The sequence below is a fragment of the Sphaerodactylus townsendi genome, linkage group LG05 (assembly GCF_021028975.2).
Source record: "Sphaerodactylus townsendi isolate TG3544 linkage group LG05, MPM_Stown_v2.3, whole genome shotgun sequence".
NCBI classification, from domain to species: domain Eukaryota; kingdom Metazoa; phylum Chordata; class Lepidosauria; order Squamata; family Sphaerodactylidae; genus Sphaerodactylus; species Sphaerodactylus townsendi.
The window spans coordinates 20,310,590-20,379,682 of record NC_059429.1 but is presented as its reverse complement, the minus strand read 5'-3'; the positions used below and the strand labels follow the sequence as shown (position 1 = coordinate 20,379,682).

The following is a 69,093-nucleotide window of genomic DNA, read 5'->3' as shown; positions in this document are numbered from 1 at the left end:
CAAAATCACACAAACAGGCCAAGGGACCCCTGGGGTAATGATCTCACCTGCTGCTAAAGAAGATTTTCCAGGTCTTGGCTAATCTTCTGATTTTGGTGGGTGCGATCCTCTTTTTTTGCATACTGTGCCCTGGTTTAAATCGAACTAAAAATGGTGGTGGAAATTTGCAAGTTTTGAGTTGGCAGGGATGAAGGAGGGATGTGTCATTGCTGACTTCTACGCCACAGCGAAAGTGATTTTTGGAGACAGAGCCAGCTGGATGGAAAATAGATTGAGGCGGGCACAGGTTTCAGTTCAAAAATGAGACAGAATGGTAACTGAATAGGACCTATGAGTGATAAACGGCTGATCAGCTTTCCTGTAATGCTGCAACCGGTAGGCGTGGCCCAAAATGTCTAAACCATTCTAAGGTTTCGGTACAACAAACAAAGATTTTTCAGATATGCGCCGCCTTTGAGGTTCTGCTGCAAGATTCTCACAGTTCCCTTCCTCTCGTACAGCAGTTTTGAACCTGGGAGTCATGAAGTGGTCATGGACGAACCCTTCCCTTTGATTATTTTGTATGCTCCATCAGAAGCTTTTTCAAGGCGGCTTATAAACTCATGAACAACATAAATATAATTTAGGGAAATAGCCTAGTGGCCCAGGTCATTAATATACACTTTTTGCTCTGGCAATCCCAAGTGTTTTAACTGTTCGCTGCACCCTAGTAATCCAGATTATACTCTGTTCCACATAAAGATGACAGTTCGGTCAGTTGAGGTGCAGCGGTTGAGAAAGTTGTAAGCTTCCGTGTTAGAATATAATCCCAAACAGATATGAGAATTACCATTCATTTTATGCACTGCCTGTGCCCAAACCATTATTTTGTGTATTATTGATCATGGTACTTTGATACAAGAGCATTTATGCCAAGATGTATTTTTTTTATTTTCAAACAGATGGGGTGGGAGGAACAGGGCTACTACATAGGCACTAGGACCAAGGTGGAGCATTCTACAACAAAGGTCTGGCATGCTTTGTTCTGTGAATAGAATAGAATAGAATAGAATCTTTATTGGCCAAGTGTGATTGGACACACAAGGAATTTGTCTCCGGTGCATATGCTCTCAGTGTACATAAAAGAAAATACATTTGTCAAGAATCATAAGGTACAGCACTTAATGATTGTCATATAGGTCTAGTAAGCAATCAGGAAACAATCAATAGTAATAAAAACATAAAATGTAAAATCATAAAATAAAATGAAATGTCAGCACAGGCTATAGTCATACAGTCATAATTGGGAGGAGATGGGTAATAGGAATGATGAAAAAAGTAGTGCAGTAATTATACAATAAATATATGGAGGAATATACAATCTACTATGGTGGAGGAATATACAATCTACTATGTGGAACACAGTTAAGTAGCTTACCGTTATATTCAGTGAAGTCTATTTTTAGTTTGTGGCTCTTCTGCCAAAGCAAGGACAGGGGTTTAATTTTGTCACCCTTCTCCACTCAATGTTTACAAGGTAAACACAGTCCAGAAGACTGGCACTCCTTCCAGGAGAAAAACAATAGAAAAGGCTTGAAAGGAACAGAGATCATACCATGTTTCCCCGAATATAAGACATTGTCTTATATTAATTTTTGCTCCCAAAGATGCGCTATGTCTTATTTTCAGGGGATGTCTTATTTTTCTGTGTTCTGTTTGTTGGGCATGCTTCCAAACAAAAACTTTGCTATGTCTTACTTTCGGGGGATGCCTTATATTTCGCACTTCAGCAAAACCTCTACTATGTCTTATTTTTAGGGGATGTCTTATATTCGGGGAAACAGGGTAGCAACACCAACCAAGTCTGTGTCACTGCTGCTAATTCTAACCAATTCTGGTATGGCAGGCTGAGTCCTGCATGGTAGCCACACAAGGGAAGAGCCAGACTGCTTCCATCGATGTCAGATATGCCTGTGGTTTGTCCCCCTGCCCCAAAACCTATATAGAAGGCACAAGGAAACACAGACCCCCCATAAATGTGGGAAGGACTGAGGTGTCCTTATGTCAGACAAACTACAGGTCAACATCAACAACCCTTACTGGCATAACACAAACTACAGGTGATGACCCTTTGGTCAGGAGGGCACGTGGCCATTTATGCATGTAGTAGTCACACCGAGGCTGTTTGCTCCGCAGTGGGGTCTCCCCACATTTCTTTGTTCACATGCCCAAAAGTGCCCCTCTGATTCCTTTGAGCCCAGCTGCCATTTTGCCTCCCCCTGCTTCCGGGTCGTTTCTGCACCTTCATTTTGGGAGCCTGCATGCTGCCCTTTTGGGAGGGGGGCATTTCAATGTTCTATCACTCCTGCAATATACCTAAAGTGTTTTTTAAAGTTTAAAAAGAAGCCCCCTTGATCTCCTGGAAATGTTGAGGAGTGGGTGGAAAGCTCTTGTGTGCGTGGGGGAGGCAGAGAGGAGCTTTTGGAAAACCCAAAGCAAACGAAATGGACCCTGGTCTACTTCTCCCTCTCTGCGCAGGCAGGGAAGAAGTGTTTTACCCACGTTCAGAAACCATAGGGATTATCTGATCTGTGGTGTGGTGAGTTCCGGAGGGGAAGTGTATTTGCAACTGAGAATCTGACCCGAAGGGAGTGTAAGCTCATTGGGGGTAGAGCACAAGCGCATAAATGCCCACAGATAAATAAGCCTCAAAATCTCACACAGAGTGTCTTGGGACAGGAAATCATGAGGGAACCAGGGGCTCCTCCCTGACAAGAGTTTTAGCCTCACTGCTGGGAGATTGTCTCATGGAAAGGAAGGAGTTTTGGCAGGAAAGAGGAATCTTTTGTTTATTTTGTTTCTACCCTGCCTTTCTTCCCAGTGGGGTCCCCAAGAAGCTTATATCATTCTTCTCGCTTCCATATTATCCTCTCAACAACCCTGTGAGGTATAAGCAGAGGGAAGTAGTGCCTGTTTCTTCAGCCAAACTGCAAACTTGTATTTTACCTGCCCCCTTAACCACATGTCTATTCTAACCAGGCCCATTTAAATAAGCTTCTACTCCCTGATACAGTATGAAGTGGGAGAAAAAAGACTCCCTCATAGCCAAGTGGAGATGGTCCCAAGAAGTTTCTGCTTCCCCCTGCAAAGCAACCGTACAATCATGTTAAGTTCTAAATCCACAAATCTGGACCAGGTGTCATGATATTTTACATTAGTTGCTTGTCAATTCAAAGCCACTCTTTCAAGTAACATTATTATGGGAGAAAGCTAGAAAAACAAGGGTCCCTGTAATGAAATTTGATAACTCATAGTTTAAAAATCCTTTGCTTTTCACAGGGTGCTTGCAGTCTTTTGTTCCATTTCCCCCCCTTCCAGTGTTATATCTATTTGTTTGCTTCATCTCTACCCCCACTTTTCTCCCTAATGAGGACCCAAAGCCGTTTACAACCTTGTGAGATAGGTCAGGCTGATGCGGTGTGACTGGCCCAATATCACTCAGCCAGCTTCCGTGGCTGACAGGGGAACTCCAAAGGGCCCCGGTGTGTGTGTGTGTCACAATGTACCAGGTGCGTGTCCCTGTGGGGGCATGGCGAGGGTGTTCTGATGCATGGTGGGGGTGGGACAGGGGCTGAGGACGCAGCAGTGCACCACCGGTTCCCCCCTTGCTACGCCTCTGCTGGGGATCAACGTCTGGCTTTCACAGTTCCTAGTCCCGTGGTGGCGAACCTTTGGCACTCCAGATGTTATGGACTACAATTCCCATCAGCCCCTGCCAGCAGGGTCAATTGGCCATGCTGGCAGGGGCTGACTCAGAATGAATCCCTGTATCTAGATAAGTCCGTCCTAGTCCAATGCTCTGACTTTGCCACACCGGTAATACTACCTAGTGAATGGAGGCTAAGTAGCCCATGTAAGACCCATGACTCTTCAGGGTCTTGTACAACACTTTAAAAACAATTTCCAGCTTGGTTAATATAAGGATTGCTCTCTGTCTTAAAGGGAATCTTTATGCTAGAACGGTGTTAGATCAGCTACTGCCATTCATATGCACCAAGGGCAAATTCAATCTCTCTCTCTGCCTCCTCCTTTGTTCTGGTAATTTGGTGTAACTTAAAAACCTATTCTGCTTTCAGCACCGCTGGAATCTAATCCAGCTCAGTCTTCCGCATATCCTGTTTTCCGATTTTTAACACTGCAACTGGATATGTTGGGCTGTTCCCCCTTCCAACGACTTATTGGTCTCCCTTTGTGCCGCCCTACTTCTTCATTCTGACCATCCAGCTTTATGAAGAGTTCTAGACAGTTCCAAAACTTGAACGATCACTTGTGATATTTTTGGGTGGTCCAATAACAGGGTGTGTTTCCCCTTTGGGTTTTGGGATGATCCATGATCCACTTGCAATCTTCAGGGTCCTCAAGTTTTGACAATGTATTTTGATAATGTGTGTGCGCACAGTGCTTTCAAGTCACAGCTGACTTATTGTAACCTCCTGCAAGAGCCTTCCTCTGCAGTCTTCATTAGAGGTCTCCCTTCCAAGTACTGACCCTGCTTAGCGCCGAGATTTGATGAGAATGGGCCACCCTGTGCTGCCTTCCCATTCTGGTAACAAAATAAATCACATGGACACACAAAGCTGCTTTACAAAGGTTCAGACATGGGTCCATCAAAGTCAATATTACCTACTCAGACTGGCAGCCGCTTTCCAGGGACTTTCACATCACCCACTGTTTGGTCCTTTAACTGGAGATGCCAGGGGTTGAACCTAGAATGATGCTATACTACTGAGCCCGGGCTCCTTCCCAAATCAACCTGCCTGTTACCTAAACCAGGAAATAAAACAATCTTTGAACAAGACCTGTTTTAGTAAGTTGGCAACCTTAGGAAGAATTCTCACAGAAAGCTTAGGACGCACTGTTTAAACCAGTGGTTCTCAACCTTCCTAATGCCACGGCCCTTTAATACAGTTCCTCATGTTGTGGTGACACCCACCATAAAATTGGTATATATAAAATATAAAAAGACCGTTTTCCGATGGTCTTAGGAGACTCCTGTGAAAGGATAGTTCGACCCCCAAAGGGGTCCCGACCCCCAGGTTAAGAACCACTGGTTTAAACAAAGGTGTCCGATGATTGAAGTCTACAAAATTATGCATGGGGTAGAAAATGTTGACAGAGAGAAATTTTTCTCTCTTTCTCACAATACTAAAACCAGGGGGCATACACTGAAAATGCTGGGGGGAAGAATTAGGACTAATAAAAGGAAACACTTCTTCACGCAACGTGTGATTGGTGTTTGGAATATGCTGCCACAGGAGGTGGTGATGGCCACTAACCTGGATAGCTTTAAAAGGGGCTTGGACAGATTTATGGAGGAGAAGTCGAATTATGGCTACCAATCTTGATCCTCTTTGATCTGAGATTGCAAATGCCTTAACAGACCAGGTGATCGGGAGCAACAGCCGCAGAAGGCCATTGCGTTCACATCCTACATGTGAGCTCCCAAAGGCACCTGGTGGGCCACTGCGAGTAGCAGAGAGCTGGACTAGATGGACTCTGGTCTGATCCAGCTGGCTTGTTCTTATGTTCTTATGTTCTTATGTTCTTATGTTATGAACCGAGTTGTGTGTGGAGAAACAAACTGCCCCAGGACGAAGCCCATCTCACCGTGACATGCCTCTGAAGATGCCAGGCATAGATGCAGGTGAAACAGTAGCAGCAAAAACTACCAGACCACAGCTACACAGCCCGGAAAATGCAGAACATCCTGTGTGGAAAAAAAATCTCAAGATTAGGAGGAGGAACGGACAGAATTTAATCCCCTAAATGTGGTTTTTTGGCTGTATATGTGACAAGAGAATAATCCTGCAGTCCTTTCCAGAGTTAACCCCTAAGTAATCAATATCATTTTGACCTTAGCTTTTATCCCATGAGTTCAGGGCTCCAGACATGATCATTCTACCCTCAAAACAACTCTCTGAGGTATTAGGCTGAAGGTGATTGGTCCATGGTCTCCTAGTGAGCTTCGTGGGAGAGGGGAGAATTCGAACACGGCTCACTCAAACCCGTCTCGTTCCACGCTTTAACTGCTCCACTAAACTGGTTTGGGGTAACCTGGCATAGGATTGCACTACAAAATATACACAGGGAGCCCTGCCACGTCTCCTTCAACCCTGAGATTTGGGGATTGCGAGCATCTTCCTCTGGGCCACAGAAGGAAGCGACATCCCAAATATAGCCTCTTGTTACCAAGCAGCGATGCACAGCTCACTCCAGGCCCACGAACATGAGTAGGAAATTTTGGCGAGTGCACCCTGGCTGCCTCTGCGGTTTCGGGGCAATCCTGGTTGCTATAAACGTTCGAGCTTTGAGGTCTGAGTGTTTATAGCAACCAGAATTTCCGCAAAACCTCTGTTTTCGGTCTGCTGCTCAGGGTGTGGGTTAGAAACAGAAAGATAATGAGCGGAAAGAATGGAACAGGAAGCTGGCAGTCTTCGCAACAGCTGCCGCCAGAGTTTTTCGGCAGCACCCTGCACAGAAGACTGAGAAGGGGGTGGGGTGGGGGGGTGGCGACTGCTAATTGTCATATCAGATGTCTGCTTTTGTCCTGCACCATTGTCTTAAAGACTCTATTTTGGGGAAGCCAGCAGAGAAAAAATGTAGAAGTGCATACTTCAGTTGTCTTCCGTTGTTTGTTTTCTTCTGCCAGATCCTGACCTCTCGAGGCTCTCTGCTGTCTCATATTGATCGGAAGATTGCACAGGAGATGGTCAGTGGATAAGAGACCAGTTTTGGAGGGATGTGGTTTCACAGAGGCCTTCAAACTGTGCAGAGATCGCAAATGGTACCTCCTGTACGATTTCAAGTTTTTCCAATTGCTGGTGACGTTCTTCAGCTGTCTGTGAAAGTCATTGTTGGAGGGGGGGGGGGGAGACCCTTGGAGAACCAGCGTGGTGTAGTGGTTAAAAGCAGCTGTGCTCTAATCTGGAGGAACTGGTTTTGATTCCCCGCTCTGCCACTTGAGCTGTGGAGGCTTATCTGGTGAACCAACACATGCTAGCTGGGTGACCTTGGGCTAGTCACAGCTTTTTGGAGCTCTCTCAGCCCCACCCACCTCACATGGTGTTTGTTGTGGGGTGGGGTGGGGAAGAGAAAGGAGATTGTAAGTATCTTGCTTCATGCAAAACTCTGCATTAAAAAAAAAACTTTAATGGCATAAGTGCACAAAATAGAGCAGCTATTCAGGATAAGTTTAGACAAAATACTAAAACTCATAAAAATTACTCGCGAGAACTAAAAGCCTTGAATAAGAACCGAGCTACCATCTCTGTGATTTGTGGATGTTGGTCACTGAGCAAGTAAGCTACTGTTTCGTGGTCACTTCTCTCAGGTCTCTTCAACAAAGCTTCAATAAAAAGTCACCACAGAGAAATGCTGTAAATGAACAGGTGAGGGGGACTGAGTGAGCTCAGGAAGCGGCACCGAGGAGCAAGTTCAGGGAAGCAGAGAAGCGTGTGAAACATCGTCAATAGATCGCATAGCAATTGAAGGCATTTTAAACATTTCAACCAGTTTTAAAAGGGAATTTGTTTGAAATGTTAGAGGCTGGAAATAAAACATTTGGGAGTAAAAACATGGCACTCCATTGAGGAAATGTTTTATTTCCTGACTCAAAACATTTTAAAAGGTTTGTGCGGAAAGAGCTGAGGAGTCTGCAGCAGGAAGTGGTAATAAGTGGGAACTGACCATTTAGAAGAAGAAGAGTTTGGATTTATATCCCAACTTCCTCTCCTGTAAGGAGACTCAAGGTGGCTTACAAGCTTCTTTCCCTTCCTCTCCCCTCAACAGACACCTTGTGAAGTAGGTGGGGCTGAGAGAGTTCTGAATGAACTGTGACTAGCCTAAGGTCACCCAGCAGGAATGTAGGAGTGTGGAAACACATCTGGTTCACCAGATAAGCCTCTGCCACACAGGTGGAGGAGTGGGGAATCAAATCGGGGGGGGTGATGGTCAGGGTTGGGGAAGACAGAGGACCGAGAAAACCCGAAGAAAGCCAAATGCATGCTGATCTCCTTCGCTTTCCCTGAGAAGGGAGAGGAAAAGTCACACTTTCAGAGGTTTCAGAAACTGTGGGGATTCTCTGATCTGAAAGCTGAGCAGCTGCCGGAGAGGGGGAAACCTGTGTGCAACCAAGATTCAAACCCAAATGGAATGTACACACAATGTGAAGGAGACCACAAGTCTTTAACTGGCCTCCTAGTCTTCTTAGCATGGATGTTCTTCTGCTTTCCATTTTGTTGCCAACATAACTCTGACTGCCGATATCTAAATGGTTCTTCTGAGACTTCTGAAATGTTATGAGCAAAATGCTATAGCAAATATAATTTTTAAATTTTCTAAATTTCAGGGTGTATTTCCCCCCTTTTTTTGTCTTTTTGTACATCCACCACATATGAAAAAGGCTACCCTCCACTCCTTTGCATTTTCAACATTTCCCATAATACTTCATGTCCATCTTTTCAATACCCTTTGAGTATTACACCACTGTTAAAATATCTTATACCAATTTTTCTCTTAAAGTTTGACTTGCTGTTTATTGTATATCTTTTATCCCTAAGGTTTCCCACTGTTGGAGAGCTTTCTCTTCCTAAACATTTTACAACCATCTAACTGATATATGTTTTAACTTGCTCCGTTTCTGTGCCAAATTTAAGTAATAGCTTATAAATTCATCCTAATAAGTATTAGGACTTAATTGCTGCTCTTCACTAAACACTAATAGGCTATTGACTTGCACAGAATTGAATTCTAATTTGCTACTCATCTGCCAGAAATTGAGTGTTGGCTTGCTCTTCTCCGCTATGGAATGAACTGGACTGTTTATTATGAACGGCAGTTTGGCTGTTCAAGTCAAGACTTCACCCACAGAGATGCTGAGCTCTCAATTCCCATCAGTGCACAGAATGAGTTTATGTACCTAGAAAGTTTCATAGACCACAGCACTTTCCTTACAGTAACAGCTACAAAGGGATGGATTGTCCAAAAAATGACAGCTACACATAGAAGCAGCAGCAGCAGCAGCAGCAGCAGCAGCAGCAGCAGCAGCAGCAGCAGCAGCATTTATTGTCATTGTGCATGCACAACGAAATTTACAAGCATTCCCTGATGCACACTATTTCAGATCTCACATCCCATCTTCACAGTCCCCTTCCTCCACCCATCCCTACACATAAGAACATAAGAAGAACATAAGAACTAGCCTGCTGGATCAGACCAGAGTCCATCTAGACCAGCACTTTGCTACTCGCAGTGGCCCACCAGGTGCCTTTGGGAGCTCACATGCAGGATGTGAAAGCAATGGCCTTCTGCTGCTCCTGCTCCTGCGCACCTGGTCTGCTAAGGCATTTACAATCTCAGATCCAGGAGGATCAAGATTGGTAGCCATAGATCGACTTCTCCTCCATAAATCTGTCCAAGCCCTTTTTAAAGCTATCCAGGTTAGTGACCATCATATTCCAAACACCAATCACACATTGCATGAAGAAGTGTTTTCTTTTATTAGTCCTAATTCTTCCCCCCAGCATTTTCAATGTATGCCGCGTGGTTCTAGTATTGTGAGAAAGAGAGAAAAATTTCTCTCTGTCAACATTTTCTACCCCGTGCATAATTTTATAGACTTCAATCAAATCCCCTCTCAGACGTCTCCTCTCCAAACTAAAGAGCCCCAAATGGGTGCATGCACAACAAACAGCAGAGATTTTGCAGAAACTGATATATATATGCAGTACTTATTAAACTTATTTTACTTCTTTAACAATATAAAATGCATTGTATGTAACTTAGCATACAAACTGAACTATTAGGTGTGTTTAGGACACTTACAGTCTAACCTGGGGAAGGGTGTGTGTGTGTAGGTAGGTGTGCAGCAGCCTGCCATGGGGCAGCCTCTTTTGCTGCACCCAGCATAAAACAACAACAACCAAGCAACCTCCTCCAATGACAGGGAAAGCCCCCTGTGCAGCTCGGTGGGCTGCACCATCCTTTTAACTGGCGTAACTCCATGCCAGCAATAAAGGGCATTCCCTGGCTGAAAGGGTTCAGGAAGTTGACTAAAGTTGGCTCCGCCCTGGGGAATGCCTCCATTGGTGCCAGCAGAGGTTTCCTCTTGCACCAGCATAGATGCCATTTACTCCAACATCAGGAGGCATCTATGCTGATACAGAGGTCATGCTACATCTAATGCCCTCCCCCCTCCCCTCCACTCCAGATTGTGCTGTTAGAAATAAAATGAGCAAAACTATTGATACTGAAGGGTATAGAGCAGGGGTCTTCAAACTATGGCCCTCCAGATGTTCATAGACTACAATTCCCATGAGCCCTACCATTTGGCCATGCTGGCAGAGACTGATGGGAATTGTAGTCCATGAACATCTGAAGGCCATAGTTTGAAGACCCCTAGTATAGAGCAGTGATGGCGAACCTATGGCACGTGTGCCAGAGGTGGCACTCAGAGCCCTCTCTGTGGGCACGCGTGCACAGAGTTCGTCATGTGGGGGGAGCGGAAAATCGCCCCCCCCCCACATCTAGGTTGGCCTTGCTTCTGAGCAAACCCTCCTAGGGTCGAGATTCACCTGTGCGAAGTGTTGAACGGTTGCTTCACCAAGCTTACTCCCCAGTAACGCGCGCCTCGGAGCAAACCATTTTTTTTTCTAAACTAAAACCTCAGTATTCAGGTGAAATTGCCATGTTGGCCCTTTGCGATAAATAAGTGGGTTTTGGGTTGCAATTTGGGCACTCGGTCTCGAAAAGGTTCGCCATCACTGGTGTAGAGAAACTGAAGAGTAAAAGGGGGCTACAACCTGCAACTTTCTCTGCTGCCTTAGCACACGCATCATAACTTTTGGCATCTGAGAGACAGAGAAGAAATGAAAGTTTAATATAGAAAACAAAAAAATGTGTAATAAATGAAAGGCAGCATATTATTTGGACAGAAACGGTTGTATGAGTCATAAAACAGCTAGCGTTACATCTGGATATCAAGTTAAATTTTATAGCATTTAAACGACTGACCTTTTCAATTGTGTAATATCATATATCCCTTGTAGGCTATTATTTGTGGGGGAAATTCATCACATTTAAACAGCAATTATGTCTTTAAACGATGTCTTGTATGTCTACAGCATAAAGAGGAGTTATAGTTATCTAATGTTGCGGATTGCCCTACATAAAAGTCTTCTTTACTATCCATTCTGAATAACACCTTGTGTTAAAAAGCTGGGGGGGGTGGGGGGGGGGGGGGGGGGGGGGGGGGGGGGGTGGGGGGGGGGGGGGGTGGGGGGGGGGGGGGGTGGGGGGGGGGGGGGGTGGGGGGGGGGGGGGGTGGGGGGGGGGGGGGGTGGGGGGGGGGGGGGGTGGGGGGGGGGGGGGGTGGGGGGGGGGGGGGGTGGGGGGGGGGGGGGGTGGGGGGGGGGGGGGGTGGGGGGGGGGGGGGGTGGGGGGGGGGGGGGGTGGGGGGGGGGGGGGGTGGGGGGGGGGGGGGGTGGGGGGGGGGGGGGGTGGGGGGGGGGGGGGGTGGGGGGGGGGGGGGGTGGGGGGGGGGGGGGGTGGGGGGGGGGGGGGGTGGGGGGGGGGGGGGGTGGGGGGGGGGGGGGGTGGGGGGGGGGGGGGGTGGGGGGGGGGGGGGGTGGGGGGGGGGGGGGGTGGGGGGGGGGGGGGGTGGGGGGGGGGGGGGGTGGGGGGGGGGGGGGGTGGGGGGGGGGGGGGGTGGGGGGGGGGGGGGGTGGGGGGGGGGGGGGGTGGGGGGGGGGGGGGGTGGGGGGGGGGGGGGGTGGGGGGGGGGGGGGGTGGGGGGGGGGGGGGGTGGGGGGGGGGGGGGGTGGGGGGGGGGGGGGGTGGGGGGGGGGGGGGGTGGGGGGGGGGGGGGGTGGGGGGGGGGGGGGGTGGGGGGGGGGGGGGGTGGGGGGGGGGGGGGGTGGGGGGGGGGGGGGGTGGGGGGGGGGGGGGGTGGGGGGGGGGGGGGGTGGGGGGGGGGGGGGGTGGGGGGGGGGGGGGGTGGGGGGGGGGGGGGGTGGGGGGGGGGGGGGGTGGGGGGGGGGGGGGGTGGGGGGGGGGGGGGGTGGGGGGGGGGGGGGGTGGGGGGGGGGGGGGGTGGGGGGGGGGGGGGGTGGGGGGGGGGGGGGGTGGGGGGGGGGGGGGGTGGGGGGGGGGGGGGGTGGGGGGGGGGGGGGGTGGGGGGGGGGGGGGGTGGGGGGGGGGGGGGGTGGGGGGGGGGGGGGGTGGGGGGGGGGGGGGGTGGGGGGGGGGGGGGGTGGGGGGGGGGGGGGGTGGGGGGGGGGGGGGGTGGGGGGGGGGGGGGGTGGGGGGGGGGGGGGGTGGGGGGGGGGGGGGGTGGGGGGGGGGGGGGGTGGGGGGGGGGGGGGGTGGGGGGGGGGGGGGGTGGGGGGGGGGGGGGGTGGGGGGGGGGGGGGGTGGGGGGGGGGGGGGGTGGGGGGGGGGGGGGGTGGGGGGGGGGGGGGGTGGGGGGGGGGGGGGGTGGGGGGGGGGGGGGGTGGGGGGGGGGGGGGGTGGGGGGGGGGGGGGGTGGGGGGGGGGGGGGGTGGGGGGGGGGGGGGGTGGGGGGGGGGGGGGGTGGGGGGGGGGGGGGGTGGGGGGGGGGGGGGGTGGGGGGGGGGGGGGGTGGGGGGGGGGGGGGGTGGGGGGGGGGGGGGGTGGGGGGGGGGGGGGGTGGGGGGGGGGGGGGGTGGGGGGGGGGGGGGGTGGGGGGGGGGGGGGGTGGGGGGGGGGGGGGGTGGGGGGGGGGGGGGGTGGGGGGGGGGGGGGGTGGGGGGGGGGGGGGGTGGGGGGGGGGGGGGGTGGGGGGGGGGGGGGGTGGGGGGGGGGGGGGGTGGGGGGGGGGGGGGGTGGGGGGGGGGGGGGGTGGGGGGGGGGGGGGGTGGGGGGGGGGGGGGGTGGGGGGGGGGGGGGGTGGGGGGGGGGGGGGGTGGGGGGGGGGGGGGGTGGGGGGGGGGGGGGGTGGGGGGGGGGGGGGGTGGGGGGGGGGGGGGGTGGGGGGGGGGGGGGGTGGGGGGGGGGGGGGGTGGGGGGGGGGGGGGGTGGGGGGGGGGGGGGGTGGGGGGGGGGGGGGGTGGGGGGGGGGGGGGGTGGGGGGGGGGGGGGGTGGGGGGGGGGGGGGGTGGGGGGGGGGGGGGGTGGGGGGGGGGGGGGGTGGGGGGGGGGGGGGGTGGGGGGGGGGGGGGGTGGGGGGGGGGGGGGGTGGGGGGGGGGGGGGGTGGGGGGGGGGGGGGGTGGGGGGGGGGGGGGGTGGGGGGGGGGGGGGGTGGGGGGGGGGGGGGGTGGGGGGGGGGGGGGGTGGGGGGGGGGGGGGGTGGGGGGGGGGGGGGGTGGGGGGGGGGGGGGGTGGGGGGGGGGGGGGGTGGGGGGGGGGGGGGGTGGGGGGGGGGGGGGGTGGGGGGGGGGGGGGGTGGGGGGGGGGGGGGGTGGGGGGGGGGGGGGGTGGGGGGGGGGGGGGGTGGGGGGGGGGGGGGGTGGGGGGGGGGGGGGGTGGGGGGGGGGGGGGGTGGGGGGGGGGGGGGGTGGGGGGGGGGGGGGGTGGGGGGGGGGGGGGGTGGGGGGGGGGGGGGGTGGGGGGGGGGGGGGGTGGGGGGGGGGGGGGGTGGGGGGGGGGGGGGGTGGGGGGGGGGGGGGGTGGGGGGGGGGGGGGGTGGGGGGGGGGGGGGGTGGGGGGGGGGGGGGGTGGGGGGGGGGGGGGGTGGGGGGGGGGGGGGGTGGGGGGGGGGGGGGGTGGGGGGGGGGGGGGGTGGGGGGGGGGGGGGGTGGGGGGGGGGGGGGGTGGGGGGGGGGGGGGGTGGGGGGGGGGGGGGGTGGGGGGGGGGGGGGGTGGGGGGGGGGGGGGGTGGGGGGGGGGGGGGGTGGGGGGGGGGGGGGGTGGGGGGGGGGGGGGGTGGGGGGGGGGGGGGGTGGGGGGGGGGGGGGGTGGGGGGGGGGGGGGGTGGGGGGGGGGGGGGGTGGGGGGGGGGGGGGGTGGGGGGGGGGGGGGGTGGGGGGGGGGGGGGGTGGGGGGGGGGGGGGGTGGGGGGGGGGGGGGGTGGGGGGGGGGGGGGGTGGGGGGGGGGGGGGGTGGGGGGGGGGGGGGGTGGGGGGGGGGGGGGGTGGGGGGGGGGGGGGGTGGGGGGGGGGGGGGGTGGGGGGGGGGGGGGGTGGGGGGGGGGGGGGGTGGGGGGGGGGGGGGGTGGGGGGGGGGGGGGGTGGGGGGGGGGGGGGGTGGGGGGGGGGGGGGGTGGGGGGGGGGGGGGGTGGGGGGGGGGGGGGGTGGGGGGGGGGGGGGGTGGGGGGGGGGGGGGGTGGGGGGGGGGGGGGGTGGGGGGGGGGGGGGGTGGGGGGGGGGGGGGGTGGGGGGGGGGGGGGGTGGGGGGGGGGGGGGGTGGGGGGGGGGGGGGGTGGGGGGGGGGGGGGGTGGGGGGGGGGGGGGGTGGGGGGGGGGGGGGGTGGGGGGGGGGGGGGGTGGGGGGGGGGGGGGGTGGGGGGGGGGGGGGGTGGGGGGGGGGGGGGGTGGGGGGGGGGGGGGGTGGGGGGGGGGGGGGGTGGGGGGGGGGGGGGGTGGGGGGGGGGGGGGGTGGGGGGGGGGGGGGGTGGGGGGGGGGGGGGGTGGGGGGGGGGGGGGGTGGGGGGGGGGGGGGGTGGGGGGGGGGGGGGGTGGGGGGGGGGGGGGGTGGGGGGGGGGGGGGGTGGGGGGGGGGGGGGGTGGGGGGGGGGGGGGGTGGGGGGGGGGGGGGGTGGGGGGGGGGGGGGGTGGGGGGGGGGGGGGGTGGGGGGGGGGGGGGGTGGGGGGGGGGGGGGGTGGGGGGGGGGGGGGGTGGGGGGGGGGGGGGGTGGGGGGGGGGGGGGGTGGGGGGGGGGGGGGGTGGGGGGGGGGGGGGGTGGGGGGGGGGGGGGGTGGGGGGGGGGGGGGGTGGGGGGGGGGGGGGGTGGGGGGGGGGGGGGGTGGGGGGGGGGGGGGGTGGGGGGGGGGGGGGGTGGGGGGGGGGGGGGGTGGGGGGGGGGGGGGGTGGGGGGGGGGGGGGGTGGGGGGGGGGGGGGGTGGGGGGGGGGGGGGGTGGGGGGGGGGGGGGGTGGGGGGGGGGGGGGGTGGGGGGGGGGGGGGGTGGGGGGGGGGGGGGGTGGGGGGGGGGGGGGGTGGGGGGGGGGGGGGGTGGGGGGGGGGGGGGGTGGGGGGGGGGGGGGGTGGGGGGGGGGGGGGGTGGGGGGGGGGGGGGGTGGGGGGGGGGGGGGGTGGGGGGGGGGGGGGGTGGGGGGGGGGGGGGGTGGGGGGGGGGGGGGGTGGGGGGGGGGGGGGGTGGGGGGGGGGGGGGGTGGGGGGGGGGGGGGGTGGGGGGGGGGGGGGGTGGGGGGGGGGGGGGGTGGGGGGGGGGGGGGGTGGGGGGGGGGGGGGGTGGGGGGGGGGGGGGGTGGGGGGGGGGGGGGGTGGGGGGGGGGGGGGGTGGGGGGGGGGGGGGGTGGGGGGGGGGGGGGGTGGGGGGGGGGGGGGGTGGGGGGGGGGGGGGGTGGGGGGGGGGGGGGGTGGGGGGGGGGGGGGGTGGGGGGGGGGGGGGGTGGGGGGGGGGGGGGGTGGGGGGGGGGGGGGGTGGGGGGGGGGGGGGGTGGGGGGGGGGGGGGGTGGGGGGGGGGGGGGGTGGGGGGGGGGGGGGGTGGGGGGGGGGGGGGGTGGGGGGGGGGGGGGGTGGGGGGGGGGGGGGGTGGGGGGGGGGGGGGGTGGGGGGGGGGGGGGGTGGGGGGGGGGGGGGGTGGGGGGGGGGGGGGGTGGGGGGGGGGGGGGGTGGGGGGGGGGGGGGGTGGGGGGGGGGGGGGGTGGGGGGGGGGGGGGGTGGGGGGGGGGGGGGGTGGGGGGGGGGGGGGGTGGGGGGGGGGGGGGGTGGGGGGGGGGGGGGGTGGGGGGGGGGGGGGGTGGGGGGGGGGGGGGGTGGGGGGGGGGGGGGGTGGGGGGGGGGGGGGGTGGGGGGGGGGGGGGGTGGGGGGGGGGGGGGGTGGGGGGGGGGGGGGGTGGGGGGGGGGGGGGGTGGGGGGGGGGGGGGGTGGGGGGGGGGGGGGGTGGGGGGGGGGGGGGGTGGGGGGGGGGGGGGGTGGGGGGGGGGGGGGGTGGGGGGGGGGGGGGGTGGGGGGGGGGGGGGGTGGGGGGGGGGGGGGGTGGGGGGGGGGGGGGGTGGGGGGGGGGGGGGGTGGGGGGGGGGGGGGGTGGGGGGGGGGGGGGGTGGGGGGGGGGGGGGGTGGGGGGGGGGGGGGGTGGGGGGGGGGGGGGGTGGGGGGGGGGGGGGGTGGGGGGGGGGGGGGGTGGGGGGGGGGGGGGGTGGGGGGGGGGGGGGGTGGGGGGGGGGGGGGGTGGGGGGGGGGGGGGGTGGGGGGGGGGGGGGGTGGGGGGGGGGGGGGGTGGGGGGGGGGGGGGGTGGGGGGGGGGGGGGGTGGGGGGGGGGGGGGGTGGGGGGGGGGGGGGGTGGGGGGGGGGGGGGGTGGGGGGGGGGGGGGGTGGGGGGGGGGGGGGGTGGGGGGGGGGGGGGGTGGGGGGGGGGGGGGGTGGGGGGGGGGGGGGGTGGGGGGGGGGGGGGGTGGGGGGGGGGGGGGGTGGGGGGGGGGGGGGGTGGGGGGGGGGGGGGGTGGGGGGGGGGGGGGGTGGGGGGGGGGGGGGGTGGGGGGGGGGGGGGGTGGGGGGGGGGGGGGGTGGGGGGGGGGGGGGGTGGGGGGGGGGGGGGGTGGGGGGGGGGGGGGGTGGGGGGGGGGGGGGGTGGGGGGGGGGGGGGGTGGGGGGGGGGGGGGGTGGGGGGGGGGGGGGGTGGGGGGGGGGGGGGGTGGGGGGGGGGGGGGGTGGGGGGGGGGGGGGGTGGGGGGGGGGGGGGGTGGGGGGGGGGGGGGGTGGGGGGGGGGGGGGGTGGGGGGGGGGGGGGGTGGGGGGGGGGGGGGGTGGGGGGGGGGGGGGGTGGGGGGGGGGGGGGGTGGGGGGGGGGGGGGGTGGGGGGGGGGGGGGGTGGGGGGGGGGGGGGGTGGGGGGGGGGGGGGGTGGGGGGGGGGGGGGGTGGGGGGGGGGGGGGGTGGGGGGGGGGGGGGGTGGGGGGGGGGGGGGGTGGGGGGGGGGGGGGGTGGGGGGGGGGGGGGGTGGGGGGGGGGGGGGGTGGGGGGGGGGGGGGGTGGGGGGGGGGGGGGGTGGGGGGGGGGGGGGGTGGGGGGGGGGGGGGGTGGGGGGGGGGGGGGGTGGGGGGGGGGGGGGGTGGGGGGGGGGGGGGGTGGGGGGGGGGGGGGGTGGGGGGGGGGGGGGGTGGGGGGGGGGGGGGGTGGGGGGGGGGGGGGGTGGGGGGGGGGGGGGGTGGGGGGGGGGGGGGGTGGGGGGGGGGGGGGGTGGGGGGGGGGGGGGGTGGGGGGGGGGGGGGGTGGGGGGGGGGGGGGGTGGGGGGGGGGGGGGGTGGGGGGGGGGGGGGGTGGGGGGGGGGGGGGGTGGGGGGGGGGGGGGGTGGGGGGGGGGGGGGGTGGGGGGGGGGGGGGGTGGGGGGGGGGGGGGGTGGGGGGGGGGGGGGGTGGGGGGGGGGGGGGGTGGGGGGGGGGGGGGGTGGGGGGGGGGGGGGGTGGGGGGGGGGGGGGGTGGGGGGGGGGGGGGGTGGGGGGGGGGGGGGGTGGGGGGGGGGGGGGGTGGGGGGGGGGGGGGGTGGGGGGGGGGGGGGGTGGGGGGGGGGGGGGGTGGGGGGGGGGGGGGGTGGGGGGGGGGGGGGGTGGGGGGGGGGGGGGGTGGGGGGGGGGGGGGGTGGGGGGGGGGGGGGGTGGGGGGGGGGGGGGGTGGGGGGGGGGGGGGGTGGGGGGGGGGGGGGGTGGGGGGGGGGGGGGGTGGGGGGGGGGGGGGGTGGGGGGGGGGGGGGGTGGGGGGGGGGGGGGGTGGGGGGGGGGGGGGGTGGGGGGGGGGGGGGGTGGGGGGGGGGGGGGGTGGGGGGGGGGGGGGGTGGGGGGGGGGGGGGGTGGGGGGGGGGGGGGGTGGGGGGGGGGGGGGGTGGGGGGGGGGGGGGGTGGGGGGGGGGGGGGGTGGGGGGGGGGGGGGGTGGGGGGGGGGGGGGGTGGGGGGGGGGGGGGGTGGGGGGGGGGGGGGGTGGGGGGGGGGGGGGGTGGGGGGGGGGGGGGGTGGGGGGGGGGGGGGGTGGGGGGGGGGGGGGGTGGGGGGGGGGGGGGGTGGGGGGGGGGGGGGGTGGGGGGGGGGGGGGGTGGGGGGGGGGGGGGGTGGGGGGGGGGGGGGGTGGGGGGGGGGGGGGGTGGGGGGGGGGGGGGGTGGGGGGGGGGGGGGGTGGGGGGGGGGGGGGGTGGGGGGGGGGGGGGGTGGGGGGGGGGGGGGGTGGGGGGGGGGGGGGGTGGGGGGGGGGGGGGGTGGGGGGGGGGGGGGGTGGGGGGGGGGGGGGGTGGGGGGGGGGGGGGGTGGGGGGGGGGGGGGGTGGGGGGGGGGGGGGGTGGGGGGGGGGGGGGGTGGGGGGGGGGGGGGGTGGGGGGGGGGGGGGGTGGGGGGGGGGGGGGGTGGGGGGGGGGGGGGGTGGGGGGGGGGGGGGGTGGGGGGGGGGGGGGGTGGGGGGGGGGGGGGGTGGGGGGGGGGGGGGGTGGGGGGGGGGGGGGGTGGGGGGGGGGGGGGGTGGGGGGGGGGGGGGGTGGGGGGGGGGGGGGGTGGGGGGGGGGGGGGGTGGGGGGGGGGGGGGGTGGGGGGGGGGGGGGGTGGGGGGGGGGGGGGGTGGGGGGGGGGGGGGGTGGGGGGGGGGGGGGGTGGGGGGGGGGGGGGGTGGGGGGGGGGGGGGGTGGGGGGGGGGGGGGGTGGGGGGGGGGGGGGGTGGGGGGGGGGGGGGGTGGGGGGGGGGGGGGGTGGGGGGGGGGGGGGGTGGGGGGGGGGGGGGGTGGGGGGGGGGGGGGGTGGGGGGGGGGGGGGGTGGGGGGGGGGGGGGGTGGGGGGGGGGGGGGGTGGGGGGGGGGGGGGGTGGGGGGGGGGGGGGGTGGGGGGGGGGGGGGGTGGGGGGGGGGGGGGGTGGGGGGGGGGGGGGGTGGGGGGGGGGGGGGGTGGGGGGGGGGGGGGGTGGGGGGGGGGGGGGGTGGGGGGGGGGGGGGGTGGGGGGGGGGGGGGGTGGGGGGGGGGGGGGGTGGGGGGGGGGGGGGGTGGGGGGGGGGGGGGGTGGGGGGGGGGGGGGGTGGGGGGGGGGGGGGGTGGGGGGGGGGGGGGGTGGGGGGGGGGGGGGGTGGGGGGGGGGGGGGGTGGGGGGGGGGGGGGGTGGGGGGGGGGGGGGGTGGGGGGGGGGGGGGGTGGGGGGGGGGGGGGGTGGGGGGGGGGGGGGGTGGGGGGGGGGGGGGGTGGGGGGGGGGGGGGGTGGGGGGGGGGGGGGGTGGGGGGGGGGGGGGGTGGGGGGGGGGGGGGGTGGGGGGGGGGGGGGGTGGGGGGGGGGGGGGGTGGGGGGGGGGGGGGGTGGGGGGGGGGGGGGGTGGGGGGGGGGGGGGGTGGGGGGGGGGGGGGGTGGGGGGGGGGGGGGGTGGGGGGGGGGGGGGGTGGGGGGGGGGGGGGGTGGGGGGGGGGGGGGGTGGGGGGGGGGGGGGGTGGGGGGGGGGGGGGGTGGGGGGGGGGGGGGGTGGGGGGGGGGGGGGGTGGGGGGGGGGGGGGGTGGGGGGGGGGGGGGGTGGGGGGGGGGGGGGGTGGGGGGGGGGGGGGGTGGGGGGGGGGGGGGGTGGGGGGGGGGGGGGGTGGGGGGGGGGGGGGGTGGGGGGGGGGGGGGGTGGGGGGGGGGGGGGGTGGGGGGGGGGGGGGGTGGGGGGGGGGGGGGGTGGGGGGGGGGGGGGGTGGGGGGGGGGGGGGGTGGGGGGGGGGGGGGGTGGGGGGGGGGGGGGGTGGGGGGGGGGGGGGGTGGGGGGGGGGGGGGGTGGGGGGGGGGGGGGGTGGGGGGGGGGGGGGGTGGGGGGGGGGGGGGGTGGGGGGGGGGGGGGGTGGGGGGGGGGGGGGGTGGGGGGGGGGGGGGGTGGGGGGGGGGGGGGGTGGGGGGGGGGGGGGGTGGGGGGGGGGGGGGGTGGGGGGGGGGGGGGGTGGGGGGGGGGGGGGGTGGGGGGGGGGGGGGGTGGGGGGGGGGGGGGGTGGGGGGGGGGGGGGGTGGGGGGGGGGGGGGGTGGGGGGGGGGGGGGGTGGGGGGGGGGGGGGGTGGGGGGGGGGGGGGGTGGGGGGGGGGGGGGGTGGGGGGGGGGGGGGGTGGGGGGGGGGGGGGGTGGGGGGGGGGGGGGGTGGGGGGGGGGGGGGGTGGGGGGGGGGGGGGGTGGGGGGGGGGGGGGGTGGGGGGGGGGGGGGGTGGGGGGGGGGGGGGGTGGGGGGGGGGGGGGGTGGGGGGGGGGGGGGGTGGGGGGGGGGGGGGGTGGGGGGGGGGGGGGGTGGGGGGGGGGGGGGGTGGGGGGGGGGGGGGGTGGGGGGGGGGGGGGGTGGGGGGGGGGGGGGGTGGGGGGGGGGGGGGGTGGGGGGGGGGGGGGGTGGGGGGGGGGGGGGGTGGGGGGGGGGGGGGGTGGGGGGGGGGGGGGGTGGGGGGGGGGGGGGGTGGGGGGGGGGGGGGGTGGGGGGGGGGGGGGGTGGGGGGGGGGGGGGGTGGGGGGGGGGGGGGGTGGGGGGGGGGGGGGGTGGGGGGGGGGGGGGGTGGGGGGGGGGGGGGGTGGGGGGGGGGGGGGGTGGGGGGGGGGGGGGGTGGGGGGGGGGGGGGGTGGGGGGGGGGGGGGGTGGGGGGGGGGGGGGGTGGGGGGGGGGGGGGGTGGGGGGGGGGGGGGGTGGGGGGGGGGGGGGGTGGGGGGGGGGGGGGGTGGGGGGGGGGGGGGGTGGGGGGGGGGGGGGGTGGGGGGGGGGGGGGGTGGGGGGGGGGGGGGGTGGGGGGGGGGGGGGGTGGGGGGGGGGGGGGGTGGGGGGGGGGGGGGGTGGGGGGGGGGGGGGGTGGGGGGGGGGGGGGGTGGGGGGGGGGGGGGGTGGGGGGGGGGGGGGGTGGGGGGGGGGGGGGGTGGGGGGGGGGGGGGGTGGGGGGGGGGGGGGGTGGGGGGGGGGGGGGGTGGGGGGGGGGGGGGGTGGGGGGGGGGGGGGGTGGGGGGGGGGGGGGGTGGGGGGGGGGGGGGGTGGGGGGGGGGGGGGGTGGGGGGGGGGGGGGGTGGGGGGGGGGGGGGGTGGGGGGGGGGGGGGGTGGGGGGGGGGGGGGGTGGGGGGGGGGGGGGGTGGGGGGGGGGGGGGGTGGGGGGGGGGGGGGGTGGGGGGGGGGGGGGGTGGGGGGGGGGGGGGGTGGGGGGGGGGGGGGGTGGGGGGGGGGGGGGGTGGGGGGGGGGGGGGGTGGGGGGGGGGGGGGGTGGGGGGGGGGGGGGGTGGGGGGGGGGGGGGGTGGGGGGGGGGGGGGGTGGGGGGGGGGGGGGGTGGGGGGGGGGGGGGGTGGGGGGGGGGGGGGGTGGGGGGGGGGGGGGGTGGGGGGGGGGGGGGGTGGGGGGGGGGGGGGGTGGGGGGGGGGGGGGGTGGGGGGGGGGGGGGGTGGGGGGGGGGGGGGGTGGGGGGGGGGGGGGGTGGGGGGGGGGGGGGGTGGGGGGGGGGGGGGGTGGGGGGGGGGGGGGGTGGGGGGGGGGGGGGGTGGGGGGGGGGGGGGGTGGGGGGGGGGGGGGGTGGGGGGGGGGGGGGGTGGGGGGGGGGGGGGGTGGGGGGGGGGGGGGGTGGGGGGGGGGGGGGGTGGGGGGGGGGGGGGGTGGGGGGGGGGGGGGGTGGGGGGGGGGGGGGGTGGGGGGGGGGGGGGGTGGGGGGGGGGGGGGGTGGGGGGGGGGGGGGGTGGGGGGGGGGGGGGGTGGGGGGGGGGGGGGGTGGGGGGGGGGGGGGGTGGGGGGGGGGGGGGGTGGGGGGGGGGGGGGGTGGGGGGGGGGGGGGGTGGGGGGGGGGGGGGGTGGGGGGGGGGGGGGGTGGGGGGGGGGGGGGGTGGGGGGGGGGGGGGGTGGGGGGGGGGGGGGGTGGGGGGGGGGGGGGGTGGGGGGGGGGGGGGGTGGGGGGGGGGGGGGGTGGGGGGGGGGGGGGGTGGGGGGGGGGGGGGGTGGGGGGGGGGGGGGGTGGGGGGGGGGGGGGGTGGGGGGGGGGGGGGGTGGGGGGGGGGGGGGGTGGGGGGGGGGGGGGGTGGGGGGGGGGGGGGGTGGGGGGGGGGGGGGGTGGGGGGGGGGGGGGGTGGGGGGGGGGGGGGGTGGGGGGGGGGGGGGGTGGGGGGGGGGGGGGGTGGGGGGGGGGGGGGGTGGGGGGGGGGGGGGGTGGGGGGGGGGGGGGGTGGGGGGGGGGGGGGGTGGGGGGGGGGGGGGGTGGGGGGGGGGGGGGGTGGGGGGGGGGGGGGGTGGGGGGGGGGGGGGGTGGGGGGGGGGGGGGGTGGGGGGGGGGGGGGGTGGGGGGGGGGGGGGGTGGGGGGGGGGGGGGGTGGGGGGGGGGGGGGGTGGGGGGGGGGGGGGGTGGGGGGGGGGGGGGGTGGGGGGGGGGGGGGGTGGGGGGGGGGGGGGGTGGGGGGGGGGGGGGGTGGGGGGGGGGGGGGGTGGGGGGGGGGGGGGGTGGGGGGGGGGGGGGGTGGGGGGGGGGGGGGGTGGGGGGGGGGGGGGGTGGGGGGGGGGGGGGGTGGGGGGGGGGGGGGGTGGGGGGGGGGGGGGGTGGGGGGGGGGGGGGGTGGGGGGGGGGGGGGGTGGGGGGGGGGGGGGGTGGGGGGGGGGGGGGGTGGGGGGGGGGGGGGGTGGGGGGGGGGGGGGGTGGGGGGGGGGGGGGGTGGGGGGGGGGGGGGGTGGGGGGGGGGGGGGGTGGGGGGGGGGGGGGGTGGGGGGGGGGGGGGGTGGGGGGGGGGGGGGGTGGGGGGGGGGGGGGGTGGGGGGGGGGGGGGGTGGGGGGGGGGGGGGGTGGGGGGGGGGGGGGGTGGGGGGGGGGGGGGGTGGGGGGGGGGGGGGGTGGGGGGGGGGGGGGGTGGGGGGGGGGGGGGGTGGGGGGGGGGGGGGGTGGGGGGGGGGGGGGGTGGGGGGGGGGGGGGGTGGGGGGGGGGGGGGGTGGGGGGGGGGGGGGGTGGGGGGGGGGGGGGGTGGGGGGGGGGGGGGGTGGGGGGGGGGGGGGGTGGGGGGGGGGGGGGGTGGGGGGGGGGGGGGGTGGGGGGGGGGGGGGGTGGGGGGGGGGGGGGGTGGGGGGGGGGGGGGGTGGGGGGGGGGGGGGGTGGGGGGGGGGGGGGGTGGGGGGGGGGGGGGGTGGGGGGGGGGGGGGGTGGGGGGGGGGGGGGGTGGGGGGGGGGGGGGGTGGGGGGGGGGGGGGGTGGGGGGGGGGGGGGGTGGGGGGGGGGGGGGGTGGGGGGGGGGGGGGGTGGGGGGGGGGGGGGGTGGGGGGGGGGGGGGGTGGGGGGGGGGGGGGGTGGGGGGGGGGGGGGGTGGGGGGGGGGGGGGGTGGGGGGGGGGGGGGGTGGGGGGGGGGGGGGGTGGGGGGGGGGGGGGGTGGGGGGGGGGGGGGGTGGGGGGGGGGGGGGGTGGGGGGGGGGGGGGGTGGGGGGGGGGGGGGGTGGGGGGGGGGGGGGGTGGGGGGGGGGGGGGGTGGGGGGGGGGGGGGGTGGGGGGGGGGGGGGGTGGGGGGGGGGGGGGGTGGGGGGGGGGGGGGGTGGGGGGGGGGGGGGGTGGGGGGGGGGGGGGGTGGGGGGGGGGGGGGGTGGGGGGGGGGGGGGGTGGGGGGGGGGGGGGGTGGGGGGGGGGGGGGGTGGGGGGGGGGGGGGGTGGGGGGGGGGGGGGGTGGGGGGGGGGGGGGGTGGGGGGGGGGGGGGGTGGGGGGGGGGGGGGGTGGGGGGGGGGGGGGGTGGGGGGGGGGGGGGGTGGGGGGGGGGGGGGGTGGGGGGGGGGGGGGGTGGGGGGGGGGGGGGGTGGGGGGGGGGGGGGGTGGGGGGGGGGGGGGGTGGGGGGGGGGGGGGGTGGGGGGGGGGGGGGGTGGGGGGGGGGGGGGGTGGGGGGGGGGGGGGGTGGGGGGGGGGGGGGGTGGGGGGGGGGGGGGGTGGGGGGGGGGGGGGGTGGGGGGGGGGGGGGGTGGGGGGGGGGGGGGGTGGGGGGGGGGGGGGGTGGGGGGGGGGGGGGGTGGGGGGGGGGGGGGGTGGGGGGGGGGGGGGGTGGGGGGGGGGGGGGGTGGGGGGGGGGGGGGGTGGGGGGGGGGGGGGGTGGGGGGGGGGGGGGGTGGGGGGGGGGGGGGGTGGGGGGGGGGGGGGGTGGGGGGGGGGGGGGGTGGGGGGGGGGGGGGGTGGGGGGGGGGGGGGGTGGGGGGGGGGGGGGGTGGGGGGGGGGGGGGGTGGGGGGGGGGGGGGGTGGGGGGGGGGGGGGGTGGGGGGGGGGGGGGGTGGGGGGGGGGGGGGGTGGGGGGGGGGGGGGGTGGGGGGGGGGGGGGGTGGGGGGGGGGGGGGGTGGGGGGGGGGGGGGGTGGGGGGGGGGGGGGGTGGGGGGGGGGGGGGGTGGGGGGGGGGGGGGGTGGGGGGGGGGGGGGGTGGGGGGGGGGGGGGGTGGGGGGGGGGGGGGGTGGGGGGGGGGGGGGGTGGGGGGGGGGGGGGGTGGGGGGGGGGGGGGGTGGGGGGGGGGGGGGGTGGGGGGGGGGGGGGGTGGGGGGGGGGGGGGGTGGGGGGGGGGGGGGGTGGGGGGGGGGGGGGGTGGGGGGGGGGGGGGGTGGGGGGGGGGGGGGGTGGGGGGGGGGGGGGGTGGGGGGGGGGGGGGGTGGGGGGGGGGGGGGGTGGGGGGGGGGGGGGGTGGGGGGGGGGGGGGGTGGGGGGGGGGGGGGGTGGGGGGGGGGGGGGGTGGGGGGGGGGGGGGGTGGGGGGGGGGGGGGGTGGGGGGGGGGGGGGGTGGGGGGGGGGGGGGGTGGGGGGGGGGGGGGGTGGGGGGGGGGGGGGGTGGGGGGGGGGGGGGGTGGGGGGGGGGGGGGGTGGGGGGGGGGGGGGGTGGGGGGGGGGGGGGGTGGGGGGGGGGGGGGGTGGGGGGGGGGGGGGGTGGGGGGGGGGGGGGGTGGGGGGGGGGGGGGGTGGGGGGGGGGGGGGGTGGGGGGGGGGGGGGGTGGGGGGGGGGGGGGGTGGGGGGGGGGGGGGGTGGGGGGGGGGGGGGGTGGGGGGGGGGGGGGGTGGGGGGGGGGGGGGGTGGGGGGGGGGGGGGGTGGGGGGGGGGGGGGGTGGGGGGGGGGGGGGGTGGGGGGGGGGGGGGGTGGGGGGGGGGGGGGGTGGGGGGGGGGGGGGGTGGGGGGGGGGGGGGGTGGGGGGGGGGGGGGGTGGGGGGGGGGGGGGGTGGGGGGGGGGGGGGGTGGGGGGGGGGGGGGGTGGGGGGGGGGGGGGGTGGGGGGGGGGGGGGGTGGGGGGGGGGGGGGGTGGGGGGGGGGGGGGGTGGGGGGGGGGGGGGGTGGGGGGGGGGGGGGGTGGGGGGGGGGGGGGGTGGGGGGGGGGGGGGGTGGGGGGGGGGGGGGGTGGGGGGGGGGGGGGGTGGGGGGGGGGGGGGGTGGGGGGGGGGGGGGGTGGGGGGGGGGGGGGGTGGGGGGGGGGGGGGGTGGGGGGGGGGGGGGGTGGGGGGGGGGGGGGGTGGGGGGGGGGGGGGGTGGGGGGGGGGGGGGGTGGGGGGGGGGGGGGGTGGGGGGGGGGGGGGGTGGGGGGGGGGGGGGGTGGGGGGGGGGGGGGGTGGGGGGGGGGGGGGGTGGGGGGGGGGGGGGGTGGGGGGGGGGGGGGGTGGGGGGGGGGGGGGGTGGGGGGGGGGGGGGGTGGGGGGGGGGGGGGGTGGGGGGGGGGGGGGGTGGGGGGGGGGGGGGGTGGGGGGGGGGGGGGGTGGGGGGGGGGGGGGGTGGGGGGGGGGGGGGGTGGGGGGGGGGGGGGGTGGGGGGGGGGGGGGGTGGGGGGGGGGGGGGGTGGGGGGGGGGGGGGGTGGGGGGGGGGGGGGGTGGGGGGGGGGGGGGGTGGGGGGGGGGGGGGGTGGGGGGGGGGGGGGGTGGGGGGGGGGGGGGGTGGGGGGGGGGGGGGGTGGGGGGGGGGGGGGGTGGGGGGGGGGGGGGGTGGGGGGGGGGGGGGGTGGGGGGGGGGGGGGGTGGGGGGGGGGGGGGGTGGGGGGGGGGGGGGGTGGGGGGGGGGGGGGGTGGGGGGGGGGGGGGGTGGGGGGGGGGGGGGGTGGGGGGGGGGGGGGGTGGGGGGGGGGGGGGGTGGGGGGGGGGGGGGGTGGGGGGGGGGGGGGGTGGGGGGGGGGGGGGGTGGGGGGGGGGGGGGGTGGGGGGGGGGGGGGGTGGGGGGGGGGGGGGGTGGGGGGGGGGGGGGGTGGGGGGGGGGGGGGGTGGGGGGGGGGGGGGGTGGGGGGGGGGGGGGGTGGGGGGGGGGGGGGGTGGGGGGGGGGGGGGGTGGGGGGGGGGGGGGGTGGGGGGGGGGGGGGGTGGGGGGGGGGGGGGGTGGGGGGGGGGGGGGGTGGGGGGGGGGGGGGGTGGGGGGGGGGGGGGGTGGGGGGGGGGGGGGGTGGGGGGGGGGGGGGGTGGGGGGGGGGGGGGGTGGGGGGGGGGGGGGGTGGGGGGGGGGGGGGGTGGGGGGGGGGGGGGGTGGGGGGGGGGGGGGGTGGGGGGGGGGGGGGGTGGGGGGGGGGGGGGGTGGGGGGGGGGGGGGGTGGGGGGGGGGGGGGGTGGGGGGGGGGGGGGGTGGGGGGGGGGGGGGGTGGGGGGGGGGGGGGGTGGGGGGGGGGGGGGGTGGGGGGGGGGGGGGGTGGGGGGGGGGGGGGGTGGGGGGGGGGGGGGGTGGGGGGGGGGGGGGGTGGGGGGGGGGGGGGGTGGGGGGGGGGGGGGGTGGGGGGGGGGGGGGGTGGGGGGGGGGGGGGGTGGGGGGGGGGGGGGGTGGGGGGGGGGGGGGGTGGGGGGGGGGGGGGGTGGGGGGGGGGGGGGGTGGGGGGGGGGGGGGGTGGGGGGGGGGGGGGGTGGGGGGGGGGGGGGGTGGGGGGGGGGGGGGGTGGGGGGGGGGGGGGGTGGGGGGGGGGGGGGGTGGGGGGGGGGGGGGGTGGGGGGGGGGGGGGGTGGGGGGGGGGGGGGGTGGGGGGGGGGGGGGGTGGGGGGGGGGGGGGGTGGGGGGGGGGGGGGGTGGGGGGGGGGGGGGGTGGGGGGGGGGGGGGGTGGGGGGGGGGGGGGGTGGGGGGGGGGGGGGGTGGGGGGGGGGGGGGGTGGGGGGGGGGGGGGGTGGGGGGGGGGGGGGGTGGGGGGGGGGGGGGGTGGGGGGGGGGGGGGGTGGGGGGGGGGGGGGGTGGGGGGGGGGGGGGGTGGGGGGGGGGGGGGGTGGGGGGGGGGGGGGGTGGGGGGGGGGGGGGGTGGGGGGGGGGGGGGGTGGGGGGGGGGGGGGGTGGGGGGGGGGGGGGGTGGGGGGGGGGGGGGGTGGGGGGGGGGGGGGGTGGGGGGGGGGGGGGGTGGGGGGGGGGGGGGGTGGGGGGGGGGGGGGGTGGGGGGGGGGGGGGGTGGGGGGGGGGGGGGGTGGGGGGGGGGGGGGGTGGGGGGGGGGGGGGGTGGGGGGGGGGGGGGGTGGGGGGGGGGGGGGGTGGGGGGGGGGGGGGGTGGGGGGGGGGGGGGGTGGGGGGGGGGGGGGGTGGGGGGGGGGGGGGGTGGGGGGGGGGGGGGGTGGGGGGGGGGGGGGGTGGGGGGGGGGGGGGGTGGGGGGGGGGGGGGGTGGGGGGGGGGGGGGGTGGGGGGGGGGGGGGGTGGGGGGGGGGGGGGGTGGGGGGGGGGGGGGGTGGGGGGGGGGGGGGGTGGGGGGGGGGGGGGGTGGGGGGGGGGGGGGGTGGGGGGGGGGGGGGGTGGGGGGGGGGGGGGGTGGGGGGGGGGGGGGGTGGGGGGGGGGGGGGGTGGGGGGGGGGGGGGGTGGGGGGGGGGGGGGGTGGGGGGGGGGGGGGGTGGGGGGGGGGGGGGGTGGGGGGGGGGGGGGGTGGGGGGGGGGGGGGGTGGGGGGGGGGGGGGGTGGGGGGGGGGGGGGGTGGGGGGGGGGGGGGGTGGGGGGGGGGGGGGGTGGGGGGGGGGGGGGGTGGGGGGGGGGGGGGGTGGGGGGGGGGGGGGGTGGGGGGGGGGGGGGGTGGGGGGGGGGGGGGGTGGGGGGGGGGGGGGGTGGGGGGGGGGGGGGGTGGGGGGGGGGGGGGGTGGGGGGGGGGGGGGGTGGGGGGGGGGGGGGGTGGGGGGGGGGGGGGGTGGGGGGGGGGGGGGGTGGGGGGGGGGGGGGGTGGGGGGGGGGGGGGGTGGGGGGGGGGGGGGGTGGGGGGGGGGGGGGGTGGGGGGGGGGGGGGGTGGGGGGGGGGGGGGGTGGGGGGGGGGGGGGGTGGGGGGGGGGGGGGGTGGGGGGGGGGGGGGGTGGGGGGGGGGGGGGGTGGGGGGGGGGGGGGGTGGGGGGGGGGGGGGGTGGGGGGGGGGGGGGGTGGGGGGGGGGGGGGGTGGGGGGGGGGGGGGGTGGGGGGGGGGGGGGGTGGGGGGGGGGGGGGGTGGGGGGGGGGGGGGGTGGGGGGGGGGGGGGGTGGGGGGGGGGGGGGGTGGGGGGGGGGGGGGGTGGGGGGGGGGGGGGGTGGGGGGGGGGGGGGGTGGGGGGGGGGGGGGGTGGGGGGGGGGGGGGGTGGGGGGGGGGGGGGGTGGGGGGGGGGGGGGGTGGGGGGGGGGGGGGGTGGGGGGGGGGGGGGGTGGGGGGGGGGGGGGGTGGGGGGGGGGGGGGGTGGGGGGGGGGGGGGGTGGGGGGGGGGGGGGGTGGGGGGGGGGGGGGGTGGGGGGGGGGGGGGGTGGGGGGGGGGGGGGGTGGGGGGGGGGGGGGGTGGGGGGGGGGGGGGGTGGGGGGGGGGGGGGGTGGGGGGGGGGGGGGGTGGGGGGGGGGGGGGGTGGGGGGGGGGGGGGGTGGGGGGGGGGGGGGGTGGGGGGGGGGGGGGGTGGGGGGGGGGGGGGGTGGGGGGGGGGGGGGGTGGGGGGGGGGGGGGGTGGGGGGGGGGGGGGGTGGGGGGGGGGGGGGGTGGGGGGGGGGGGGGGTGGGGGGGGGGGGGGGTGGGGGGGGGGGGGGGTGGGGGGGGGGGGGGGTGGGGGGGGGGGGGGGTGGGGGGGGGGGGGGGTGGGGGGGGGGGGGGGTGGGGGGGGGGGGGGGTGGGGGGGGGGGGGGGTGGGGGGGGGGGGGGGTGGGGGGGGGGGGGGGTGGGGGGGGGGGGGGGTGGGGGGGGGGGGGGGTGGGGGGGGGGGGGGGTGGGGGGGGGGGGGGGTGGGGGGGGGGGGGGGTGGGGGGGGGGGGGGGTGGGGGGGGGGGGGGGTGGGGGGGGGGGGGGGTGGGGGGGGGGGGGGGTGGGGGGGGGGGGGGGTGGGGGGGGGGGGGGGTGGGGGGGGGGGGGGGTGGGGGGGGGGGGGGGTGGGGGGGGGGGGGGGTGGGGGGGGGGGGGGGTGGGGGGGGGGGGGGGTGGGGGGGGGGGGGGGTGGGGGGGGGGGGGGGTGGGGGGGGGGGGGGGTGGGGGGGGGGGGGGGTGGGGGGGGGGGGGGGTGGGGGGGGGGGGGGGTGGGGGGGGGGGGGGGTGGGGGGGGGGGGGGGTGGGGGGGGGGGGGGGTGGGGGGGGGGGGGGGTGGGGGGGGGGGGGGGTGGGGGGGGGGGGGGGTGGGGGGGGGGGGGGGTGGGGGGGGGGGGGGGTGGGGGGGGGGGGGGGTGGGGGGGGGGGGGGGTGGGGGGGGGGGGGGGTGGGGGGGGGGGGGGGTGGGGGGGGGGGGGGGTGGGGGGGGGGGGGGGTGGGGGGGGGGGGGGGTGGGGGGGGGGGGGGGTGGGGGGGGGGGGGGGTGGGGGGGGGGGGGGGTGGGGGGGGGGGGGGGTGGGGGGGGGGGGGGGTGGGGGGGGGGGGGGGTGGGGGGGGGGGGGGGTGGGGGGGGGGGGGGGTGGGGGGGGGGGGGGGTGGGGGGGGGGGGGGGTGGGGGGGGGGGGGGGTGGGGGGGGGGGGGGGTGGGGGGGGGGGGGGGTGGGGGGGGGGGGGGGTGGGGGGGGGGGGGGGTGGGGGGGGGGGGGGGTGGGGGGGGGGGGGGGTGGGGGGGGGGGGGGGTGGGGGGGGGGGGGGGTGGGGGGGGGGGGGGGTGGGGGGGGGGGGGGGTGGGGGGGGGGGGGGGTGGGGGGGGGGGGGGGTGGGGGGGGGGGGGGGTGGGGGGGGGGGGGGGTGGGGGGGGGGGGGGGTGGGGGGGGGGGGGGGTGGGGGGGGGGGGGGGTGGGGGGGGGGGGGGGTGGGGGGGGGGGGGGGTGGGGGGGGGGGGGGGTGGGGGGGGGGGGGGGTGGGGGGGGGGGGGGGTGGGGGGGGGGGGGGGTGGGGGGGGGGGGGGGTGGGGGGGGGGGGGGGTGGGGGGGGGGGGGGGTGGGGGGGGGGGGGGGTGGGGGGGGGGGGGGGTGGGGGGGGGGGGGGGTGGGGGGGGGGGGGGGTGGGGGGGGGGGGGGGTGGGGGGGGGGGGGGGTGGGGGGGGGGGGGGGTGGGGGGGGGGGGGGGTGGGGGGGGGGGGGGGTGGGGGGGGGGGGGGGTGGGGGGGGGGGGGGGTGGGGGGGGGGGGGGGTGGGGGGGGGGGGGGGTGGGGGGGGGGGGGGGTGGGGGGGGGGGGGGGTGGGGGGGGGGGGGGGTGGGGGGGGGGGGGGGTGGGGGGGGGGGGGGGTGGGGGGGGGGGGGGGTGGGGGGGGGGGGGGGTGGGGGGGGGGGGGGGTGGGGGGGGGGGGGGGTGGGGGGGGGGGGGGGTGGGGGGGGGGGGGGGTGGGGGGGGGGGGGGGTGGGGGGGGGGGGGGGTGGGGGGGGGGGGGGGTGGGGGGGGGGGGGGGTGGGGGGGGGGGGGGGTGGGGGGGGGGGGGGGTGGGGGGGGGGGGGGGTGGGGGGGGGGGGGGGTGGGGGGGGGGGGGGGTGGGGGGGGGGGGGGGTGGGGGGGGGGGGGGGTGGGGGGGGGGGGGGGTGGGGGGGGGGGGGGGTGGGGGGGGGGGGGGGTGGGGGGGGGGGGGGGTGGGGGGGGGGGGGGGTGGGGGGGGGGGGGGGTGGGGGGGGGGGGGGGTGGGGGGGGGGGGGGGTGGGGGGGGGGGGGGGTGGGGGGGGGGGGGGGTGGGGGGGGGGGGGGGTGGGGGGGGGGGGGGGTGGGGGGGGGGGGGGGTGGGGGGGGGGGGGGGTGGGGGGGGGGGGGGGTGGGGGGGGGGGGGGGTGGGGGGGGGGGGGGGTGGGGGGGGGGGGGGGTGGGGGGGGGGGGGGGTGGGGGGGGGGGGGGGTGGGGGGGGGGGGGGGTGGGGGGGGGGGGGGGTGGGGGGGGGGGCGCCTGGTGGGCCCCCGGGGCCCCTGGCAGGCTTCCCGGGGCCACTGGCTAAGATAAGTGTGGGGGGGCGTGGGGGACCCCCGGAGCAGGTGTTGCCCCAGGTGCCATTTCCCCCCAGTACACCTCTGACATATAGAAACAGGCAGATTTATAATATCACTACGGTAAAAATGAGGTGGCTTCTGATGCCAAGTGTCATGTGGTTTCCCGTGGACCTGACCTTTGTACATCTGAATAAAGTACAGTGATTCCTCTTCCACCATGATCCCGTCCACTCAAATGCTGTACTGCTGGATGCATTCTACCGACTAGTCTTATCTAATGTTCATCTGCAGATATTTCAACCAAGCTGGTATTATTTTATTTATCTTTTCTATTCTATTCATCTGTTTACGCAGTGGCGTAGCGCCCAGGTGGCCGGTGTGGGGGCATGGCGGGGGCGTTCCAGGATGTGGCAGGGGTGCAGGGCACACACGTGCCCTGGGCGCAGTTCCTTCTCACTACGGCTCTCTGTTTACCCCAGGGCTCTGCAGGACCAATTGGCCATGCTGGCAGGGGCTGATGAGATTTGTAGTCCATGAACATCTGGAGAGCCACAGGTTGCAGACCCCTGGTTTACCCCCATCGTTCAGCCAAAACTTGGCTCCCAATCCAGCTTATGGAAATTCACCACTAACACGAAATATTACATAGGTTGCTGAACAGGTGTTTCCGCTCCCTTGGCCAGTTTCCACACTTAGGGGCTGAGGTGCAACACCCAGAACGGGGGGCAAAGAGTGGCCAAGTTGGTCACCTGACATCTTGTAGCCTCCAAAAGGCATCTCCACGGGGCTGATGTTGTAGTTGTTGATGAAACACATCCCAGCCTGGAGCTCGGCCACGACTCTGTGAGCCCGCTGGATGTCCCTGTGGAGGAAAGATATGGGGTGAGGTAGGGCTGAACACAGAAAATCCCTGCAACACCTCCTAGATTTCACCTCCTAAAAGTCTTATTTATTTACTTCATTTATACTCTGCCTTTCTCCTCACTGTGGATCCAAAGTGGCTAATGTGGTTCTCCTCTCCTCCATTTTATCCTTGCAACAACCACCCTGTGAGGTAGGTCAGACTGAGAGCGTGCGGCTTTCCCAAGGCCAGCCAGCAAGCTTTCACAGCAGAGTGGGGATTTGGACCAATGTATTTCAAATCCCGGTCCGACACTCTAAAGAATACACCATTCTGGCTCTCCCCACCAAATTCTGCCAAGAAGAGGAGTTTGGATTTATATCCCCCCTTTCTCTCCTGTAAGGAGACTCAAAGAGGCTTACAATCTCCTTTCCCTTCCCCGTCTCCCCACAACAAACACCCTGTGAGGCAGGTGGGGCTGAAAGAGCTCTGAAGAACTGTGACTAGCCCAAGGTCACCCAGCTGGCATGTGTTGAAGTGCACAAGCTAATCTAGTTCGCCAGATAAGCCTCCTCAGCTCAAGTGGCAGAGCGGGGAATCAAACCCAGTTCTCCAGATTAGAATACACCTGCTCTTAACCACACCACCATGCTGGCTCTCCACACTAGCACATCTGCTTCTTTAAGGAGGTGCTGGCAGATCAAGATGGCGCTCGCTTCTACTCACGCACAGCTCTCCACGTCCTAGGCTGACTTGCTGTTTCTTGAGCAGTGCTGTTATAAACACCACACTGCATAACACCCCAAACGTGCTGCCTGCCCAGTCTGGTCCATGCTTGTCTCTAACCCTCTTCTGCGCTGCCCCAAACCGGCTCTTTTTTGTTGATGGTACCTGGTGAAGACGCCCCCTGCCAGGCCAAAACGGGTACTGTTGGCTCTCTCCAGGGCCTCCTCCTCTGTATCAAAGGCCAGGATGGACATGACGGGCCCAAAAATCTCCTCCTTTACACACGTCATGTTGTCTTCACAGTTTCCTGACAGCAACACAGAGAATCATAGAATCACAGGGTTGGAAGGGGCCAGACTGGCCATCTAGTCCAACTCCCTGCTCAGTGGAAAGCAAATTATCACCCAAATCATACAGAATGGATGAATAAACTAATGGATTATTCAACAACTGCAAATCTGACATCCTTGGTACATAACAGACCATCCACCGGGTATGAAAGAAAACGGAAGGGTTGGGGTTTTTTTTTTTGGACTACATAAATCAAGGCCTTGGATAATTAGAGATAATCAGGGTTATATGTATACGAATAAAACACTGAATGCATGTTTTAGATCTCATTTAACTTGAAAGCCGTAACTGGAATTTAAGATGCTGTAGGAGCCAACGATAAACAAGCTTCACGTATTATACAAATTCTAACACTGAATCTTAATTTTATGAAAATAAAAAGGAAAGGAGAACGCAAGCCAGTTTCTTTCCCTAGAAAAAACGGGCTCTTGTCTTCCTTTCGGCTTTCCCTGCAACAAAGCACAGTCAGGAGGGTTTTAACAAAGGGTCCGGGTGAACAGCATACCTAGGACGCAGGGAGACATGTAAAAGCCATCTTTCAGTTTGGGGTCTTCTGGTACGAATGCCTCCCCTCCACACAGCACCTCTGCCCCCTGGAAATGAAGCAGAAGAAGAGTAGTTGGTTTCTGTGTTCTACTTTTCTCAACTGTAAGGGATCTCAAAGTGGGAGGAGGAGTAGTAGTTTGGATTTATATCCCCCCTTTCTCTCCTGCAGGAGACTCAAAGTGGCTTACAAACTCCTTCCCTTCCTCTCCCCACAACAGACACCTTGTGAGGTGCATGGGGTTGAGACAGCTCCGAAGAACTGTGACTAGCCCAAGATCACCCAGCTGGCATGTGTTGGAGAGCACAAGCTAATCTGGTTAACCAGATAAGCCTCCACAGCTCAGGTGGCAGAGCTGGGAATCAAACCCGGTCCCCCAGATTAGAGTGCACCTGCTCTTAACCACTATATCACGCTGGCTCTGATCAGGATAAAGCCCTCCTGCTGAGCGGGTTCCAAAGAACTGTGACTGGCCCAAAGCCACCCAGCAGGCGTCATGTGGAAGAGTGGGGAAACAAACCCAGTTCACCAGATAAGAGTCTGCCACTCAGGTGGAGGAGCGGGGATTCAAACTTGGTTCTCCCGATTAGAGTCCATCGCTCTTAACCACTACGCTATGCTGGCTCACTGGTACACTGATACCACAATCATTTCCCCCGTGAATTGCAATCCTAACAATGTTTATGTCCTCGGGGTGAAAGGGTTATCCAAACTTCTTACACCACACAGGAATGCATCTTGAGAGTCCACTTAACTTGAGAATCATTGGACAAACTCTACAGGGATCGGAGGAAAATGCGACGGGCCTCACGAGAACATGGCACCAGGTACACCAGCTGCCGGCCCCAATGCAGCCAAGGGTGAAGGAGAGGTCCGACACTTTCCCACGCATGAGGCATTCTGTCGCTATTTCGGGGGCGTAGGTTTTTATGATCACGCCCCGCTCTGCAGTAGGGATCAAACTAGACATCTGGAACCAGACGCATTCTACTTGGTAGGTAGCAGCCACTGGGGAGACCAATTCAGATCAAAACCATGATGCAAAGGCTGGTTGTGGGGGCGGTGTTAACCCTTTCCAACTTGAAACGGTTTCAAGTTTAGCCTTATTCGGGCCAACGTACAAGCACTTAGGATGCAGCATGCATGCTGCATACAGCAATTCCACAGAATGGTGTGGGGAGCGGGTTCGATTTGAATCGGGCCCCCAAACGGGCAGTTGTTTAAAAGCTCTGAACATGCAACCTCTGACATCTTATCTGATCTTCTGTTTTTAAAGCCTCATTCCCTGGGCAGAAGTTTACAACTTGGAGCCCGGTTTACAGCTCCTTTGCAGAGACTCTCAAATTACCTGCTAGAGGGGAACAGAAGTTGGAGAGCAGTATGAGCAGGTACCCATACACAGTGGCCCAAGGGGCAAGATATAATCTTTCCCCCAGGAGACTGAGCATTTGTCAAATGCACACCCTGCTGTTAAGTATTTCCCTGACTCACATAACGGAGCGCGGAAAGCTTTGTGTTCACATGTCCCACGAGCTTCTTAAAAATTAGCTTGGCGGGAAGCTGATTTCTAGACCCTTTCCCAGGCTGGCCGCCCACCCTAGAGGCTCCCTTGCGATCCACAGCTGCGCTCACAGCTGACAACAGCAGCCCAAGCTCGGGGCCAGGAGGCACTGTGCCAGGTGAACTTTCACTGAAGCTTGAAACGAATCGTCCAGGCGAAATGCAGTGAAGGGGCGTAATCGTGTCCCGGGGTAGGGCGAGCAACCTCTGAATCCGTGGGCCGCTCTTCGTGTGCTGCGTTGGAATGCACTTCGGACCCCAAGAACAGCCCTGGAGGCACGATCAGAACCGGTGAGGTTGCAAGTGTTCCACCTCTTGAACTTTGACCTTTGCTTATCTCTACTTGCTCCCGAAGCATCTGGAGCCAGGGCACGCTCCTCCTCCCCCAGCATGCCAATCCTTGCTGCTCACTGCCCTGGCCCGTGCCCCGTTTGCTTTGTTGGCACATACCTAGGAAAGGTGGGTGCTTCTGGGCAAGGGCTCCTGCGCCAATCAAACACGCAAGAGAACAATCGGAAGGGAAGAAGCTAGCTAAAGGAAATCTGCAGTGCATTATGTGCCTAATTTGTGTGACCGGCTGCTAGTCATGAGAGAACACCACACACCCCTAGACTAGAATAATTCAGCTTCACTCTTGAGCTGTAGGGGGCAAAGAACTCAGTGCCTGCAGGAAGTTGAAGAAGAGGAAGATGAGTTTGGATTTATATCCCCCCTTTCTCTCCTGTAAGGAGACTCAAAGGGGCTTACAATCTCCTTTCCCTTCTCCCCCCCCCCACAACAAACACCCTGTGAGGTGGGTGGGGCTGAGAGAGCTCCGAAGAACTGTGACTAGCCCAAAGTCACCCAGCTGGCATGTGTTGGGAGTGCACAAGCTAATCTGGTACACCAGATAAGCCTCCACAGCTCAAGTGGCAGAGCGCGGAATCAAACCCAGTTCTCCAGATTAGAGTGCACCTGCTCTTAACCACTACACCATAGGTGTCAAACTCAGGCCCTCCAGATGTTTAAGGGACCCTTCCACACATGCAGAATAATGCACTTTCACTCCACTTTCAATGCACTTTGCAGCTGGATTTTACTGTGTGGAATAGCAAAATCCATTTGCAAACAGTTGTGAAAGTGGATTGAAAGTGCATTATTCTGCATGTGCGGAAGGGGCCATGGCCAACAATTCCCAGCAGCCCCTGCTAGCATGGCCAATTGGCCCTGCTGGCATGGGCTGATGGGAATCGTAGTCCATGAACACCTGGAGGGCTTGAGTTTGACACCTATGCACTACACCAGGGGTCTTGCAACCTGTGGCTCTCCAGATGTTCATGGACTACAATTCCCATCAACCCCTGCCATCATGGCAACCAGGGGCTGATGGGAATTGTAGTCCATGAGTATCTGGAGAGCCGCAGGTTGCAGACCTTAAGCAGCATGGGCTGGACCCAGAGAGCGCTCGCTCTGTAGCCAAGCCTCTCCTGCCAAGCACGGCCCGTGTTGCTCTCACCTGCTCCTTGGCTTGCTTCACAAAGCTCAGCACCTTCTCCAAGTGGGGGCGGTTGATGAGCGGCCCCATCCTCGTGTCTCCCAGCAGGGGGTCTCCGATTTTGATGTTCTTGGTCTGCCGCACGACCTCCTCGGTGAAGGCAGGAAGGATGCTGCGTTCCACAAACACCCGGGTGCCGTTGCAGCAGACCTGGGGTAGAGACACAGGCCTGGCCTGAGAGCGAGCCTGTCAATCATACCTCCCCAGTGCTGGATGCCGCCGGCTCATTGGATCGTCTGCCCAGACTGCGGTGGGTGGGGTGGGATTTGGCAACAATGGCCCAACAGCCAGGTCTCCTACTCGACTCCAGCAGAGCCAGACTTTGCAAGGCGGGCTAATAACGTCCGTCCCTCGTGTGCTCTGAGCACAAAGACATCGTGCAAGCTTGCCCAGTTTTGAGATAAGCGATGATAACTACTAAATTTGCCACAGAACAAGCTAAAAAAAGAGATTCTTTGAGTCCTTGGCGCCACCATGTGGGGAAAGTGGTGAACAGTCACCAAAAGCAGACTAAAACAGGAGTCCATAACTAGTAAACATTGCTGGCTGAGTGACTTCCTCCCCTGGTGATCATAAGCTAAATAATTAATATTTTGCTCCAACCTCCCCCCCTGCCACAATGGTCTCCATAAGAATCCCAATGGTGACTTCAACAGAAGATGCCTTGCATGGTTCTTCAGTGAACTCCAGGTACGAGGGCAGGCCTTCTTTCACAGGTAGGCAAGGAAGAAGGCTTAGAACAAGGAGAGTTTGGACTTATACCCCACCTTTCTCTCCTGTAAGAAGACTCAAGGTGGCTTACAAGCTCCTATCCCTTTCTCTCCCCACAATAGACACCTTGCGAGGTAGGTGGGGCCGAGAGAGTTCAGAAGAACTGTGACTAGCCCAAGGTCACCCAGCAGGAATGTGGAGTGCAGAAACACATCTGGTTCATCAGATAAGCTTCTGCCACTCAGGTGGAGGAGCGGGGAATCAAACCCAGTTCTCCAGATTAGAATGCACCTGCTCTTAACCACTACACTACGCAGGGACAAAAACGAAGCACAAGGTGCAAATTGGGCTGACTGTAATCGCTGCTGGCACCATGGAAACTCGCTCAGTATTGCTGGGAAATATCTGCAGCCAGACGGTCACAGTCCCTTCGGCGTTGTGGGCTACGCATTCTTGTTCGATCCAACCGTTAATATGCTAATAATTTAGAACCGTGGTGGCGAGCCATTTGCACTCCAGATGATATGGACTACGTTCTTCATCAGCCCCCCCCGCTTGGCCGTGCTGGCAGTAGCCGATGGGAATTGTAGTCCATAACATCTGGAGTGCAAAAGGTTTGCCACAACCAAGTCTCTTTCGCCAGCCTCAAAGGACCTGGATGCCAAACCCTGAAGTGCGGCTCTTTCGATAGCGGCAGACAGTGCTCCTCTCGCCTTCGACTTCCTTCCCCAGCGCTGCATACCTCGCCTTGGGTGTGAGAGAAAATTACATGGAGTTCTCCTTTCTACATCTTCTCCACTTTGGAACAGTAGAAGATGATGAGGGGATCATTCCCAGGCTCCAGCCGCCACTTTGCTGACCCTTTGGCCGCCATCTCCATTATCTAGTGGGAAAGAAAACAAGGATGAGAGCGTAAGAGAAATGTCAGCCAGCTCACCCCAGCTTCATAAATCCCTGAGGCGGATGAAAAGGCCTCTCCCCACCGAAAAGTGGCTGCGAGGGCTCCCTCTGTTGAGTTTCTTCCATTGCAGTCAGTGAATGTGATGAGCAATTAGCAACCCGGTATAATGGACATCACTGGCTTGATCCAAGGCTTAGTGGGGACGCTCGGGACCACTGGCTATTCATTGGGTGCTCGCCCAGGGCATCACCTTGTGGGGCATCAAAATGTTGGGTTCGCTTTTGGCATTTTAGTGGCTTTTCATTTAAATTCGCAGGGCACAGTTTCTTTTGTGGGTTAAGTGGCACTGTAATTTTATCATCAGGAGACTGTCTGATACCGAGGTTTGGTTCAGGGAGTCCAGTTATGGACTCCCCTGTTGAGTGTCTCCTATCCCCATTACCAAGTGGGAGCTATTAGGGAGATGGGGTTGTGCCTTTGAGGGTCCATAACTTTGGCCCCCCCTGAACCAAACTGCACCAAAACCTGGGGTATCATTATTAGGGAAGTCTCCTTTATGAGACCCCGAAAGTTTTGAGACTGTGCCTCAGAGAAATGCCCCCAGCCCGTAAACCCCCATTGGCAATGCAGAAAAAACTCACGCAGAACAAAGACTTTGATATCGTGAGAAGAAAGCCTTATCAGCACCAAAATTTTCGAGGGTATCATCTTGAGATCGTCATGATGGCACTCTGTTTGGTGAAAGCGAAGAACTAAAGTTATGGACCGTAAAATTCCCCATCTCCTTAGCAAAGAATTCGTGGGATGGGGCACTCTCTAGGTCCATAACTGACCCCTAACCAAACTGCACTAAACTTTGGGGTACCATAAGGACAGTTTCAGATGATACCGCCAAAAAATGCACCCCCTGCAGGCACCAATGTTCCGGTAGGAACAGTATACTATAAAAGCACCAACCCGGTACCAGGGCTATCAGTTTGCCTCCAGGGCTGCTCCTCGTTACTCTGCCTGACCACTGAAATGTTACTGTGTTTTCTGTGGTGCTGTGAACAGTCATAGAATTCTCCGGGAATAAGCATTCCAAAGGCAGAATCAAGGACTAAAGCTAGGGCCTGGTGCTGGGTTGGAGGCAGCGTTCAAGGAGGCGCAAAGGTGGCAGATTTTTCCTGCATCATCCCCCCTTAGCAGTCATTTCTGACCTTGATGTGGACTACTAAACCATACAGGACAGAAGGCTGAAGAAGCATGGAGGAGAGGTCTCTCTATTCTTTCTTTTCTGCTGATGGAATATGGGACTATCAGGCCTGTCCACCTCTCTGCTGATGCCTCCTGATCCTTGTAGCTATTAATGTGGGGCTGGTGTTGGGTCAGAAATATGGGTACAGGGAGAGGAGGAGGAGGAGGAGGAGGAGGAAGAGGAAAGTAGTAGTAGTTTGGATTTATACCCCACCTCTCTCTCCTGTAAGGAGACAAAAGGTGGCTTACAAGCTTCTTTCTCTTCCTCTCCTCACAACAGACACCTTGTGAAGTAGGTGGGTCTGGGAGAGTTCCGAAGAACTGTGACTAGCCCAAGGTCACCCAGCAGGAATGCAGGAGTGCGGAAACACATCTGGTTCACCAGATAAGCCTCTGCCACTCAGGTGGAGGAGTGGGGAATCAAACCTGGTTCTCCATATTAGAATCCACCCACTCTTAACCACTACACCACACTGGCTCAAGAAAGGTCCATAATGATGGACTGCTGGACCTGACCCCCCCCCTGTGTTCTATGGCCTGGGCAAGCTGTTTGGAAATGCTTCCCTGTGTGGTGACTCACTTGAAACCACTCTCCTCCAGTATCCCATCAGGCTAGTATTCCAGCCAGATGCTCAAAGATTAGATAATAGCAGGCGCAAAAGGCAAAAACTTGTCAAAGTGAACTGGAGAGTAGAAAGTAGAAGGTAGCAGACAGGCTACTGGCTACGGCTTCTCTCTCTGAGGCAGGATAGAAAACTGAGGAGGAGGAGAGGTGACCCCCCCACAGGAACAGGAAGCTGAAAATCCGATCCTGCCTCTCTGGGAATGGAGTGGGATTCACACAGAATGAAGATGTCTTCCTTCTCAGGGGAGAACTCCCACCAACAACACCCCAAAAAGAAGTATCTGGGTAAACTCTCTGATATTCTTGAATTGGCCTTAGTGTACCACGCATTTCCTCCAATGGAAGACTGACTACATCAAAGGCGGCACGCCCCATTACAGACACCCTGGAAGATTTGAGGGGGCTACGTTGGCTCTTCAGCAGCCAAGAACTCATTTTTCTTTACCTTGATGCCTGTAGGCACGCTTCCAGTGAAAGAAACTTTGGCCACCTTCGGGTGATGGCACAGGAACTGGCCCGTGGCAGCCCCACCTTGTACCACGTTGAAAAGCCCCTTGGGTAGGCCAGCTTCGTCGTAAATCTCTGCCAGCAGCACAGCAGAGATGGGGGTGAAGGGAGACGGCTTGAAGACCATGGCGTTCCCTGGGGGATCCAAATCAAACGGGAAGGGGAGGGGAAAGTGGGAAAGATTCCGTGTTAGCCTCCTGCAGGAGGAAGAAAATACACGAAAGGAAGAGAGGAGACTAGGAAAACATCCTAACTGCACCATACGTGCAGCCAAACCGAGACCAACGTTTAGGACTTTTCATTAAAATATATAATTATTTATGGATCTTTTGCGTAAAGTTTTACTAGGATTGCCTGTATTTCTGAAACAGGCTTGCTTTGCCTGCGGACTTTCCTGGTTTATCGTTAGGTGCAGAGGCGGAGCGCTCCCGGGGACACGTGGGGTCACATGTCCTGGGAGGCACGCCTGCTGGTCACTGGGGGGTGAGGGTGGAGAATCACCCCCACACCCCTCCCCTCGGCCCCGCCAGGCTGCTCCTTCAGCCGGAGCAGGTGTTGTCCCAGGCGCCGTTTTAGGCATTATAGGTGTGCTCGTTGTAGGTTTAAGTCCCCCTCCCCAGTTGTATCCTACTCATTTTGATGGCCAAACCTTCAGCTCTGAATTGCTCGGGCTTTCCAATAGCTATTTTAACATTTAAAAGGGCAGCTGCCCGGTAAAGTGGCAGGGGGCTCCAAAGGCCCTTTATTTGTATTTCTACATAAAACACAAGACTCAGAAATGCCTTCCCCGCCACCTAAATTTATCAAGCACCTTTTGCCACTCATGGACGGGTGACTACTTGATACTGACTGAAAGGTAAGTTAGTTCGTCAGTTAGATCTTCCCATGCTAAGTAGCATATCGGGCAACAAGTGTTCTCGATCATTTCCAGTCTTGGGCGAGTGTTTCAGCCTCTTCCCATGAAAATGATATAAATAAAAATAAAATTAGGGTGCTGTGGGGTTTTCGGGCTGCATGGCCGGGTTCCAGTGGCATTTTCTCCTGAAGTTTCGCCTGCATCTGTGGCTGGCATCTTCAGAGGAAGATTCCAGCCACAGATGTAGGTGAAACATCAGGAGAAAATGCTACTGGAACACGGACATACAGACCGGAAACCCCACAGCACCCCAGTGATTCCGGCCGTGAAAGCCTTTGACAATAGAAAAATAAAATGATCTTGCTTTGACTTTTAAAAAAAAACCTGTTATAGAGCTATGAAGGCTAATAGATGTCCACTGATCTATATTCACGTTCATTTTCCTCATTTGTTTCCAATGGCTTTTTTTTCTTTACTAAGTCTGCCAGGTTAGAAAAAGAAGAAGAGTTTGGATTTATATCCCCCCTTTCTCTCCTGTAGCAGACTCAAAGGGGCTTGCAATCTCCTTGCCCTTCCCCCCTCACAACAAACACCCTGTGAGGTAGGTGGGGCTGAGAGAGCTCCAAAGAACTGTGACAAGCCCAAGGTCACCCAGCTGGTGTGTGTGGGAGTGCACAGGCTAATCTGAATTCCCCAGATAAGCCTCCGCAGCTCAAGCAGCAGAGCGGGGAATCAAACCCGGTTCCTCCAGATTAGAATGCACCTGCTCTTAACCACTACGCCACTGCTGCTCCTTAGATGAGATCTGGTCCTTCAGAGACATCCAGGGACAAAGTCATCTGAGTATAACACAATTTACTGACCTGAGATTCTCTGGTTTAAACAGAGGTTGGTCTCTTCAGTCATTTCTGTCCTACGCTTTTTACAAAGGTTCACAAATTGGCTAACTCCCCTCATCAATCTTTCATTTAAGTTCTGCCTTTCCAGTCCCCAAAGAGTACAAAGGAAGCAGTACTGGATTTTGTTTCCTGCTCCATCCCACGTCTTCGCCGCCCACCCACAGCTGGGACGACCTGCACTCTTGCTTGCCCGTTTACTCTGTGGGGAAGATACCTGCCCTCTCATCCCTGAAACAGAGCATCTCCTTTACCACAAGCCAAAGCGGGGGCTGATTTCCAGCAGGCGATCTGGAAAGGGTAGTTCCAGGCCCCGATCCCAACACACACCCCGAGAGGTTCTCTTCTGGTATAAGCAAAGGATCCTCCAGAGAGCTGGACGTGTTGACCTGGGAAGGAAAGAGTACAGGAGGTGAGACAGTGTATTTCTTCAAGCAGTCAGTACTCACAACGTTTCTGCAGCTATGTGCCCAAGGGGGAATTTTATAAGGCATAAGAGGTTAATGCTGGCCTGCTCTGTCCAAGGCTGCCCTTACTCCACCTGCTTTCAATTGAGATGTTTTCTGCTATTGGGTAAGCAAAGGCATTTGGGACTCTTTAGTTTGGAGAGGAGACGTCTGAGGGGGGGATATGATTGAAGTCTATAAAATTATGCATGGGGTAGAAAATGTTGACAGAGATAAATTTTTCTCTCTTTCTCACAATACTAGAACCAGGGGGTATCCATTGAAAATGCTGGGGGGAAGAATGAGGACTAATAAAAGGAAACACTTCTTCACGCAACGTGTGATTGGTGTTTGGAATATGCTGCCACGGGAGGTGGTGATGGCCACTAACCTGGATAGCTTTAAAAAGGGCTTGGATAGATTTATGGAGGAGAAGTCGATCTACAGCTACCAATCTTGATCCTCCTTGATCTCAGATTGCAAATGCCTTAGCAGACCTGGTGCTCGGGAGCAGCAGCAGCAGAAGGCCATTGCTTTCACCTCCTGCACGTGAGCTCCCAAAAGCACCTGGTGGGCCACTGCGAGTAGCAGAGTGCTGGACTAGATGGACTCTGGTCTGATCCAGCAGGCTAGTTCTTATGTTCTTAAGGCTAAGAACACTACACATATAGTGCGGGGGGAAAATCCCGTTTCCCAAAGCTACAGTTCTAAGTCCAGCCAATCGACAGACTGGAAGACCATTAAGGGTAACTGACTATGGAACTCTTTTAATGGCTATCCAATAAAAATAATTAAGCAGGTTGAGCAGGGTAGTGGCAGTGCACTCCCAGCCAAGAGCAACACAGAGATGGCTTGGCCAATTGCAATACAGAGAAGCCCTGAGGGGCAGGGCTTAGACAAAACAGGTAATTGATTTTATTTATTTATTTATTAATTATACTGCCCCATCCCCGAGGGGCTCCGGGCGGTGTACAACATAAAACATGCGATGGCGTTGTACCCACTCATGCCCAAGGCGCAGTGGAAGAGGTGGGGCAGTGGCGAAAGCACCGTCGGGACAGGGGGTGCAATAATGCACCGGGGAGGCCGCTGGGGCGTGGAGCATGGCGTAGCGCTCTGGGGGCGGGGCAGGGGCGCTCCAGGGCGGGCGAGGCCGTGGCAGGGGCACAGGCTGCACGCGTGCCCTGGGGGCGGCTCCCCCTCGCTCCAGCCCTTGGTGGGAAGCCATTAGTGATTGGGTGTTGGTGCCGCAATGAGCCCTGCCGCTCCCACCAAACCTGTGGGGGGGGGGGCTGGACATTCCCTCCACCCCCAGCTCTCACTTTGGCCTTGGGCCAATTGGAAGAGCAAGCGTGTAGGGGACATGGCCCACCATTGGTTGCTGTGGCAAGGCTTGACGCAGCCTTGCATGTTGCAGTGGGGTCGGGTATCCACTGCAAACTTTTGTGAGGGGATGAGCAGGAAGCAGTGGTGGCCCAGATGGGATTGTGAGTGGCAACTGATTTTGGGGGGAATTCCCTGAGGGGAGGTGGGCAGGGGGGAAAGGATCTATAGCTTCTGGTAAGGCCAGGCCGGGGGGGGGGGGGGGGAAAGGCAGGAGGGTGCCTGAACCACCAAGTTTTCTTGCACCTGTTGTATGTCTCTGTTCAACAGGCTTTACTGCTAGTAGATCATAAATGCCTTGTGCCCGGCTAACAACAGTCACCTGAAGCACATAACATAAAGTCACGTGAACAGCACAGAAGCATTCCGTGGGAATGCCAGGAATGGCCCTGGGCTGCCTGCCAGATGTTTCTGAAGCAAACAAGTTTTCAAGGGAAACAGATAATGCCTTTCAAACATGCCAGGCCCACCCTGTTGCCAAGGGCCCCCTTGTGGAAGAAGGGCAAATGGTCATTTAAAAGCGGTTGGTTACCTCTGCACCAAGCAGAAAAGACTGTTTCCAGGCACCGCGCTATGCAAAAAGAACTCTGAAGGAGAGCTACGCCATTTAAACTGAGCAACTGCTCTCCTGCCCTTCCCTGGCCATGCTATGTGTAGCCATTTGTTTGGCGTGTGGCACTTTACAGAGAGATGAATGAATTTGCTGGGGAGAAGGAAAGAGTCCAGCGTGGCCACTCACCTGCCAGGGAGCCAGCTAAGCCAGCATAATACTGTATGCTTTGCCAAGATATGTCAATATCCACCAAGGCTTCAAGGATGGACTTCCCGTTATTGATGGTTTCCATTTTAGCAATCTCTTCTCTCCGTTCCTGGAATTCATAAAATGCTGTTTTTTAAAAAAATTGATTGCTACAGTTCAGACCGTGCTGCCGCCTAATAGAAGAAGAAGAAGAGTTTGGATTTATAACCCCCTTTCTCTCCTGTAGGAGACTCAAAGGGGCTCACAATCTCCTTGCCCTTCCCCCCTCACAACAAACACCCTGTGAGGTGGGTGGGGCTGAGAGAGCTCCGAGAAGCTGTGACTAGCCCAAGGTCACCCAGCTGGCGTGTGTGGGAGTGTACAGGCTAATCTGAATTCCCCAGATAAGCCTCCACAGCTCAGGCGGCAGAGCTGGGAATCAAACCCGGTTCCTTCAGATTAGATACACGAGCTCTTAACCTCCTACACCACTGCGTAGGAGGTTACACATCAACCTGGCCCAAAGAGAATTTATGCCAGAGCTATTCAAATGATCAACACAGGTCAGTTCATAGCAATGCTGTATCAAGGTTGAGCTCTGAAATAGGGAAATAAAAAAGAGGCTCGTAAGGCAAAATTAGGGCGCAAAACAGTTTACCAAAGCCATTTTCCCTGGCCAAATGGGTCTTTGAACCACTCCTTGAGAAAGCTGGCGCGAGTGTAGTGGCTAAGAGCAGGGGAATTCCAGTCTGGAGAACCGGGTTTGATTCCCCACTCCTCCACCTGAGTGGCAGAGGTGACCCAGATGTGTTTCTTCCCTCCTACATTCCTGCTGGGTGACCTTGGGCTAGTCACAGTTCTTCAGAACTCTCTCAGCCCCACCGACCTCACAAGGTGTCTGTTGTGGGGAGAGGAAGGGAAAGGAGCTTGTAAGCCACCTTGAGTCTCCTTACAAGAGAGAAAGATGGGAAATAAATCCAAACCCTACTTCTTCTTCTCATATGCCCACACATTGATGATGGAGGAGAAGGAGGGAGCGAAGGAGGAGGAGTTTGGATTTAAACCCACCTTTCTCTCCAGTAAGGAGATTCAAAGGGGCTCAGAAATTCCTTTCCCTTCTGCTCCCCAGAACAGACCCCTTGGGAAGTAGGCGGGGCTGAGAAAGTTCTCAGAGAACTGTGACTACCCCCAGCAGGATTCATGTGGCACAGAAGGGAAACAAATCCAGTACACCAGATAAGAGTCTGCCGCTCAGGTGGGGGAGTGGGGAACCAAACACAGTTCTCCAGATTAAAGTCCACCTGTTCTTAACCACTACACCACATTGGCTCTTAAAAATGAACAGGAAACTGGACATATGACGACGCAGCAACCAAACAAGAACACACTGCTGTAGTCGGTTGGGGATGCAAAGCTCAGAATCTGGGCTCCTGGACACGAAATGACATGAAAGGCTTTTCTCTTTTGCCAAGTTAAGTGCTACCCTGTTTCCCCGAATATAAGACATCCCCTAAAAATAAGACATAGCAGAGGTTTTGCTGAAGTGCGAAATATAAGGCATCCCCCGAAAATAAGACATAGCAAAGTTTTTGTTTGGAAGCATGCCCGACGAACAGAACACAGAAAAATAAGACATCCCCTGAAAATAAGACATAGTGCATCTTTGGGAGCAAAAATTAATATAAGACACTGTCTTATATTCGGGGAAACACGGTAGCTGTAGAGAGAAGGAATAATAGCTATTAAGACAGAGTAGCTGATGTTTGGAATACTAACCTTCCCTTGCTGGGTACCAAACCCACCACCACTTACTTATTCCCCCACCCCCACCCCCCCCCACCCCACACACACTGTTATTGACTTTTTTTTTCCTCCTGGGGGTGGGACACCATTTCCCTGCTGCGGAGCTCAGGGAAGCATTTTTGTCTCATTGACAGCCCCGTGAAAGATTTAGGACAAATACTGCAACAGAGTACAGCATACAAAATTTGCCCATTATTGCTCACAATTATAGACACTGGTACTAAAATACTAAATACTAAAATATATACATGGTCCTTCTGTAACTATAGGACATTCCTTCAGCTAAGTTAACTCACTTAAACGTCATCGGATACTGACAGAAGCTAGAAAAATTACTGCTGGCTATATGTGGTCATAATACATAGACATTGGTTGGTATTCATCTAGACTTATGTCTATTATTGTTAGCAGAAATTTTGCTACATTCTCACACTCTGTGGGATTCTTGTTCTTCAAAAGCATAAGTATCTTAAGAGCATCAGTTGGGGTTGTTATACATGAATGGGATAAGGAAGATTGTGACATTCTGATTTTTGCAAACCTTGCCACACAACAAGAAGGTATGATCGAAAGGTTCCACCTGACCCATACGTATTGGGACATAGCCTCCTCTGTTTATCAATTTTGTTGATATCTGCCATAGAGCAGCATACAGAAGGCATTAGATTGAATCTGGCCAGTGTTAAAGCTCTTCTTAATTTAGGGTTGGTGATCCACTGTAAATAATTGGCCATGTGTCCTTGTTCAATTGGAATAAGCAGGGTCAGGGGGGAACACGTTTTCCTCGCAGCTGTTATCATATCCTGATACTCTTGTTCTAATAGCTTAGTTTTCAAGCAGCTATATGCTTCTGATAGGGAAAGAGGGACTAACGACTCTAATGAAAAGCCAAGAGTGTTGATTTTTCCCTCAACTAGTTTCAGCCAGCTACTGCAACAGAGTAAATTAAAACTTAAGATTGTAATTTACAATGCCAACAAAGGCTTCGCTTTAATGTAAATTTAAAACAAACAACCACACCCCCCCCCGCCCACCCGAGTATGGCATACTATAGCACCAGTACCACCAAATAAGTTTTAAGCCATGGATCAAACCTTTGAGGCAGATTTTGAATGTATGTGGTGAATCTATTTTAAAAATAGCGGGGGGGGGTTGGTAGGGGGGGGGAGGACAATGATATTTCTAAAGACTCTAATCTGGAGGACTCGGTTTGATTCCCCTCTCCTCCACACGAAGCCCGCTTGGTGACCTTGGTCCAGTCACAGTTCTCTCTGAACTCTCTCACAAGGTGTCTGTTGTGGGGAGAGGAAGGGAAAGGAGCTTGTAAGCCACCTTGAGTCTCCTTACAAGAGAGAAAGATGGGAAATAAATCCAAACCCTACTTCTTCTTCTCATATGCCCACACATTGATGATGGAGGAGAAGGAGGAGAAGGAGGGAGCGAAGGACAAGGAAGGGACATTCTTCAGAACTCTCTCAGCCCCACCGACCTCACAAGGTGCCTGTTGTGAGGAGAGGAAGGGATCGCGATGGTAAGTTGCTCTGCAAACTCCTTCAGTTATAAAAACCAACCCTACGGCTTCTTACATTTCTTCTGATCACGTACCGTTCAAATGGGCCGCTGTTTTCTCTCTTTCTTGTCAAACATTAAATCAGAGGTCACCATTTTTATTATTTATTATTTATTATTTATATACCGCCCTCCCCGAAGGCTCAGGGCGGTGTCCATCAACACTAAAACCACAGTAAAACATGATATATATACATACATAAGCCTTTATTGGCATAGTCAGAAAGAAATGCATAAATCAGGAGCAAATGCATGAATACATAATAGATAAAAAGGCGCCACGGGGAGCACAACAAGTACGTTCTACTGAGAACTCTCAACCATCTCCGCAATGAAATTGGCGACCTCTTCACAAAGACCAGGGTCCGAGTTGTTTAACAATAGAGATAACCTATTTCTTCTGATCATGTACCATTCAAATGGGCCGCTGTTTTCTCTCTTTCTTGTCAAACATTAAATCAGAGGTCACCATTTTTATTATTTATTATTTATTATTTAGATTTATATACCGCCCTCCCCGAAGGCTCAGGGCGGTGTCCATCAACACTAAAACCACAGTAAAACATGATATATATACATACATACGCCTTTATTGGCATAGTCAGAAAGAAATGCATAAATCAGGAGCAAATGCATGAATACATAATAGATAAAAAGGCGCCACGGGGAGCACAACAAGTAAGTTCTACTGGAGGAACTTCTCGAACCATCTCCTTAATGAAATTGTGGAAGACCTCTTCACAAAGACCAGGGTCCGAGTTGTTTAACAATAGAGATAACCTATTTCTTCTGATCATGTACCATTCAAATGGGCCGCTGTTTTCTCTCTTTCTTGTCAAACATTAAATCAGAGGTCACCATTTTTATTATTTATTATTTATTATTTAGATTTATATACCGCCCTCCCCGAAGGCTCAGGGCGGTGTCCATCAACACTAAAACCACAGTAAAACATGATATATATACATACATACGCCTTTATTGGCATAGTCAGAAAGAAATGCATAAATCAGGAGCAAATGCATGAATACATAATAGATAAAAAGGCGCCACGGGGAGCACAACAAGTACGTTCTACTGAGAACTCTCAACCATCTCCGCAATGAAATTGGCGATCTCTTCACAAAGACCAGGGTCCGAGTTGTTTAACAATAGAGATAACCTATTTCTTCTGATCATGTACCATTCAAATGGGCCGCTATTTTCTCTCTTTCTTGTCAAACATTAAATCAGAGGTCACCATGATACGGTTGAAGGTCCGTAACCCAGCTGTCCCATTGCAGGGAAACAGGTCTGAGTCTAGTCAGCGTCTGGATGAGTTCTCTCTTGAGAACCATCAGCTACGCGCAACAAAATCAAAGGTTCTGCATTTGCCAAACGAGCCCCGCAAGGCCCAGATAAAATGCGCCGCCGCACACCACACGATCAAATTTCTTCTGCTCATAAGCCATGTCAAAACAAGGCCTGGGGGACTTCTGAACAATGGTTAGAAGCAGTCAGGTCAGCCAAAGGCCTGTCCTGATAGACGTTTTTGTTTGGAGCTAGAACTCACCAAGAGGCTTTGAGAAGGGGAACGAAAAACAGACATCAGAGAAAAATCACAGAGCGAGAATCGCAGGAAACTCAAACGCCAGCGCAAACATTTAAGGCGGCCTGGACGAGGGGAAAAGGGAACGGTGCCCTCTTCGGCTGGTGCCAGCTGGTCAACACCCGGGTGTGCTGAAAAACCGAATAACCTGCCTGAGGTTTTTTTGTAGCGTGAGATCACAGCCGTTATAGCCAACAAAAGCTACTCCATGTCGCTAGGCGAAAGCAACCGTTATTGTTTTTGCCTCATTTGGTGTAGCCAGGAGAACGACATGCACCCTGTAAAGATATGAAGGTCAGAGGGGGGAAAAAAAAAGAAAAAATGGGAGGGGAAAAATTGCTCCCTTTATGAGGTCTCTACCTTTTTTCATGGTATGTCCTGCAGCTGGGAGACACAGCAGAGCCCAAAGACGACAGAAGTATTAATAGTTGGGAAAACAGCTGTAAGCCCACAGACAGAGTGGAGAACAAATCTTCTACATTTACACTCACCTTTTAGAATGGAATGGTTTATGGAGGCAAATCTTGAAAAAAATACCGTTTTATCTGTTCTTTACTTCCTCAAAATTTACTCCTCCTTACAGTTACACAAGACAAGATAGAGGCCCCTTCCGCACATGCAGAACAATGCACTTTCAATCCACTTTCACAACTGTTTGAAAGTGGATTTTGCTATTTCCGCACAGCTGCAAAGGGCACTGAAAATGGATTGAAAGTGCGTTATTCTGCATGTGCAGAAGGGGCCAGAGTGATGTAGCAGTTAAAATGTCGTAGTAGAAGAAGAAGAAGAAGAAGAGTTTGGATTTATATCCCCCCTTTCTCTCCTGTAGGAGACTCAAAGGGGCTTACAAACTCCTTCCCCCCTCACAACAAACACCCTGTGAGGTGGGTGGGGCTGAGAGAGCTCCGAAAAGCTGTGACTACCCCAAGGTCACCCAGCTGCCGTGTGTGGGAGTGTACAGGCTAATCCGAATTCCTCAGATAAGCCTCCACAACTCAAGCGGCAGAGCTGGGAATCAAACCTGGTTCCTCCAGATCAGAGTGCACCTGCTCTTAGCCACTATGCCACTGCTGCACAGGTAGGATCTGTGAAACTCACAACTGAATCCCGGGTCTGTGTGGATGCCAGCTCTGGGTTGGGAAATCCCACCTATATTTTATACCCATTATTGTGGGTCCTGTCCTTTGCTACCAAAAGGAACAGTTCCCTGTTCCCCTCTTGAGTGACAGCCCTTGAAATACTTGAAGAGAGTAATCATGTCCCCCTTCAGTCTCTTCTGATCCAGACTGAACAAGACCCTCAGCCTTTCCTTGTAGACCTTGGTCTCCAGGCCCCTGATCATCCTCATAGAAGAAGAAGAAGAAGAAGAAGAAGAAGAAGAAGAGGAGGAGGAGGAGGAGGAGGAGGAGGAGGAGGAGTTGGATATGTATCCCCCCTTTCTCTCCTATAGGAGACTCAAAGGGGCTCACAAACTCCTCCCCCCCCCGCCCCAAATCAACACCCTGTGAGATAGGTGGGGCTGAGAGAGCTCTGAAGAACTGTGACTAGCCCAAGGTCACCCTGCTGGCGTATGTTGGAGTGCACAGGCTAATCTGAATTCCCCAGATAAACCTCCTCAGCTCAGGTGGCAGGGCGGGGAGTCAAACCCGGTTCCTCCAGATTAGAGTACACCTGCTCTTAAACACTACGCCACTGCTGTTGAAATAAATGAAAATTACTTCATTGCACTGTGTTCTAGAACCTCTGGCCTCTTGCACCATCAGGTATGTAGAACAATCGAAGCCATGAGCCAGAGAAGCCCCTGACACACAGAAAGTCAGGATGAATACATTAAAATGTAATAAACATATAAATATTACTTCTGTTTCTGGATAATGCTGACTGTTCAGTCAGGAGACTGTTTCTGAGTCCAGACAGTAAAAACTTTCATCAGTGAAAGGCACAAGTTAATTACTGAAACCTTGCAGCCCTACGTAAGAGGTGACATGATAGAGGTGTACAAAACTGGGCACAGTGTGGACAGAATGGACGGGGAGAAGCCATTTGCTATTTAATTGGAGATGCCAGAGATTGAACATGGGCCCTTCCACATGCAAAGCAGAGGTTCTTCCACAGAGCCACTGTCCCTGCCTCTTACCACCCTTATTCATCCTTCACATTTCTACTAACACTGCTGTCTTTGCTTCTGGCCTCTTAAGCAGCAGCAGTGGTGCAGTGGCTAAGAGCAGGTTCACTCTGATCTGGAGGAACCGGGTTTGATTCCCAGCTCTGCCGCTTGAGTTGTGGAGGCTTATCTGGGGAATTCAGATTAGCCTGTACTCTCCCACACACGCCAGCTGGGTGACCTTGGGCTAGTCACAGCTTTTCGGAGCTCTCTCAGCCCCACCTACCTCACAGGGTGTTAGTTGTGAAGGGGGGAGGGCAAGGAGATTGTAAGCCCCTTTGAGTCTCCTACAGGAGAGGAAGGGGGGATTTAAATCCAAACTCTTCTTCTTTATTGCAGAATACTCCACCTGGGTCCTAGTGCCTACCTAGCGTTGTTCTCCCTCATCTGTTTGAAAGTTTCTTTTTCTAACCTCGCAGACTACTACTACTACTACTACTACTACTACTACTACTACTACTACTACTACTACTACTACTACTACTACTTCTTCTTCTTCTTCTTCTTCTTCTTCTTCTTCTTCTTCTTCTTCTTCTTCTTCTTCAACATTCAGGAGGCCACCTCTTGGGTTTCCAAATGGAAGCTGTAGGGCTGGGCAATTTAGTGCTATAAATCCCTCATCTTAAACAGATGCCTGGGCAGCTTTATCATTGACCAATTCCATTTCAGACTTATCCGGATTGACTTCATCCATCCCGTTATCTTCTCTAAATATTTGTTCTGGACTTCCCCAGACCCACTGGCAAGGAGAAAGAGCTGAATGTCGTCCATGTATTGGTGTCACCTCTCTTCAAACAAACCCCCAGATGATCTCTCCCAGTGGTTTCATGTAGATGTTGAGCTACGTGGGGGAGAAGGTTGATGCTGCAGGATGAAGGAAACTCAGCGAACGCAAGTGGCAGAGATGTATTCTTCCTTCCCCCAGACATGCCTCTGTGATGCACAGCAGGGAATGTTCCTTGCCAATTCTCAATCACCAACTGATTGCTGACTTATAAGAATCCAACCTGGCATTCAGCAGCCGCACTTTGAGGCTTGACGTGCAGTTGGCCCTTTAGCTCAGGGAAACTGGAGGCAGTCATGGGCATAACCGGTTGGCCCCTACTTGCCCTTACCTGGCTTGTCCCTTTCTCAACACATCTGCTTCTGACCACTAGCACCTCATTGAAGGTATCGCGCACACACAGGCACATGTTTTCCTAATGCACCTCGCAGAGCTTTTTGGTATATTAGTGCAGCTCCCCGATTCGCCACTCTCTTCTGGCCATATTCGGCCCCCGCGTACTTTGATACATCTTTGCTTTCAGTGTTGTGAGCGTTGTTTCGGTCTCCATCACTGCAAGCATTTTGTTTAACCTCATGTTTCAAGGATGTCAAAAACAGCAAAATGCTCATTCGAGGGGGCTGCCGGACAGGACAAAATACCTCCACACGCACCCCCCACAGCAGAAACAAGGAAAAGCACCGCAGCCCCCCCCCCCCCCCCCGACTCCCATTCACACTGCTTACTAACACGCTATTGCTAGATTGCACACTAACAAAGAAGGGTCAATTCTTATAGCGTTTGCACTGCAGTTATTTTGGAACTGCATACAAAGTCAGACACAATGGAACTCCAGGCAATGAAACAGAAATACTCTAGCTATACTCAGGACTTCGACGCTTATCTTTAGTTTTCGAGCACAAAGTGCCCCTGGAGCTGTATAAAACCAGATTGAGAAGGAAAGGACACCTTTGAGGGTTTTGGCGGCTTCTGCGACCAAAGGTGAAGTGCTTATCTGGCGATACCAATAGATTAACTATTTTCAGACAGTGTTACTAACAGGGAGTCTACAAATGGTGTTGCCAATGGCAACTGTCCTCCCCACTCTACCAACCCCCTCTTGGGCAGACAGTCACCTTCCTCCTTTGAGTTCTCCATGAAGTGAAAGGGACACATTCCCATCAGACTAGGCAGCGCTGGGGAAGCAGAAAGAGGGATTTGCCCTGCTTCATTTCCAAAACCTGGCATGAAACAAAAACCCAACCCGCATGCGTTCTCTGCCCATGCCCAGGAAGGGGCGGAGAGAGGAGTCTTATTTCACATGACACTGAATTTGGGGAAAGATAGGTCTTCCTCATGGGTTCTGCTTCCACAAGCATCCCTGTGGAAGCATCGGGTCATTGCTGACCCATGGGGAGAAGTCACGTTGCAACGTTTACTCTGTTTATGAGGTAGTTTTTAATTGCCTTCCTTGGTCGAAAGATGAAAGGCTACGTGAAACCGACTTCCACTGGGATCGAACCCAGGCCGTGAGCAGAGCTTGGACTGCAGCACTGTAACCTTACCACTCTGTGCCTTGGGGGTCATTCTGCTTCTACAAAGCCCCGTCCAAAATATTTATGACGTGTGTATTTTATTTTATATTTTATGCAATTTTACCCCACCTCATACAAAGGTCTCTAGGCAGCTCACAATAACAATAAAATATGATGATAAAAACACCATAAAATTAAACTCAACACCCACTCCCTCACCTGTTGGAGCAGCAGTGGCGTAGTGGTTAAGAGCAGGTGCACTCGAATCTGTAGAACCAGGTTTGATTCTCCGCTCTGCCATTTGAGCTGTGGAGGCTTATCTGGGGAACTAGATTAGGCTGTGCGCTCCAACACAGGCCAGCTGTGTGACCTTGGGCTAGTCACAGTTCTTCAGAAGCTCTCTCAGCCCCACCCACCTTACAGGGTGTTTGTTATGGGGAGAGAGGGAAAAGAGGTTGTAAGCCCCTTTGAGTCTCCTTACAGAACAAAAAGGGGATATAAATAATATAAAAGGGGGGATATAAAAGGGGGTGTTTGTTGTGAAGGAGGGGAGAATGTGAGCCCCTTTGAGTCTCCTTACAGGAGAGAAGGGGGAGGGTAAATCCAAAACTCTTCTCTCTTCTTCTATTTTAAAGTAACAGAGGGAATCCTCTCTCCTCAGAAATCTCTGTACACTGGAGCATTCAAGGAAGAGGGAAGCAGTTGTTGACAGCCCCAAATAACAGCTAGCTACTCAACAAAGCAAATAAGGACCTCCGGCTGACTGAAAACCATCTCAGAGAGCCTTCAATATAAGCTTCAAGGCGATTGAATCAGGTCCATGTTTTTTCCCCTACATACCTGGATGAGCCTGGCAGCCTCCAACAGTATAGTGCTCCGTTCCATGCCCGATTTCTGGCTCCATATTCTAAATGCAGCGTGTGCACTTTGCACAGCCAGATCCACCTCCTTCTCGCCAGAGCAGAGAAACTTGCCAATGACACGGCCTAAGGAAGAAAGAGAAGAAAAGAAACTCGGATTCTACAGCTTCATCTCTTAATGTGTTCCCCTCAAGTGGGAGGCCTCTGTTCCTATCGGTTCTTACCACCCCAGTGGGTTCGCAACTCTTAGCAGAAAGATGCAGACTCCAGAGTGTTACAGATATGAAGTAAGCAGCTGTTGGAAGGCTCTGCTGCACAATGAAGGACAAAAGCAAATTGCAAACTGAGGATTGAATCAAATGCATGATACAGAAATACGTAGGAAAAATACGTATGGATATAAAACCATTAGGAAGAAAGTCTGCATTGTCTGACTGACATTTGCAAGTCTCCACCATTAGGGGACTCAATATGATCTGCCACAGTCTTAATACAAGAACCACTCTCAGAAATAGGTTTCACACGAACTGTGTTTTGGGTCTCTGGGCTGTCAGTTGTCAGGTTCAAAAAAGCAACAGTGTACAAAATGTATTGTCGAAGACTTTCACGTCCGGAATCACTGGGGTGCTGTGTGGTTTCCGGGCTGTATGGCCGTGTTCTAGCAGCATTCTCTCCTGACGTTTCACCTACATCTGTGGCTGGCATCTTCAGAGGATCTGAAGATGCCAGCCACAGATGCTGGCGAAACGTCAGGAGAGAATGCTGCTAGAACACGGCCATACAGCCTGGAAACCACACAGCACCCCAGTGTACAAAATGATTTATTTACATTAATTCCTGTCATCTTTGACTTTTCTGCTGCAGTTTCTAAAATGTCACAGAGAGGAAGGAAAGATCCCGATAGAGACCAGAGGTTGTGTCCTTGAAACAATAAGAAAGGTTCTTTACCCAGAGCACTCAAATTCAGTGTACAAAAAGTGGAACTTGTATGTACCGTGCAAAACAGTTTCCCTTACTTGAATTATTCTGCATTTTTATTGGTTCGCACCAATAAATCTGTTTATGGTCACACACAAGAAAAACCTTATTCTGCAATTGTTTGGGTTTTTGAGATTTCAGCAGGCACTACTTACGCACTTTTTAGTGTATCTCCCTGAATGTAAAGGGCTAGAACGCTGAGAGCGGTGGGGAGGAGGACAGGAAGACAGATAATGTCCTCAGGAATTTTGAGGCCATTATTATATTTTAAGCTTTTTCTGCGCTTTTGTGGAATTTCAGTGCATAAACAACACTGGATATAACCACTCCTGCTTAATCCGTTTTATCTCATATAGTGAACAATAGGAAGGAATATCAATTTCTTTTGTCAAGGTATGACATACCTAAATTGGGGGAGAATAATGCAACAATTGTGGGGTTTTTTAAAATCTAAATGTGCCTAAACAAATGTCAGTGTTACACACATTACTGCCCTTTTACCTCTCAGGTCTTGGAAGGAGACTAAGGTCGTTTCCCCACTTACCTGCTGCTGCACGCTACTCTCCCCAAGTAGAGCGGGGTCCCCCGGCACTCCCCACTACAGGGGCACCGACAATGCAGCCGCCCCGACGCTGCCGCTGTTGCGCCCCCTAGCCAACACGTCATTTCCATGCCGCTCCTCAAAAGCGGCGCAGTTCCGATGTTACCGCCGAAGCAGAGCGTGGGGTGATGAAGCCCAGGAGCTGGCGCCAGAAGCTGATCTTGGCTAGTAATGGCCCAGCGCAGCAACCTTTGGTCGAGGTAAGTGGGGAAGACCAAAGTTTATCTCTTAACAGCAAAGCAAGTACAATGCTCTACTATAAAGAAAAGATAAGAAATATATGTCTAGAATTGATAAGCTGCTTCCAAGGCCAGAGGATTACAGGGGGATTCGTTCCAACTTAAATAAGCCCAGCAAGGATTTCTGAGCAACATAAATATTGCCTAATCACCAAATAGATGCAACACAAAGTCCTGTGGTGGATTCCGAAGCTGTAATTCTCCCAAGGAAGGCCAGCTGTTACCTGCCTGTACCTTCGGCCACCCTCTCCCTGGACTCCCCATCCCCAGCATATCACACTAGGAGGTAGTTACCCGTTGATGGCTCATACACCTCTTCCTGGTGGTTCCCATCTGCAGGCTGGACACGGGTCCCACCTCTGTAGTTGATGGGATCCTGCAACTCATAGGTGCCGGTGGCGGAGCTCATGGCAGCAAAACGGAACAGAGGTAAACCAGGTAGCGGGAATGGCAACTTGGAACTTGACAGAATCCGAGGACCGGCAGGCAGGAAGAAGGCTGTGGCAGGAAAGAAGGTCCATGAGTATCTTTCCAGACTCTGGCACGTTTTGAGACCTGTATGTATACGCTTCCGGGCACACTGTCTAATTCTGGTCCAGATATACAGACCCCTTTAACGTGGGGACTCAAATGAGACCTGCACGTGTAAATCATGCCACACATATTCCCCCGCAATATGCAGTCAGGCTGGAGGCAAGAAATCTCTTTATCTAGAAGCTGGTTTAACAGCACGTAAGCCACACACCAAGGAAAGCAGTTAAGGATTAAAAACAACAACCACTTAAGCTTTGCAGAAGCCACTTAGAAACAGCCTTAGTTTACTGGTAACAAAAGTGGCCGAATATGCTAAAAACATAGAACTATAGAGCCAGAAGGATCATCAACCCCTTGCACAATGCAGGACATTCACAATTACCTCCCCTGCCCCTGCTCTAGGCCCAGAGTGTAACAACTATTTTGCAAGAAATTTCTTTCTGGCAACAGAATGCTCAGAACAACAGAGAAAGGCGGGCAGGAATAACTCGGCCACTGACAAGGAACAATCGTAAAAAAAGGTTGTTCTGGGAGGAATCCTAGCAAACCGCTGCAGGCAGAGCATTACAGCGCCCGAGCGTATATGACCGTTTTAATGTATGTATCGTCAACATGCAAAGATAAGATGGACATTTAAATGTGGCTATGTATTTGATTCCCAGATAAAACAGGGAACGTATCCATCTGGCATCTTGAAGTAATAGGTTCCAGAGAAGAAATACGATTATTTTTTTCTAAATGTAATATTTGGGACACAAACTCCCTTGCCCGCAATACTTTCCCAAACAACTGTCGATTGCACAATCTTTCCCTTTTTCTGTTTTTGTTTCTCACTTGCTCCAGGAACAGGAGGCCAGTTACGATCCTCCTATGGAATGAAGAGAAAATAAAGATGCGAGGGGAAGGAGGTATGGCAGTGCGTGGAATTTGTTTCATGAAGTACTGTCGAAGGCTTTCATGGCCGGATTCAACTGGTTGTCATGGGTTTTCCGGGCTGTGCGGCCATGGTCTGGTAGATCTTGTTCCTAACGTTTCACCTCCATCTGTGGCTGGCATCTTCAGAGGAGTATCACAACATTTCTCTCTGTGATATACCATTGAAGATGCCAGCCACAGATGCAGGCGAAACATTAGGAACAAGATCTACCAGACCACGGCCACACAGCCCAGAAAACCCACAACAACCAGTGTTTCACGAAGGGTGGTGAGATATGGAAATGCCCAGACCCCTTGCAACCTCTGACCCGTACGGAGGAATGATGGCGTGCAGGCCCAGCTAATTCCCTTCTCTTCGACCAGGTCAATAAGAAACAAGACCACAATTCTCCAGGAGGCTATGCTGCAGGGATGCTTTCCCGGCCTCCATTGGGTCATCTGGTTGCAACCAGCTCAGTTATTCAGACTGGTCCATCAGCTGACCAACCTTTTGGTGTGTCCTCAATCTGATACTGATTTGGCCCTCAGCTGGAAATTAACCTATCCCCTTTTTTGCGGATAAAATCTCCAAGCTCCACCGAGTGCTGGCTGCCAAACCTGTGAATGGCAGTGAGAAAAGGGCTTTGCTTGCACTGTTTGGTTCTTTTCAGGAGTCTTTTCGCCAGCTCAGCCATGCAGATGTTAACAGGATCTTGACAGCTGTGAAACCAGCTAGGTAGGGCGACCTTTGAAAATGCTTCGGAGACTACAGGTGGTCCAGAATGCAGCTGCCAGGATCATCATGGTCAGCTCATGTTGCTCCACTTTTGTGGCGGCTGCACTGGCGGACAATAAGTCTCTGGATCCAGTTCAAGAAGCTGGTGTTAACCTTTGAAGCCCTTAACTGTCTGCAACCCTCATATCCATGGGACCCCCTCTCCTGTCACAACCGCCTGCACTTTCTTCGGTTACCCTGGGAGCCTCTTGCAACTAGTGCCTGGCTCCAGGATGACTTGGTCAGCTGTCACCAGGAAAAGGGCTTAGTTGTGACCATGCACTCTCCGATAATACCGTGTCCTCCTGGGCTTGTATACTTTCCATGAGTCTTGCAAAGCTGAATTGTTTAGGTTGGCCTTTGGAGTACCATCCACACACGGTTGCTGTATTTTATTATTAGAAGAAGAGTTTGGATTTATATCCCCCCTTTCTCTCCTGCAGGAGACTCAAAGGGGCTTACAATCTCCTTGCCCTTCCCCCCTCACAACAAACACCCTGTGAGGTAGGTGGGGCTGAGAGAGCTCCGAGAAGCTGTGACTAGCCCAAGGTCACCCAGCTGGCGTGTGTGGGAGTGCCCAGGCTAATCTGAATTCCCCAGATAAGCCTCCACAGCTCAGGCGGCAGAGCTGGGAATCAAACCCAGTTCATCCAGATTAGATACATGAACTCTTAACCTCCTACGCCACTGCTGCTCCAGGATGATGCAAGCTACACATTAGCAGAATGATGCAAGCTACATATTTCAAATAGTTTAATGTTAGTATTTTACATCTGTCAGTCGCTTTTATGTTATTTTGCCTTATTTATACTATTTTAACGTTGAAGACCACGAGACCCTTGGGGCGAGTGGCAACTAAAAAAAAATTCTAATAAATAAACAAAGGAACTTAGCAACGGTTTCTAAACTTGCCTAGCAGGTTGACCATCTTGAAAGCAAGTCCTGGAGGCCAGCAGGAGGAAGAGAACACAGTGACAGGCTGGACAGAAGACAAGAAGAGAAGCTCTGCTGCATCAGACCAGCGATTCACTTAGCCCAGCACTCTGCATCCCATGGTGACCGACCAGATGCCCGGGAAATGCACAAGCAGCTGCATGGAGGCCAACATTTCCCAGCAAGAAGCATGCAGAGGTACACTGCCCCTGAAGATGGAGTCCCCATTCGGCCTGCACAGCTACCGGTAAATTCGGTCTACTTCAGTGTGTTGTCAAAGGCTTTCATGGCTGGACTCAATTGGTTCTGGTGGGCTTTCCGGGTTGTGTGGCCGTGGTCTGGTAGATCTTGTTCCTAACATTTTGCCTGCGTCTGTGGCTGGCATCTACACCTCTGAAGAGGCCAGCCACAGATGAAGGTGAAACATCAGGAACAAGATCTACCAGACCACGGCCACACAACCCAGAAAGCCCACCACAACCAGTCTGTTTACTTCCCCTTTTAAAGCCACCTAACCTCCCAGCAGTTACCACCAGCCAAGGAAATAAATACTGTATATACCGGCGTATAAGACAACTTTTGAACCCTGGGAAATCATCTGTAAAGTCTGGGGTCGTCTTATATGCCCAGTCGCCTTATACGCCGGTATATACGGTACTGCATGGCTGTATTCTACAGAGCAGCAGGAAAAGCCACCCCGACTTCGGGGAGCAGCACCAACCCAGTTAGAAAACAGTGGGGAGAGGCACTGTAAGCCTTCCCTCAGGGGCCGCTGCCAGCTCTGCCTCTCCATCTCAGAAGTGGCCGTAGATACAAGCAGACTCTGGCAAGGGCCCCTTTGTGGCCTCGAAACTACTCCTCCTCAGCTGAGCTCTTGCACAACTTAGAAGGCTGAAAGGAGTGGAGGGAGAAAAGCAGAACTTTGTTCTCTCCCATTTTCAGCATTCCTTTTAAAGTCAGAACAACAGAAGTTTTCCCTGTGTTTTCGTTTAAAGGGGAAAGCCTCAGTAGCATTGTGGATTTTGGAATGTCCCTCAAAAGATCTAAGGCAGTGGTGGCGAACCTATGGCACGGGTGCCAGAGGTGGCACTCAGAGCTCTCTCTGTGGGCACGCATGCACAGAGTTCGTCATGTGGGGGGCGGAAAATCACACACACACCCCACACACACATCTAGGCTGCCTTGGGCCGTTGGGCATGACATGTAGGTTAAGTGTTGTTAAACCCCACTGATTTTCATGGGAAGAACTAAAGCGTAATCTTTTACCTGGGAGTAAGCTTGGTTGCTGGCAATGGGGCTTGCTTCTAAATCCTCCTAGGGTCATGATTCACCCGTTCGAAGCATTGCATGGTTGCTTCAAAGCAAAGCCACTGACTACCACCAAGCTTACTCTCAAATAAAGCGCCTTGGAGACAACCTTTTTTTCTAAACTAAAACCTCAGTATTCAGGTTAAATTGCTGTGTTGGCACTTTGCGATAAGTAAGCAGGTTTTGGGTTGCAGTTTGGGCACTCGGTCTCGAAAAGGTTCGCCATCACTGATCTAAGGCATGTTGTGCCCACCCACCCCTCCCGGCAGGGAAAAATCCCCCACATGGAATCAGCCTATGTGTTCCGAGGAGTGGGGGGGGGTCTGTCCCAAATGCTGCATGAATTGTACTTCAGGGCTCTAAATAGAAGGCAAAATTCTGCCCCTTCTTCCACTTTTTAACAATAAAACATGGATGATGAACGAGAAGATAATGCTGCTGAACAAGGAGTCCTAACCCTGCAAACCTCCTGCCTGGAAGCTCCTGCACATGGAGCCCAAGTATAATACTTCGAGCTTTTGCAGAGCTCCTGCAAAACTCATTAGAAATGGGACAACCCCAGTTTGTGCTTATTACATTCTTTCGGCTACGAATAACGAAACTCAAGCCACTTGCTTTAATCCTGCCCTACGGAACGAGAATGAACAGGTCCGTTCTGTCTTCCACATGACAGATATTTGAAGGCATCAATGATTTTTTTTTCCTTAGGGCCAATTTGAACACTTTTTTTAACAAGTCAGGTCTGAGTTCTCTGACTCACTTTCCCTGCAGCAGCTGCAGGGAACACATTTAAAAAGTCTACAAGGACCCAATTCTGCTCAGGACTGCAGTGGGTGGGAAGAAGAGGCTAAAGCAGTGGTTCTCAACCTGGGGGTCGGGACTCCTTTGGGGGTCGAACGACCCTTTCACAGGGGTCGCCTAAGACTCTCTGCATCAGTGTTCTCCATCTGTAAAATGGATAAATGTGAGGGTTGGGGGTCACCACAACATGAGGAACTGTATTAAAGGGTCGCGGCATTAGGAAGGTTGAGAACCACTGGGCTACAGCCTTCTCCCCATGCAGTTCTTCTGACCTGAAGTAGCCCTGGGTGGAATTAACAAGAAAAGAAGAGATTATACCCCACCTTACAAGCTCCTTTCCCTTCCTTTCCCCACAACAGACACCTTGTGAGGTAGGTGGGGCTGAGAAGAGTTCCAAAGAACTGTGACTAGCCCAAGGTCACCCAGCAGGAATGCAGGAGTGCGGAAACACATCTGGTTCACCAGATAAGCCTCTGCCACTCAGGTGGAGGAGTGGGGAATCAAACCCGGCTCTCCAGATTAGAATGCGCCTGTTCTTAACCACTACACCATGCTGGCTCTTAACTTAATATAACTTAAGGCTTGTATATACCTCCGGGACAGTTCTGACTGGAGGGGGGCGGGGAGCGAATAGAAGAGCCATGATCAGACCCCTGCAGACTTTAAAAATGGCATCCCGGCAGCTGCTGTCTGGAAGGACTTGCTCAACATGTCCTGGTGTAGTTTGGATTGTGGACCTCTTTGTGAACAAGAAGCCTCCTTATACGGAGGTCAGACTCTGGTTCTATCAAGAACAGTGTTGTCGACCCAGACTGCAGCAGCTCCGTTTGAGGCCTTTGCTGGTTTTCATTTATATTGGGAGATGGCAGGCACTGAGAGTGCAATCTTCTCCGTTCAAAGCAGATGCTTCACCACTGGGACCACAGCTCTAGGCAGCCTTAGACTGAGCTGGACCAGTAGACTATGAAGATCAGCACTGTCTACTCTGACTGGCAGCTGATCCCTCCAAGATGTTAGCCAGAGATGTCTGCCATATTACCCAGTGCCTGATCCTTTTGCTTGCTCCGTTTTCAAAGGGAGAGGCCAGGGACTAGATTCGGTGCTTTGTGCCTTCGAAGGAGGTACTGTGCAGCTGAGCTCTAGCTAGGGATCCCTGCATTGTCTCTGTCCTCCTCCCCTTCCAATATACGCCAGCCTGTCAACATTTGTCTTAAAGCACAGTTCCCCACAAGGGTGCCTCAAGGCAACCCGGCCAGTACAGACTAGGGTGGAAAGTTTTGGACAATGTGCTGGGGAGGGAGGAAAATCCTGCACAGAAGTTATTAGGTTAAATGGAAAGAGTTCCTTCCCCTTTAAGATGTTAGCATACCACAAATAACTTTCATAGATATACAAGGGTGGGCAGGCTAGAGTTGCCAACAGCCTGGAGAGAAAAAAAATGTCCCGTTTCTTTGACAGAGGTTTAATGGGATGATGTTTACTAGCCAGTCTTATTAACCACCATGCCACAAAAACCACCTATTCTAACATATACATTTTCTGTTAAAGGGATAGGCTCCCCCTCCCCCTGCCAGGTTGTAGGTTGGCAAAAGCAGCAACACCCTGGGATTAGCTTTTGTGTACTTCTTTACAAGGTATTTTGTCTGAGAACCGGAACATGGCCGTATCCCATACTAAACATATTCTCAAGGCTGTTAGAACATCAAGGGTCTCACCGCATCCCATTGCTAGGAAGTAAAAGTCCCCCAACTATGGAAATAAAAGCCCCCAAAGAGGGCAGGGTCAGAGAAGAAAGGCAAATACCTCCTCCCGCCGCCCCTGCACATGGCTTGGGAAGAAAGGTGTAGTCAGCCGTTCAGGGTGACAGATATTCTCCTCCCTGCAAGGTTCCCAATGCTGACAAGAAATTCCTGGAGATTTGGGAGCAGTTCCTAGAAAGGGTGGAGCTTGGAAAGGCAGCTCCACGTGGACGTCATTTCTATGGTCTACCCTCCAAAGTTATAGCTTCCTCTACGGGAACTGATCACAGTAGTCTGCAGATCAGGGGGTAACTCCAGTTTAATGCCCTCCCCAAAAGGTTGGCTAACTCCAGAAAAATGCCAGCCCCTCTCCCCAAAAGGCTGGCAAGTCTGTCCCCCATCAGTAGGGTTTCCATACACCAGATGGCGCCTGGAGACCTTCCTGAATTACAAAAGATCTTCAGACTGCAGTGATCCTTTCCTATAGAGAAAATGACAGCTCTGGAGAGCAGGCTTCATGATATACCATGGAGTCCAGGAGAAACAGAAGTCCTCCAGTGGCAGCAAATCTCTGCTGTGTTCCCTCACCAAATCTCCAGAAATTTCTCAAACTGGAGTTGGCAACCATATCCTCCACCACACCTAAACTTAGGGAAGTTGAGCCAAGGATATCCTAGATGTTGCACCTTCTAGGAATGAAAAGTGCCACCATTCCAGGGAGATCAGACCCCCTCCCTTCCCCCCTCCCCATTACCCTACATGGCAGTGGAAGAGGGTCCCATAAGGGGGCTCAGCTTGTAGACCCGCCCCTTCCCCTCACTCACAGGCTCGCAAGCTCAGCCTCTTACTCTTCAGCCTCCACAGCAGCCTCGAACCCGGCACTGCTCGGCGCCCGTTAGGAGTCGCAAAAAACGCCCCCTTCCCAGACCTGCTGCTGCGCATGCGCAGAGAGAATGCCACCTGTAAGGGGACCCGGCGGCGCCTCCTCCGAGCGTCGGGAGAAGCTGGCCCCGCCCACATCTGCCTAGACGGGGGACGGACGGGCCTTTCTCTTTCCCGATTGGTCGAGGAGAGGGGCGGGCCTGTTTTCAAGCATAGAGTTTGCGCGCCCCCTGCCGGCACCGCAAAATTAAACAAGCACCTTACGGTTTAATACATTTGCCAATGAGTTTTGGCGCACTTTGTCCAGCATCCTGTTCACACAGTCACTTTAGGGGACCGGAAAAGGGCACAGAAGCCAAGGTGCCACGTTACCTCCTGCAAGGGTTGTCAGAAGCTTACTGCTGCTGAACATGGAAGTTCCCTTTAAGTCATTGTGCCTAGGGGCTATGGATGAATTTCTTCTCTAGAAGTCTGTCTAAAACCCCTTTAAAGCCATCCACGCCCCTGGCCATAACTCCAGCCTGTGGGAGCAATTCCCTCAATTGACCTACTTAACTTTTGTCTGACCTGAATCTACTGCCCATTATGTTCATTAGATGCATCCCAGTTTTGGGAGAGGAAGAAAAAAATCTGCTTTTTCTGCACTAGGCACAATTTTATAAGCTAACATTTCACCCCTTCCACAACTAAGGTTCCCCCCCCCCGCAGAAAAGTCCCAAAATCTTCATCCGTTTGTTAAAGGGAAAGTGCTCTGCCTCCCAAAATATCTTGTTTGCCCCCTTTCTATCTCTGCAATACCTTCTGGAGCTACAGGAGTCAGAACAGTCCAGTGTTCTCCATGAAGCTACATCATAAATCTATCTGTGGCATTTCACCATTGGTTATTTTACGGTCAGCCACTTTCCTAAAGATCTCCACCATTTCACTGCTGCAGACTATGTCAAGTTTTCACAGAGCTATCCACTACAGCTTCAAGATTTCTTTCCCTTTCAGTTCCAACCTATTCAGACCCCAACAGAATGTATTCAAAGTAGAAAACAAACTAACTAGTCTAATGTGCATCAGCGTGGTGTAGTGGTTAACTCTAATCTGGAGAACCAGGTTTGATTCCCCGCCCTGCTACTTGAGCTGTGGAGGCTTATCTGGGGAATCAGATTAGCTTGTGCACTCCCACACAGGCCAGCTGGGTGACCTTGGGCTAGTCACAGCTTTTTGGAGCTCTCTCAGCCCCACCTACCTCACAAGGTGTTTGTTGTGAGGGGGGGAAGGGCAAGGAGATTGTAAGCCCCTTTGAGTCTCCTTACAGGAGAGAAAGGGGGATATCCATCCAAACTCTTCTTCTTTCACTTACCTATACTGAGCTTCATTCCATGGAATTTCTTTTGGTTTTCATTCACAAATGTTGCCGCTACATCATTCATTCTCAATTTCAGAACATTTATGAATTACATAGGACCCATCCCAACGCTTGTGGGTCCCCCACAGATTCAATGTGAAAATGGTCTATATTGACACCCACAGTGCCCCATTACAAACTTGAAAACAGACTTAGAATCAGAGGATATTTGATAACTTTTTGAGTAGTGTTTCAAATGTAGATTGTTTTATATCATGTAACTCTGATACGGATGTAATGTTTTATAATCCATTATGAGTCCTGACTAGGAGAAAAATGTACTATAGAAACTATTCGTATCTATAAAGAAAAGCTATAGCCAAGTGGTGGTGGGGAACGGTTACATTAGAGAGGCCTCTTCTGAATCTTGCTGTAAACTTGGTTGGCCCAAGCTAGCCCAATCACATCAGATCTTGGAAACTAAGCAGGGTTACCATTTGGATGGGAGACCCCTTTTCCCCTGGAAGTCCAGGGTTGAGATGTAGAGGTAGGTAACAGCAACCACCTATGAATATATTTTGCCTTGAAAACCCTATGGGGTCACCACGATTCAGGTGTAACTTGACAGCATTTTCCACCACCAAACCTTTCAGATCCAAGTCCCAGATCAAGAGATTGGCGCAAAGGCAGATGTCCAGAGGCACCAGAAAGTTCACTTTCTCATTGTATTGGTACACAGTATTACCATATAGGGCAGGGGTAGGGAACCTGCGGCTCTCCAGATGTTCAGGAACTACAATTCCCATCAGCCCCTACCAGCATGGCCAATTGGCCATGCTGACAGAGGCTGATGGGAATTGTTGTTCCTGAACATCTGGAGAGCCACAGGTTCCCTACCCCTGATATAGGGCATAGACTGGATATGAAGACTTGTCCAGTGTGGCGTAGTGGTTAAGAGCAGGTGCACTCTAATCTGGGGAACTGGGTTTGATTCCCCGCTCTGCTACTTGAGCTGTGGAGGCTTATCTGGGGAATCAGATTAGCTTGTGCACTCCAACACATGCCAGCTGGGTGACCTGGGGCTAGTCACAGTTACGTGGAGCTCTCTTTGCCCCACCTACCTCACAGAGTGTTTGTTGTGAAGAGGGGAGAAGGGAAAGGAGTTTGTAAGCCCCTTTGAGTCTCCTTAGAGCAGCAGTTCTCAACCTGTGGGTTGTGACCCCTTTGGGGGTTGAACGACCCTTTCACAGGGGTCACCTAAGACTCTCTGCATCAGTGTTCTCCATCTGTAAAATGGATAAATGTTAAGGTTGGGGGTCACCACAACATGAGGAACTGTATTAAAGGGTTGCGGCATTAGGAAGGTTGAGAACCACTTCCTTAGAGAAGAGAAAGGGGGGGATATAAATCCAACTCTTCTTTTCTGGAGGACTTTACTTCATTTATACCCCACCTTTCGCCTTAGTGGGGAAATCAAAGTGGCTTACATCATACTCCTCTCTATTTTTATTTTCACAACCATCCTGTGGGGTAGGTTAGGCAGAAACCAAATCATAACAATGACCCAATGTCACCTAGCAAGCTTCCGAGGCACAGGGGTTTAAACCTGGGTCTTCCATATCCCAGCTCAACATTCTACTCACCAAACCAGTCTCTAAAAATATTTTGGGCAAGACTGAGTAATGGAACTGCTAGGCAGATGATGGAAATTGACTGTAATTGGGCATTTGGAAATGCTTGTATTGGTTTTATTCCCTCTACTGAGCATTTGCTGTAAACAACCATCAGGGGTTTTTTTTTTAGTTGAAAGATGGTTTGTAAACAACAGAAATTCTTCCTGTAGGAAGTTAATGGGGAGAGACAGAGAGCTTCAGGTTTCATTTCTGCTAACACAGGGAGTTGGGAAGCCCCGATGCCCATTTACTCAAAAGGAAGAAAAGCGACAGAGCCAAGGAAAGAGCGGGAACTTCAGCAAGGTTGCTGAGCCAGCAGGAACGCCGCCCTGTCACCAGAAGCTTCGGGAAAACACCGAGAAGTTGGTGGGAAACACATGGCTGTCAGCAGCTTTCCAGCAGCAGCTGAGCTTTCGATCCAGCGTGTCACGGTCACATTGTGGGGGTACCAGGGAACGCTCATCTCAAAAACAATTGGGGGCTTCTCAAGTTTTAAGCAGGTGAAGCCATCTCCTCAAGAGGTGTAACTACAAGCTTGAAAACAGAAGTTCTGCTGACGCTGGAGGGCAAAGGAGGTTAACTATCCCCACGACTTGATTTTTCATGGTGGAAATGAAATATTTCAGAAGCTAAGCAGGGTCTGCCCTGGTTAGTATTTGGATGGGAGACCTCCATGGAAGATGAGGGTAAGCAATGGCAAACCACCTCCAAAAGTCTCTTGCCTTGAAAACCCGAAGGGCTGCCAAAAGTCAGCTGTGACTTGACAGCACGCACACCTGGTTCCTCAAAAGGTCTACTAAGGGCAGAAGCCCTGATCAGACAGATCTCGTGTTCATGATTACAACAGAGATGCACGCCCTAGGAAGCTCCAATGCTATACCAGTCAGGCTGATGCGAGACGAAGGGCCCTGTCATGCCCACAGAGACGCCCTCACTATTTTCCTTATTTAAGCC

The 69,093-nt window shown here is 60.8% G+C and overlaps 1 protein-coding gene across 1 annotated transcript; it reads right to left on the bottom strand.

Annotated features, from left to right (window-relative positions):
* Positions 1-31,899: 31,899 nt before the first annotated feature.
* On the bottom strand, positions 31,900-65,210 carry ALDH9A1 (aldehyde dehydrogenase 9 family member A1). The gene is made up of 11 exons (XM_048497803.1): positions 65,073-65,210; positions 57,538-57,741; positions 55,406-55,551; positions 45,144-45,273; positions 42,830-42,964; positions 40,762-40,958; positions 38,354-38,437; positions 36,805-36,993; positions 33,711-33,798; positions 33,020-33,161; positions 31,900-32,149 (listed from the first exon to the last, which is right to left on the bottom strand). Exons 1-11 carry the CDS (start codon positions 65,188-65,190, stop codon positions 31,900-31,902), a joined length of 1,683 nt encoding a protein of 560 aa, XP_048353760.1. The 5' UTR covers positions 65,191-65,210.
* Between the last annotated feature and the right edge of the window lie 3,883 nt (positions 65,211-69,093).

Excerpts from the sequence above, each read along its gene's own strand:
- ALDH9A1 (XM_048497803.1), bottom strand. The coding sequence starts at position 65,190 with ATGCGCAGCAGCAGGTCTGGGAAGGGGGCGTTTTTTGCGACTCCTAAC. Across the intron at positions 55,552-57,537 it reads GGTGTATGAGCCATCAACGG|GCCGTGTCATTGGCAAGTTT; the intron begins GTAACTACCTCC and ends TTTCTTCCTTAG. Across the intron at positions 38,438-40,761 it reads GCGTGCCTACAGGCATCAAG|ATAATGGAGATGGCGGCCAA; the intron begins GTAAAGAAAAAT and ends CTTTCCCACTAG.